Raw genomic sequence first — 72,089 nt, forward strand, 5'->3', positions numbered from 1 at the left:
AAAGAAATTAAAATATAGAAATAAAAAATAGGAAAAATAAAAACGAAAATTGTTGTTATTTTAAATTTTCTTTTTTTATTAGAATTTCAATATTATTTATATTTTAAATTATTATTTTAATTTTCTTAATTTAAATTTAAAGAAGTTTGTTATTCAAGAAAGTTAGTTTTGAGCCCCCTCCCCCATAATTTTTTTGTTTTCTTTAGTTCCATTTTGAGGACTTATATTGAATTTGAATGTGTCTCACAACCCGAAAGAATTCACGGGAGGGGTCATTTCATTTTTGGATCTGGACCAAATAGGTTTAAGAGATGAGAGAATTAAGGATACCCACCAGAAAGACTAATCCAATCCATAATGATGTACCAGAAAATACAACATTTTTGTTACTCGACCAACCGTCGGGAGAAGCAAATACAACGGTACACTAATTAGTAAGATTAATGAAGTAGCAATTAATGCAAAAACAGCCAATTGGAAAGCAATAGTCATGTTTCTAATCCTCCACTCTACCAACAAAACAAAAGAATTATACCATTTAATCTCTTTATCTATCATTAGCCAAAAAAATTGTAATAAAAATGCATTATATCATAGAGGGATTTTACAATGAATCCATTAATTCGAGATGACTTATTTACACTCCTTTACTTTATTCTTACTTTATTCAGACATGAAGGCGCGGGTCATTTTTTTACTTCACAGGGCATAGATGGATCATGCATCTATCTGTATATATAGATAGATTCAAACCTAACACCTTTCTCTAGATAGTGATGGTATCAACTCATATGGCCATGTTCGATCGGTGGAATAAAAATATAATAGAAATTGTCTTTCGGAGAGATGGCTGAGTGGTTGATGGCTCCGGTCTTGAAAACCGGTATAGTTCGTAACAAAAAACTATCAAAGGTTCGAATCCCTCTCTCTCCTTTTCTTTTGCTAGGTGAAAATATTTCTTTCCTTACCTTATTTGAGTTGCCCGGCTTTTTAGTATCATAAAAGGAAATGGCTCAGCTAAGTGGTATAGCCGAGCCAGAAAAAATTAGATAGAAATAAAAAGAAAGGAAAAGGAATACTTTTTATTTGAAGTATGACCCCATCCTACCAATATGTAGGGTAGTGGAATCAAATTGATTCTGACTTCAAACATTGGACTCCTGTTTCAATTGAGGGGGGTCATGGAAAGAACAGGTTCAAAATCATGATCAATTCCCTTTTCAAATCCTATTGCAACTGCAGGAGCCCTTCCGCGTGCCATAAATGACCTACGAATAGAAAGAATCCTAGAACAAAATGAGAGGTAGCTAACCAACTTCTAGGAGAGACATAATTGACTGCATTGATCTCGGTAGCGACACCACCCACAGAATTTAAAGAACCTAAAGGAGCATGAGTCATTTATTCTGCAGAACGACGTTCTTGCCAAGGCTGTATATGTTTTTTCAGCCTACTCAAGTCCAATCCATTTGGACCCCTTAGAGGTTCTAACCAAGGAGCACACAGATCCCAAAAACGCATAGTTTCCCCTCCAAAAATTACTTCTCTAGTCGGGGAAGGCATTAGGTATTTACCTAAACCAATAGGTCCTTGAGCGGATCCTACGTTAGCCCCAAGACATTGGTCTCTAACTAGAAAAGTAAATGCATGAGCTTGAGAAGCTTCTAGCCCAGTAGGCCCGTAAAATTCACTAGGATAAGCGGTATTATTGAACCAGACAAAGCAACAAGCAATGAAACCAAAAACAGATAAAGCAGCTAAACTATAAGACAAGTAAGCCTCCCCAGACCATACAAGTGCTCGACGAGCCCATGCAAAAAGGTTTGGTTAAGATATGCCAGATTCCGCCAAGTATACAAATGGAACCTAACCATACATGCCCTCCAATTATATCTTCCAAATCGTCCACACTAACAATCCATCCTTCTCCTCCAAAAGGAGATTTTAGTAAATAACCAAATATAACACTTGGGCTAAGGGTCAAGTTGGTAATTTTTCTTACATCTCCCCCTCCCGGAGCCCAGGTATCATATACGCCTCCAATAGATGGTTCATTGGTAGAATGGAAGGAATTAGGAGAAGAAAGACCCACGGGTAATGAATGGGAAGATCGCAAAATTGGAAGAAGACAGGATTTTTTGGTTAGACGCATGGAATTGGTTAAGCATTTTCTTCGAACAAATATAGAACCAGAATGGATGGTTTTATGTCTACTACCAGTTCTTCCTCCCGAACAAGGAATTATCCTTGTTCTGTATTCATAATTGAAGAGTGAGTATAATTACCATTTATCTTCCCATCAATCCATTTCCCCCCATCATCGATCCCATGGATGGATTTAGCAAGCAACAAGAAGCAATTCTTTCCGAGATCTCATTCGACCCAGAACTTCTACAATTTTACAACAAATGTGAATGGAATATTTGTTTGAAAGATCCAAGTTTGCTACAAATTTCTCATCTCTAAATTAAATAATTACGAAAGTAAGAAGTTTATTAATGTTTCTTTTTCCTGATAAAGCAAATAATTCATAGAGTTAAATTACAAGTTTATTATCATTCATGAACCGCATCCATCGCTTTTCTAACTAACGTTATGGCGAGGAGAGGAGGTCGTCTCCCTCTTCTTTTCTCTTCTTGTGGGCCTTTTTTAACTGGCCACTCCTTTGGTTCCTTCCACCCTTAATAATATTGAAACGATTGGTACCATTGATAATTTTATATAGCACCAGTTGGTAAGTTGTCATAAATGTCAGTAAACCATTGACAAAGCCGACGGTTTTGAAACAATCAAACGAATATTGATAACTAACCGAAATAACAACTGACATTTTCATGTGTTAGAATTGATACATTAAATTCTACAAATAAATATCAGTAACTTATTGGAGCATTTGGTAATTTTGAAAATGGCTAATAGTTTTGTATAAGAGCTAGTAACTATCGCAACTCTCCCTAAGCGGGGTCTGGTGAAGATGGATTTAGACTTAATGTCTAGTTGGCAGCCAATGGTCATCAATCGACATGGATTCTTCCCAACCCTTACCTCGCGTGAGGTTGGAAAATTTGTTTAGATTGATCAACCTATGAAAACTCTATCATAAGAAGGAGTTGCCACTACTATATTAAGGTCTGCTAGGAGCCAAATGAGATACATGAGCATATCTCACTTTCTACACAACTAGAATTTTGGTCGAAGACTCAATTACACTAGTTCAAACTAGTGCTCTTTCAGTACCCTAACTTGATTGATTGTCATTTAGATGTCACATGCAATTTTTGTGTTTATTGTGATCCTAAAATATAGCTTCAACGTTCAACTAAAACAAGGAAATCATCTCGCGACCTATTTTTTGCGACGCAGTCTTTGAGGAAAATGACAAGTTTAAAGGTAATGTCAAGTTGAGACCAATGGCCCTTGTTCGGTGCGAGTTCTCCCAAATCCTTAACTCTCATGATGTCGAGATTTTAGTATCAATTAATCAGGATTCTATATGAGGAGTTGCCACTAGCCTATGAGGGTTGCTTAGGGACCAAATGAGGTATGCGACTATACCTCACTTCCTACGTAACCAAAGATCTAAAGTCGAGGACATGAATATAGTATTTATCTCATTAGTGCCATTTTGGTTTCCTAAACTTGATTGTTTGTTGACAAAGGGGTCAAGATAGTCTTCTCAACAAGTTATGAGTCCGAAGGTTCCCATCCACTAAGTGTCCAAGCAATATTTATTATGATCTTGGTGTGTAGCCTGACCATCCAACTAGGCTAAACAAACATAAAGAATGTAATTAAAGAAATGACATAGAAGAATGAAAACAAACACATCAAAAGCGATAGTAAAAGGCAGAGTAAAAAACGAAAAAAAAAAAAAAAAAAACGCAGTAAAGTAACGCTAAACAAGTTCGACACAATATATAACACGGCCTCATTATTAAGCCCTAGGACAACACTCCCCATGAGAAACAATCAAATTTGCATTCAATCTTTCTAAAACTAAACTAAGGAAAACCATGAATTTTCTTAACTATCTAAATGAATCTGCACGAATTCCAATACTAAGGTCTAACAACCTAATCAAGGCATATTTTTCTAATAAATTTTCCTTTTTTTCGGATTTTTTCTATTTTCTAATTTATATATATATATATATATATATATATATATTTGGAGATGAGAGGACTTGGACGTGTGGGAAAATTACCAAAAAAATCCTAAACGTATTGCAATTATACAAATTCAGTCCTAAACTTATTTTTTTGTCAATAGAATCCTAAACATTTTATAATTGTGCCAATTCAGTCATTCCAGCCAAATTTGATCAGTCGATGCTTACGTGGACATTGGCTGGCGTTGGCGATAATAATTTAATATTATATTATTTTTTTTCAAATTTTTATTAATTTTTTAAGCCTTTCTCTTTTTCCTTTTTTTTTTTTTTTTTTTGCTCTCCTCCCTCCATCTTCGATGACTAGCTAGAGGAGGGCTGGCTAGGCTTGATTGGGGCGAGCTCGCCTCAACGTTGCCGAGCTAGGGTTGCCCAACCACCGGTGAGGCAAGCCGTCACCAAATCGAGCAAGGGCGAGGCCCCTTCGTCGGATCCACTTTGGTGAGGGATTGGCGAGCCCGCCCCGCTTAGATTTGGCGAGGGCTCGCCCCACCGTTACTGAGCGAGTTTGAGCTCACCTCATCAATGGTTGGGCAGCCCTCCCCTAGCGGCGATAGGGCGAGCTCTCGTCGGATCTAGGTGAGAGTGAGCTTGTTGATCCACTAGCGAGGCTTGCCCTTGCCCGAACCAGTGAGGACTTGCCTCACCGATGGCTAGACGACCCTTGCTTGACGATAGCAAGGCGATCTCACCCTAGTCAGGCTTGGCTAGCCACCTTAGTCCAATGATCGACCCTCCCCTTTGGCCAGTCGTTGAAAGAAGGAGGGAGGAGAGCAAAAAAAACAAAAAGAGTGAAAAAAAATAAGGAAAAAAAGGAAAAGATTAAATAAATTAATAAAAAAATTCAAAAATAATAATATAATATGAAAATATTATTGCTGGCGCTGGCCGACATCCACATCGGTATCGGCCGACCAAATTTGGCCAAAATGACTAAATTGGCACAATAACAAAAGGTTTAGGACTCAATTGGCTAAAAAATAATATTATGACTCAATCAACACAATTGTAATACGTTTATGACTTTTTTGATAATTTTCCCCTCGGTTGGGGCGCAAGGACCCCATCCAAATATGAGCTGTCTAATCTTACCGTCTGGGCTAGGGACACAAAACCGCATTAATTATTGGGACTTTTTTTATAATTCTTTCGTCTTCTTTTGAAGAACTGAGAATTCACCCACCTATGCTTATCAACTTCACGAATTTCCAGTTTTAAAATCAACCTATCAGAGCTTCAAGCCATGAACATATGAACTTCGCTATTCACCACTTCCGACCTTCACCGCTTGCCATCACTTTCGACCACCGCCAGTCACCATAGCACTGTCGTCAGCCATCAACTTCAGCCATCACCATTTATTGAACAACTCCTCCATTTCATCACTAGCCGTTGGCCATTCATGGCCACAAATCAGGGATATAGATGAACGACACACCTAGATTTATGGACGTTTTAAAAATAGGCTTGATTCTGCACCATTTCTCATGTGCAATCACCAAACAGAAACCCAATGCAGCAGACACGGCAACAATCGATCAAGAAGAGAAGAAAAAAATGTTTAGATTTCGATTTCAACCATGACAAAGTAAAATGGGATCAAATCTATGTATTAGCAACATGATTATTCTATACTGAAATGTCCTTAGATCATGTAAAAATATGAACTATCTTGCAGCTATGTTTGAGGAACATTTCAACAAACGGTTGCGGTGCATCGAGAATATTGAACGTTATCACCAATTGAAAGCAGTTTTTTTTTGTTTTTTTTTTATTTTTTTCATCTAAAACCGACACCTGCACCTCAAAATATCGCAGATCATCAAGCGACACTTGGGATTCTCGGTAATATACCCATATTCAACCCTACGCCATACAAACAAAACAGACTAGACAAAGAGGAATTCGGTGACTGCTAAATGATTCAGAGAAATCGTGGCTCAATGACTACGAATCAGCACGTAAGTTTCATTGATTAATCTTCAGAAATAACAATAGAAGATATTATTACACAAATACACCTCAAAAGAAATTTTATGGAACATGCAGTGTACGCTCCGAGTTTGAATCTCCACTTCGAAATCAATGGAGGTTTTTCTAATCTAGACACGATGCATTAACCTTATAATCAGTATAAATCATCACAAAACAGTTTCAATTCATACGAGTTTATCAATTAAACTTAAATATTTAAGAACTCATCAAAGCCTCGCAAGAGATTTCGTCACCATCCAACGAAGAAAGAAATCAAAAAGGCCCATCAAGATTTCCTTTTGAATTCCAGGACCATAAAAAAAAAAATACAAAATCAGATTTTTCTCATCAATCCACAACCAGAACAAGCAAAATCCTAATGGAGTCCACACCTCTGTCTTTTTCTTTTGTTTCTCCTCTTTTTCTTTTTTTCTTTTTTGTTTTTTCAATTATGAGAAGAACAACTCTCCCCCATCTTCATGATTACTCAAGTCAAAAAGTCAAAAAGATTAGAGCTCTGCTACATGCTTTTTCTCCGTTTCACTCAACCGCCCATGCACTCATGCTTCCTTGCTCCGAGAAAATATTGGGTGTGATCGTTACACCAGCCCATTCAGCAGACGATACATTTTGCTCGTGGGCTCCCCTATCAAAAAATCTAGAAGCTTCCCCCTCTCTCTTCACAGTCTCTCTCTCCCTTGTAATCTCGCATAGCCTTGCTTTCCCTCATTCCCGACTCAACACTCAGCGCCTAAGCTTTTCTTTTGTTTTTCTTTCTTTAATTATGAGAAGAACAAACTCTACCTCCATCGTCATGATTCCTCTGGTCAAACGGTCAAAAAGATTAGAGCTCTACTCCACTTCGTTTTTCCTTTTTCCTTTTTCCTTTTTATCCATGTCACTCAACCACCCATGCGTTGGGAAATATATGATTTTGAATCAATTAAGCAATTAAGCCGAACTTTGAAGCATGATTCACTTTCCTTAAGGATTTATTTACCCTACGACGTTACTAATAGTCACTAACAAATATGCTCCAAGATATAACAAAGTCTCAAATAAGAATATTAGATAAATAATATATATCAATTATAGTATTTCTCCGGGGTCTCTCAAGATAAATAATTTGAAACAATGGTTGTATATTATTTTAAAGAAAACAAAAAAGGGAGAAGAAGATTATGAAAAAGACTTGAAAGTTTTGCAAAGAATTGAACACAAATGTTGAATATATATTTTTGAACGGATACAACCTTTCAAAGATAAAGCAGTTATTTCCAAATAAACACAACCTTCCAAAGGTTGTAAGAGTGCCCAATAACCATTAGCCAAAAATAATAAATTCGAAATTAAATAATTAAAACATAACCGTCACTCTATTATGAACATAAAAACTATTTCAATAGAACACAATAGTTATTTTATACTCATTAATTCAAATTTTAATAAATAAAAACTAATGATCGTTGATTAGTGTCAAATCTCGTCCACATGCACACTCACATCCTTTCGATGTGGGACAAGACACCTCTTAGTTTGTTTTACAAAAAAGCTACCAACAATCACTCACTTTGTTTGTAGAACAAAATACAAAATAAAAGATTAAAAATATAAAACTAAAATTTATGTGAGATTAATATACATACAGAAATGTCTCTTTCTGGTTAAATCTTTACTTAGTGCAAGAATCTAAAAACTCTATTAAAGTGACTAGTAGCTCGGTTTTAAATTTGTACTTTTAAATAATAGAATCGGACATACTACATATATACTAATCTCTTGTTTCAGTAACAAGTTCTATATTACTTCGCACTATTATGGCATTGTGTTTAATCCGATTTCATGAGCTCTCTTGAAAACAATCCTAACTTTCATAAAAAGCGGCACCATTTCTAAGCTCAATAGGTGAAGTATCTATTATGTGTTTCTAATACTATTAACACTTTACAACTTTGTATTATACTTCATTAAAAATTCAATTCAAGCCACAAAACGTAACATACAATATTGGCTTCTTATATAAGGGCTATGTCAGTATCAAACAATCACATTCGGTAACTTGTTCTTACTCATTAGACCTTGTAACTAGTGATATGCCAGAAAAATGTCAGATTACCATTACTAGTGATTTTAAATAAATGGTTTTAGCCTCATTTCTTGTGAGTTCATCTTACCACATCCCTTGCTAAAGCTTTTATAAAAGGATCGGCCGAATTCTTGCTTGACCTCGCATAGACAATTGTTGTGGTATCATCTTTAATCAATTGTCTCATATACTTATGTCTTAGATTAATATGTCTAAACTTACTATTATAAGTGGTACTATAAGCTCTTGCCAAAGTGGCTTGATTATCACAATGGATAGAAGTAGGAAGCATAGGATTCTGTCATAGTTTGATATTCAACAACAAATTCCAAATCCATTTAGCCTCTTTTAATCATTGCTACTAAGCAATGATTCAAATTTCATAGTTGAGTGAGTTATATATATATATATATATATATATATATATATATATATATATATATATATATATATATTTGTTTCTTGCTCGTCCAAGAAACAACACAACCATCAAATGTAAAAGTACTTCAGTACTAGATTGTTTATCACCCACGTCAGTAATCCAACTAATGTCGGTGTATCCTTCTAATATAGCCGGATAATTATTATAGAACAATCCCAAATTTTTTACTTCTCTATAACAACAAAAATTTGGAGTAATAGTTTTCCAATGTTCTATACTTGGATTACAAAAATATATACTCAACTTACACGTGGAATAAGCATATCGGTTCATACAGACACTCACATTAAAGACCCTCTACCAATAATCAAATGAAGTACTCATTTCCTTGGAACCAAGATATTTAAATTTATTCAATATCTTTTCCATGTAATCACTTTGGCTCAAAGAATAGCCCCCACTATGTTTTTAACTTTAATACCCAAGATAGTATCCACTTTACCAAATTGCACGCAAGGGCAAAACCATAAATTAATGCGAAAGGGTAAAACTGTAAAAGCATAATTTTAAATGGGCAGAACCATAAATTTAACATCCATGGGCAAAATGATAAATTAATCATCCATGGCAAAATCGTAAATAATGGTACAGGGGCAGGACCGTAATGATGTGAGGAGGGGCAGAAATTTAAAAATGAAGGGCAATAGGCTAATGAATGGCATGCGCCTTTACTACCGCGCGGGTGCGTGCAAGGTATGCTGCAAATCTGCGAGCATGTGGTTCCCATGCGTCAAGGGCCCTAGTGTGTGTTTGGGCGTGCGGCGCGTGGCGCGTGGTAAGGGTGTGCATGGTCCGGGTGGGCGGTTCCCGACCTAGAATCGGGAACCACTTGCTAAGAACCGGTTCCTAAAAATTGGAACCGAGAACAGCCCGATAGTTGCATGGATCCACTTGGGAACTGGACCGCTGGTTCGGTTCGGTTACCGGGTGGATCCATAGAACCAGTTCAACCTCTGCGCCTTCCCCTTTTCGCCCCCCTCACATCTACTTATTCTGGCTCTCCCGACCATGGTAGCTTTATTTTCCTCAAGTACTAGCGCTGCGGCGGCGGCAATCGCAACCCTCTCGCTGCTTCTGTCCCAACCACCACCACCATCTTCACCACCGCCTCTGCCGTCTCCCGCTCCTCCCTCAAGACCAACAATGAGGAGGACAACGGGGATGATGAGTCATTCTTAGACACAGAGTTTGCCCCTGTCCCCGAAAATGAGGACGATGGGGGGAGGCTGGAGGAGGGGGAGGAGGAAGAAGGGAGGTAGAAGCGAGACGAGCTCAACAACAAAGAGGATGATAGTGACGGTGAATGCGGAGGTGGCAATGACGTGGAGAGAGAGTTCAAGTTCGGGGGAAAGAGAATCAACTCACTATTTCGCCGAGTTCGGACTAAGACTCGAAAGGAGATGAGTAGATCCGGAGGTGAATTGGAGAGGAAGAGGGAACTCGGGGAGATTTTGAACTAAGAGAGACGAGATGGAGTAAAAAAGTAGTAAATTGAGACAAGATGGTGATTAGAGCCCTAAATTTTAGATTTGCTAATTTTGATTTTTTTTAAATATTAAAAATTAATATATTATTATAATATAATCGATTCGGTCCAAGTAGGCAGGTGGGCAGATCCGCTCATGGAACCAAGAACCGGAGTGGTTCTCTTAAGAACCACCTGTTCCAGGCAGTCCAGATAGGTCCCGGTTCTTTTGCACACCCCTAGCGCATGGATTCCACGAGCCTCGACTATCCAACACATGTGTGGATTCCACGCGCTTTATCCCCTTCACGCCCATTCGCCAATTTTCTCCATTTTTTGCTAGGCCTTTCATCATTCAAATTTCCTCCAACAAAAACCCCTTTAAAACAATTCGACAATAGTAAATAACAAGAGAAGGACTAACGTTGTTGGATGAATCTTCATCCATAAACCATAATTTTCAATAATAATAATAATAATAATAATAATAAAATCATGAGATCATAAACCTTGCTTTAATCCCAACTGTAAGTAGATAATATATTCTTAAATGTGGAAATTCAAAGCCAAGGATTTTTTATTTTCATGATTTTTCACAATAAGAGAGATGAAGACATACATTTATCCATAGCAAAACCTTAAAAAAGTAAGATCATTGAACGAACCTTATGAAGAAGCTTCTCTTCCTTGGTTCATAACTTTGATCCACTTGACTCCATTGTTGCAAAATAAATTTTATAAAATTGTTGGGAAAAATATGATTTTGAATTGATAGAGCAATCAAATCGGACTTTGAAGTGTGATATCATTTTTTTTAAAGATTTATTTATCCCACAACATTGCTAATGGTCATTTTACCAAAAAAAAACATTGCCAATGGTCATAAGCAAATATCCTCCGGTATACAACAAAGTTTCAAATGAGAATACAAAATATCAATTCTAGTATTTATCCAAGTTCTCTCATGGGAAACAATTGAAAAAAATGGATGTATATTCTTTCAAAAGAAAACGAAAATGGAAGAAGAAGATTATGAAAAGACTTGAAAGTTCTACAAAGAATTGAATACAAATGTTGAATAAATATATTTAAATGGATACAATCTTTCAAAGATGAATAAGTTAGTTTTGAACAAATACACCCTTCCAAAGGTTGTAAGAGTGCCTATAACCGTTAGGCAAAATTAATAAATTTGAAATTAAATAATTTAAAAATAATCGTCACTCTATTATGAACAGTCACTCTATTTCAATAGAACACAATAGTTGTTTTATAATTATTAATTTAAATTTTAATAAATAAAACATAATTATTGTTGATTAGTGTCAAATCCCATTCACGTGTGAATTCACATCCTTTTGATATTATTTTATTTTATAAACAAATTACCAACACCATGACTATGCCTCCTTGTTCCAAGAAAATATTGGGTGTAACCGTTATGCTAGCCCATTCAGCAAGCGATGCTGTTGCTCGCGAGCTCGCCCGTGAAAAACTTGCAAGCCCTCCCCTCTCCCTTCACGATCTCTCTCTCCCGTGTAATCTCGCATGGCTTTGCTCTCTCTCTCTCTCCCTCCCTCCCCGTCCTGACTCACGTCCTAGCTCCTCTGCCTCCATCTTGTTCGTTGTCTCTGCCATCACCTCCATTGTAGGCTTTCCGCTATGACGGCATTAAAGAGAGAGAAGTTGGATCAAATTGACGAAATGGAAGATCGACAAGGAAACACGCCATGCAACCATGTCAGGGCAACCGCAATGCGCAAGGGAGACTGGTTGTAGCAGTCGGGGGCAACGACAGGGTATTGACACATAAATTTTAACATTCCATTTCGTAATTCATTAAATGAAAAATTATGGATTAAACCTAGCCTCTAGCAAAAATAATGATGAAATTACGTATAGTCCTTAGGAGCATGTTTCAATTAATTGCATTTAACCGAAACCGATGATGGATGGTTATGATATTTAATTTTGTCGGGTTTATCCTACAAAATTAAAAGTCTTTGAACATAGAGCCCAGTATTTTAATGTGTTTGAGAATAAACACATAAGAATAAAAAAAGACTCGGGCTCGTAATTGGATTAGGGAAACCTAATTGCCACTATAAAAAGACTCTTATTCTTCACAATTGAGAGGAGGGGCCACACAATTGAGATACACGACCACATTGAGGGTGAGAGGCATCCGGCCACAAAGGGCACGGATGGTGATCATTTTGTTTTTTAGAAATGGTTTGGAATAAAAATTTGATGCAATTTCATCTATTTTCGATACAAATTTTTAGTTCAAAAATAAATTTGGAATATAAATGAAAAGTAGAAGTTTTTTTTTTTTTAAATATTTTTGCAATAAAAATAGAAATAAAAATTATTCTCATTACTTGCCCTCCCATCCATGACCGGCCCTACGCTGCCCTCTATTGGCCACTGCCCAGAAATTCTAAGGCTTATCAAATCAATTTATGTTATGGGAACAAAAAGTTTGTATCATTATTAAACGTATATCTCTAGTTAGAAATTGTTTTTGGGACGAAAATGGTTAAGATTTGCACCCTAAAACGGCCGGAAGAGACAATGGAGAGGAGGTCCGTTCACATCAGAAAAAGCAAGGGAGAGAAAAACTTCTTTTATCTTTTCCTTGCAGGTCATAAGGACACGCCTCCACCGCTGCCATGCGTCCCGGATACGCAGAGACGAAAGGGCAAAAGACCAGAGTGGGGAGAGAGGAAGAGGGCAACGTAACAACATACATAAAGAGACGTTCTTTTCCCTCCGGAGCGAGCGTTTCTCCGCCCCGCAGCCTCGACGAGTCCTGTACACACGCTCAGCCTGCGGCTCTTCTTCCCCGCGGCACAGCGGCAGATCTTCACCTCAACAATCCTGCTACTTCACAGCCACCGAAAATCCTGTACACACGCGGTCCCCGCCATATCTGCCTTGCTGCACCGCGAGCTGACATCAACAATCTTCAACGACGGGCGTGGGCATTCCTTCTTCTCTCTGTTTTGCACGTTTGCCGAGCCACAACCAGCAGCAGAGGCTGATCAAGGCTGACCGTTCCACCTCGACGACCACTGGCGAGTCACAGTGAGGTGCACCAACCTTGCCGAGCCAAGACAACACCGTCCAGCACCGTGTGAGAGCCGTCCCTCGTTCAAATTCGGAAACAATATCTTCAAATTAGGTGAGATATCATTCAATCCAATTTTCAGATTTATTTCGTAATTCCACTGAAAATGTGAAGTAATGCATATTTTCAAGACTTTTAGGATCACTCCAAATCAGGAAAATTTCCTAATCGGTAACGTGGTCCGTACGTTTCTCTTTCCCTCCCCCCTTTTTTTTTTCTTTATTCCCTTTCTTTCCAGTTTGGCCCTGAACAATTAAAAGAGAAAGTCTTGCGATTGCTGTTTTTAGTAAAGACGTGTGGATTATTTGATAAACTATTAGTTGACCTTACCAGCGGTAAATCTTATTCACAGTCAAGTCAAGGGCATTTTTGTTAAAGGACATTTTTTTTTTTTTTTTTTTTTTTCATCATCTTCCTCACCCCCTCGGCCTCCTCTCGTCCTTCTCTGCATCACCTCCCTCTTCATTAGCCTGCCGACGAATTCCTTCATGATCCTAGCCACGTCTTCGGCGACAATCTGCAGCTGCATGTCCACACCGCTGGTGGGCCACCGCAGTGCTAGGTATGAATCGTTTGATGAGGGAGATGGACATAAGTTCTATGAAGAAGCTTTGAGATTTTTTTTTGCCGTAAATCAATAAGGTTATTAACAGACGGTGTTCCTGAGGATTTGAATGGCTTTTCTTCCATGAATGCCTGCCCCGTTTGAGCTCGATTTTGGGACCATGTTATAAAGTTGAACAGCTCCCAGACCTTCCCTCGAGTTTGTTGAAGCTTGGGATCAAACGTGGCCCAAAATCGATAACATTATCAGATTTATCAAACTTGAAATTCCTACAGTAATGGTTCCCGCTTCATGCCATTTTGATTCGAATCACAAGCTTTCATCTTTCTAAAATGTTTAGGCTCTTATATGAAACTAAATTGGTCATTGCATACTGTTATTTAAAACAAGGTCCACTTTAAACTTTTTATTTTGAGAAAACGGCTCCACTTCGGACCCTTATTTGAAATTCCTCCGCACATATGATTGAGCATTTTTAAAGTTGACGTTATTATGCCAAGCGATTGTTACCCTTGCAGTTAGTAAAAGTTCACGTTATAAAAAATGCGATCCTTTGGAGACTATAGATTGTCGATTTTAGTTTTCAAAGCTCTAACCAAGTCTCCATGCGTGGTTGTGATCTTCCTCCTCTTCCTCTTCTTTTCTTCTCTGTATCTCTTACAAATCGTATTCCTTTGCATAACAGAGAAGGCTAAGTTGAGTGCAAGTTCCACTGGCATTCGATGGCTATGGCTGCTTCCGATGTGGCCATTTCACTTGTGATCTGCAGTTCGCTACCCGTGCTCTCTGTGGAAAAATTTCTCTCTCCTGGAAAACACGCTCGAATTGAAAAGGCTGTTAATGATCTCCAGAACATCTTAAACACCTCGAAATTACTGGAATCCAGCACCAATGATGGCCAGCAAAGCTGTGACTGCAGACCTTGCCTCCTGGATCAAGCTCGACATGCTGTGGACATGGCTGATAAGTTACTTCTGGAAGCATCGCGACACTTGAAGTCTGGCAAGGGCCCCCTCGCAAAAATTCGCACATTAGTCCACTTCATGTTGCCCAGGATATGCATACACGCCACCATAAAGATGGCCCTCGATTTTGTCACCATTGTCGAGGATTTGTCCACTCACCTGTCCCAAATGCAAGATCTGTCTCAAGATCCGCTTAATCTTGATAAAACTGCTGCATTGTGGAATGCGCATCGAGGAAGTGTACGGTGGGATGGGAAGGTCGAGTCAGACATTGTGGGACGTGAAGATGAAGTGACCAAGCTCCTCGCTCAGTTGATCGGGGAAGATGGCAACCCCGATGCATTAAGTCTTCGCGTCATTTCAGTGGTGGGAGAAGAAGCCATCGGCAAGACGGCTCTTGTGAGGAGTGTTTTCAATAGACTTGAGATAGGTCATAGCTTCCAGTGTCGCATCTGGGTTCATGTTCCCGAAGAATTCACCATGAAAGATCTCTTGGTGGAAATAATGAAGCAACTAGCTGTGCAAGAACTGAAGGATCTAGAGCACAAAGGAGAAGAAAACATCAAAGAGATCATTCATGAGTCCTTGGTAGAATTAAAGTATCTTGTCGTGTTTGACAATTTGCGTAAGGTCGAGGACATGGACAAGTTCATGATCCTCCTCGGAGACTCAAGGAGAGGAAGCAGAGTCATCATCACTACTAGAATTCCTGAAATCCCATCACTGATTGACCCTTTGGCTTCTCCTGTCGAATTGAACGAATTAGATGCAGACGGGAGAGAGTGCTTGTTGAGGGAATGCGGAACAATTGCCGACGATCCAGGGCTCAAAGCGAGGATTCTGAGCAAGTGCAGTGGCTCTCCTCCACGAATTTTGCTGCTCGGAGGACTTGCGGTGGCGAGCAGTGATTCTTCTGCTGCTATGGTGGATCAGCTTGCTGATAATGCCACGCTCAGTGATATCGTGTCCTTAAGCTACCACAAATTGCCTTCCCTGCTCAAGCCCTGTTTGCTTTACTTGTGCCTCTTTCCCAAAGAGTCGGTGATCCCGATAAGGAGGCTCTTCCGACTATGGCATGCCGAAGGATGGGTCCGAGCATCCCCGTTCACGGCCAAGGAGTGTTTCGAAGAATTGGCCGGTCGAAACTTGGTTCAAGTGGTGAGGCGTAGGAAGCTCGGCGGAAGGCCCAAATCGTGCCGAGTGCCCAGTTTCATATACGATTTCTTGTGCGAGATGGCAACGCAACTTGGACTTCTTCAGATCCACTCCAACACCGAGCGCACTGATCATAGCGAAAAATCAGAGGTTTCCAGGGGCGGCCCATTATGGACTGCCAAGTATGAAGATGATAAGAGAGAGGATCATCAGCACAGTGGTATCCGACTCCAACACCTCCGTTCCTATGTATCCTTCTACAAGAAGAAGCTAGGGACACGCTTGATCGACATGGAAGAGTTGCTCTGGCCGTTGATCGCAAAGGGAGACTGTGGTCTGCTCAGGGTGCTCGATCTGGAGGGAGTTTACAAGCTGCGGCTCCCAGACAGACTTGGCAATGTACTGCCGAACTTGAGGTACCTGGGATTGCGATGGACAGCCCTTGATTCAATCCCAGAATCAGTCGGAAACATGTCCGGCCTTGAGACGTTGGATCTGAAGTACACCAATGTTAGGAATTTGCCGAGTTCAATTTGGACGGTGAAGTCCCTCCAGCACCTGTACATGAACGAGGTACGCTTCGATGATTCCACCAGTCATCGCAAACCTTCGGCGAAGTACCTGAGCAATCTCCAAACCTTATGGGGGTTATACATCGAAGCCGCTAAGAGTCCCATGCTCGATGTGCTCAATGAAATGACCAGGGTCGAGAAATTGGGCCTGACGTGTAGTTCTCCGGTGGTGAAGGATGCTACCGAGCGCATTTCAAAGCTCACGATGATTCGATCCCTCAAGCTGAGATCCAGGGATCTCTTCGGTCAGCCCTCGGATCTCAATTTGAGCGACTTGACGGGACTTGTCTCGCTCTTGGACTTGTACTTGCTCGGGGGCTTGCCGCGGGGAGACAGCTTGAAGCTCCTTCCTCAGAATTTGAGAATCCTTACCTTGTCCATGTCCGGACTAGACGATAACCCGATGCCGGTCCTAGGAGGGTTCCAGAGCTTGGAAATTCTCAACTTACTCGGAGGCTCTTATACTGGTAAAAAATTGATTTGTGGCTCAGGTTCATTCCCAAGCCTTCGCGTCCTCAAGCTGTGGAAGTTGGAGGGAGTGGAAGATGCTTGTGTACACGAAAACGCTCTTCGTTGCTTGGAACAGCTGGAGATCAAGAACTGTGGAGTCCTAACGTCTATCGACTCATTGGATCGCATTGAATCCCTGAAACAAATTAGATTGATCAAAGTGAAGGAAGAATTGGCGACGAACATCAAAGGAGGATTGACCCGAAAGGTATTCATCAAGGAGGAGCAACTGATACCTCTTCTTCCTCTGGGCAGGTAAACATTTCATCGCTTTGATGCGTTGTTCTTCCACGCAATTTCCTTGTTTATAAGCTCCGCTTTTAGTAACTTGATCAAGTTTATCTAGAGGTAATTTTGCCGCAGAGATGTGTAGGCGGATTGATAAGTAAGAGGCCGGATAAAAATGACAGACAGAGAACGCTCGTAAATTGTTGCATATTCAATATTTACATGACTATTTTTTTTCCTTCAATCTCTAAACCAAAGTAAATTTGTTTTTTTTTTTACTTCAAATATGCAGGCAACCCAAGATAAATGATGAGGGGATGGACGTGAATCACGATTGATCCTCTTTTCCAGCCATTGTCATCATATTTATTTTCTTTATATTTACCAATGTCATCGAGTATCGAAAATTGAATTATGATATTTGTAAAAGTTCCACAATAGAGAGCGGAGCTTGCAAAAGATTCTTCTTTCGGTCCAAACTTTATAGTGGCCACAGTCTTTGTGAAATTTCCTTGTACAAACAAGCTATTTTAGATGCATGCTATTTATGAATTTCAATTCACAGTTGATTCTACTTTCTAAAGTATCCTAAGAATACACATGGCTAAAATTGAAGGCAGCCTCTGCCAATCAAACTGCACACTGGCTATGTAAATATGACTCATATGCATGATTTAATATGGCAATCCTTTATTGGAGCAATAACTCTTCTTTCCTTCAACATAAACGTAAAGAAGTTTAGGAATTATTTAGTAAATACTAGGAAAAGTTGTGAAAAATATTACCTTGTGGTCAAGGAGAGAACACGAGCACATGAGTTAGTTGCATGACACAAATTCGATTTCCCATAGTATCAAGTGCGAACAATTTCACATTTCTTTCGGCTTTAACTTGTATCTTGCTTAATATATGATGTTTGGGTAGTTTTGTAGATTTGACATTTGTCAACCTCGGCGCCTTCATTGTCATAAACAAAAATATAGAACGGCTATCTAGCGAGTTACGTCAAGTATGAGTTCAAGACCTGAATCTAATCAATTTAATTGGTTTAGGACTCAGTCAACCCATAGGCAACCACATCTTAAATCAGGAAGGTAATATGCTGTCGGCGGACTGCCCCCAGACACGCGACATTCATTGATGTTGCTTTAAAGTCACTTCCATGTATAATCAACACCTAAAAACTTATATTTCATCAAGTACCCCCACATTCTTCTTTTGTATATGGAAAATTAGAGCAAAAACAGCCAATGTAAAGAAAATTTTACAAAAGTGGTCTTCTCTATATTCATTTGAAGGTTTTAAGTACTCACCACTACGCCCAAAAAAAGAAAAGTGGAAGATAAAGCCACTTATGGAAAATTCTTTTTACAATAGCAATGAATCTAAAAATTACTCTTATTAGATTATAAGGTTAATACTATATAAAATTCTAAATTGATATTGTGAGATTTTGTGGAACTATTGTCAACTATTCTAAAAGCTTAAAAGCCTAAGTTATTAAATAAAGACGTGGTTTAATAGTTAAATATTCTAACATTCCCCCCTCATGCATAGGCTAAACTTTAGCCTAAAGCTTGAAAATATGTTATTGGAGAGGCAAATAGGGATCTAGTAAGATTTGAACCTAAGAACTCCTATTTTGATACCATATGAGATCTTGGGAATAAATCTATTGAAGTGTTTGTGAAGGAAAAATGAGACATCTTGAAAATTCGACCCGATTTCGATAATATGAACTGGGCTTTTTGTCGACGCGCCTATGGCTCTTTTTCTCTCGAGCTGATCACTCACGAGTTAACTGATCTATCAGGTGAAACCATTAAGAGATATAAACGCGACAGACTTGAGAATTCGATCAGAAATCGACTCTTCGACCGTGCTAATCGACAAGGGTCAATACGGCACCGTTATAATTGATTAGAGACTGGAGATAGGTCAATTTGATGGAATGACATGATTAAATTGTAGGTGATTCCACCTAATTGCAAAATTCATGTCGAATGGTACTAACCCAATTTTATGTCGATTTTGTACCCGATACCCGTAATTGAAACCTTGAGATTTTTACGACAACCGAGCGTCGCCGACAAGTCAAAGATGCACAAACGTTGATTGAAAATTATTAACCACGAGTCAAACGCGATAAAATCCCTAAAAGTTACCCGGTAGGTTGGATTGCGCTAAAATCGCGTTCGGTCGATTTTAACCACGAAATTGAACTCGGTTTCGGGAATCAAATGTTCGAGCGTGTCACGATTTATTTCTAGGACATCGTCTCATCCTTTGAAGAATTTTCGGCGAGCCTAGAATTTTGGCGGAAAAATCAAAATCGCCAAATTAAAATTCAAGGAAATTCGGATGGGCAAAATTGAGGGACTTTTTGGCCTTCAAAATGGATGGATTTGTGGAGAATAAAAGGGAAATTCATTTGGCAGCTTCAAGGGGTAAATTGGCCACCAATTTGACTTGATGTGGCGTGAAATTGAAGAAAAAAATCAAGGGAAATTCGTAAGGCTACTGCAAGGGGTTTATTTGGCCTTCAATTTGGGTTTGTTTGTGAGGAAAATGTGAAGAAATCAGCCGTTGGTGCATGCTTGGACTTTGGAGGGTAGAAGACTTTGGTGTGCTAACACTCAAGTGCTAGATATTTCAAGAAGAAGGGGATTGGCTACATGGAAGACTTTCAAGCCCCTTCCCCCTTCTCTCTCTCTCTCTCTCTCTCTCTCTCTCTCTCTCTTTCTACTTCCATTTGTGCGACCAAAACCCCCTGTTGCTGCCTTCTTCTACTTCTTCTTCTTCATTCCTCTATTGTTGTAGCTAACCAGCCACCAAGCCATAGCTAGCCCCTGCCGAACCAACCAGCTCACCCACTCGATCGCCGCAGCCTCCTCACTCCAGCCGCATGACCACCTTTCTCGCCTGCACCACCGCCTGTCCCCGTGCCCAGCTGCCCCATATGTGTTCGCCTAGCCGCCTGTAGCTCGCCCGTCCGCCTGTCCCAGTCGCTGCCTCCAAGTCACCGTTATCCAGCTCCGATCGCTAGCCCCTATCCACCTAGCTCAGCGCCAACCGGCCCGTGTCTAGCCCGGCTCGGCCCCCCTCCCCCGCGAGCGAGCGGCCCAACCGTGAGCCTTGTGGGCTTTTTCAGCCTCGGTCAGCCCTCCGTTGGAGATGCTGTAGGCTCGAGTCTTGGCCGTCGTCGTGCCGCCATCGCCGTGGACCCATTATTTCGCTAATCCGGTGAGTTAGTATCCTAATCTTTGATTAGGGGGTTAATTACACTTAGTAGGATTAGTTTAGGTTAATTAAGGATTAGTGGTAGTTAGTTCATGTAACTAGGTTAGTTAGGATTAGTTAGTTAGGCCAATTGGTTAGTTAGGTGATTAGTTAGGGTATTTAGTTAGTTTAATTAGATAATGTAGTTAGCTTAGTAAATTAGTTTAGTTAGCCTAAATAGATTAGCCCGGTGAGCTTATGTAAATTAATTAAGTGGTTTACTTTAATTAATTTACAATTTATTTAATTAATTGTAATTTATTTAATTAATTTTAATTAGCGTAAATTATACCGGGATAGCCGATTATCATAATTTTACGCTAATCGTCGTGGATGTGTTGATTTGTGAAATTGAGTGCTAAATTGTGCAATTGAGTGCTTGATGATGATTTTTTACTATTATTGCAAAAATCTGATTTGATGGTATTTAATTAGAAAAATACCAGGTGTCGAGTATTAGAAAAATACTCTATGGCATTATTAGTATGAAAAACCTTGATATTTAAAAAAAAAAAGAAAAGCTCTTTATCATGTCAGCAAAATCATGACAAAATATGAGAAAGCTCAAATTGATTGTTCATAAGATAAAGCCAAGTATCATCCATAAAGATAACAAGATAGCGAGAGCCTCCCATGGTGGGGGTTGGAGATGATCCCCGAGTATCAAAGTGATTTATATCCAGAGGAGCATGAGAGATAGATTCACTAAGATTAAATGACAAGACGGTGTTTTCACAATTGACAAAGTAAGCAATCAAAATATTTATTATCAACAGAACTTAAATGACTACTCTAAATTAAAGATCGAAAAAGCATGACCTAATCAAGAATGACAAGTTTCAAATGACACTGTGGCAACATAACTAGCAAAAGAGGCAAGAAAATTTAAGGAAATAAGTTGAAATAAGTGACCCACTTTACGACCTATCCCAATGGTTTGTCTCCTCTATAGATCTTGCACATGACAACCATAAGAAGGGAAGTGAACATCAAGTTTACACAATTGTCCTACTAAAATCACAATTGGGGAGAGTCTGGGTACCATAAAGGTGTTTAGTTTGGATGGTGTGGATGTTGAAATGTTTCATCTATGGCTAACTCTTATTTGGGAATTAGCAACTATGTGAATAGAAGGCGTATATGAAGTGAATGATTTTGATTAAAACAAATAATTTTTAACTTTTAATAGGGTTAATATCCCGAAAACCCCAAACCGATACACCCGTAACAAATTTACCCCAAACTATTTTTTTGACCACCAAAAACTCCAAATTGGTATACCTTTAACAAATTTACCCCAAACTGGTACACTTGTAACAAATTTACCCCTCTATTAGTTTTCATTAAATTTTACTATCAAATTATTAAGTTAAATGATATATGACAATTGACTAGTATACCAATTTAGGATTTTACGCATCATTTGTCACAGATTACAATTTTTGTGACTTTTTTTTTTGTGGTATTAATCCAATTTAGCGGATGATATATTTGTCACAAATTTACCAGTTTGGAGTTTTTTGCGGTCGAATAAATTAGTTTGGGGTAAATTTGTCATAAATGTACTAGTTTAGGGTTTTTTTTATGGTCAGTCGGGGTAAATTTGTCACAGGTGTACCAATTTAGGATTTTTCATGGTAAAAAAAATAGTTTGGGGTAAATTTGTCACAAGTGTACCAGTTTGAGATTTTTCAAGGTATTAACCCCTTTTAATATCCTTTACCATTCCATCCAATTTCATTGTCAAGTGTCTCACATGTCGTCAAATGCAGTAGACCCACTAGTGACGGATGGATCCGACGTGGACGTTACCACGTGAAGCTTCCCCAAAATGACATCTTTTGATCTTGAGAACAATAACTTATGTCGCATCAAACACAAGTAAAATTCCAAGAAAATATTGCACTAGTCCATGCCGCAAGCAAATATTAATGTTGCAACCTACCCAAACAGTGCACCACCTAAGAGTTGACTAATGAGTTACTAAGCCTAAATTTAATTTGAGCACTTCCAAACTTATATCAATTCGCAACGTTAGTTAAAGTTCTTAACATGCAAATCAATTTTATCTATGAGTTGCCATTAATCAGTTTTAGTGAGTCGATTAGACACCAAAATAAAGCATCAGAAAAATTACTTTCAATGATTATCAAAGAAATAAACAAGAAACAAGGACACAAAAAATTTACATGATTCAGCTCGAGTATTGATACCTTTATCCACAAGTTGAGTTTGTAGTAGATAATCCATCTATAATAGGAGAATTAAAGTTATAATTGCTTAGACGCTCAAGTATTTCTCATTTCTAAATTAAGCACAAAATTAAAGTACTTATGAATAAAAAACAACTCAAGCTGAATGTAAACTCAAACCACAAAAATTTCCCGTGTCCAGAGCCACTTCGTGCATCCGAAAAAGCTTCACCGTTCCTGTACTTGTGCGGTGCTTTCTCTTTCAACGGGCGGCTTTAATTCAAGAAAGAGAAGAATAAAGCAAACCCTTATTTTCTTGTTCTTTCTCCGACAAGGAACCTTTTGCCCCAAAAATAAATATATAAATGATAGAATATGTGAGGCCATTACTTTGTCCAGTAGGGGCTTTCTTCTTTGTTTTGTACATATCCAAAGAAAGTGTCTCCCTCCAGAACGCAATGTCAAGAAAGCCCAAGAAGTCGGACCCGTCAAAGATAAATATCACCTTCCTTCGCTCGAATAATCCAGATTTGCGCAAGATTAAAAGATGCACGCCAGATTTTGAACAAATCAAATCTTTCAATAGGTCAAATTCCGTAAACAGTCCAAATTCGAGACAAAATTTGACAATTGCTCACATTGAGTTGACATTTGTGGCCAAATCATGATGCTCATTGCTCTCCCAACACTTTGACAAGCGTTCACTCCCTACAAACGTCAATTAAGCTCAAGTAAAGCTTAAGCTTCACCAATAGAATGTGTTTAGTCACCCCATGTATTAGATTTTCCATTGTAGCAATCTTTTTCACAATAAGCTTACCATTCGGTAAGGCATTTGGATGTGTCATGACTTACCCAAAAGAGGTTTGGGGAGCAAGTTTAGAGGTATTTCTCAAAAGGCGTGCCAACGGCCCATCAATTAGGCATGAGCTCACCAAGTTCATACCTCACATGACATTGAATTTCCTTTTTGGTTATTTTAATCCTAAAGAATTATAGGAGTCGCCACTAACCATTTGGGGTCAACTAGAATCAAACAAGATGCGGGAGGTTTGGCTCATTTTCTAAGCAATCAGAGATTTTAATCTTGGGGAATTGATTACGCAATTAGAGATTCTAATGTCTGATTTCAATGGAGTCATTCCATCTCTTCACTCATGACCCCTAATCGCTACGACGACCCAATACTAGCAATCGCGTCAGTGTAAGACAAAGGCTCATTTGTCTTCTCTATCATAAGCAATATCTATATAACCATAATGTACTAGCGGTTTAATTCGCCTTCTCTATTGGCTTGCGGCTATAGTGTACTGCGGCTATGTTGGTTGTTTAATATCACCAACTTCAAGAACTGTGGCCTCATTTGCAGTCTCTATCTCTGTTACTTACGAGGTCTTCAAAGTGTCCACCCAAAGCTTTACCTCACTACTAACACTATGATATGTTTGCTTTACTGGTTATGTCTCAAAACTCCTCTGTCGAAGCATTGCAATATTATGAAGATCAAGTTTCTATCAATTAGAAAATTGGGGGATATAGGATTAATGAACCTCAACCACTAGCCTTACACCCCATGTGCATATTCAAAAAATATGTACTTCTTCGTTTTCGGCTCAAACTTACCATCACTCACATGAACATACATAGGACCTTCAAATACCCGTAATTCGAAGTAAGCAATAGCTTTGCCCAACCATACTTCCTTAGGATCCACTCAATGGCAAATGATGGAGATCAATTAATCAAGTAACATGCTATGTTTACTACTTCAAACGAAATTTCCATGCCTAGTCCTACATGCAAAGCATGCATCGAGCTCACTTAAGTAAAGTTCCATTCTTCTGTTCTGCAATTCCATTCTAGCGTGGTGTCCAAGGCATGGTGTGGTGTCTCATAATCGCTTCTCTCTAGCAAAACTCATAAAATCTTTAACACAGAACTCCATGTCACATCAGTTCTTAGGCACTTGATTTGTTTATTTGATTGCTTCTCAATTAATGCGTTAAATTTTTTGAACTAATTATATACATCATATTTGTGCTTCATAAAGTTTACCCATACCTTCCTCAAATAGTTATCGATAAATGTTAGCATATATCAGGCACCCCTTTCGAAGGATGGGCTCTACATGTTTGTATGAATATATTTAATCGATTGTTTGGTCAAATGAATAATTGTAATAAACTTAATCTGATGTTACTTACCAAAAACGCAATACCACATAAGTTTAACTTTCTTATCTTCTGACCTTTCAACAACCTCCTCTCACTCAGTATCATTGTACTTGCCTCACTCATGTGCCTTAACTACATATACCACAATTGAGTAAAGTTAGAATATGACTCACTTAATGAAACTACAGCAGCTCCTATCACGATCTCTCTTAATAAATGATAGAGAGTATTCACTTTTTTCCCCTTCATTACTGTCATAGCACCTTTAGAGATTTTCAGTTTTCCACCTTCAGTGGTGTACTTTCACTCGATATCATGGAGTGTCCCTACAAACGTAAGATTCTCCCCAAAGAAATAAGATTCTCCTTGAACTTCAGTACATACCTCACGCTTGTCAGTGCGTGTGCCACTCCATCATGTATCCAAATCTAAATTAGCCTTATCGCCACAACCTTGCAGGCTACAATATTCCTCATTAGAACTCTACCACTATCTACAGTAGTAAACCAGTTACTATAAGGCTTCATATGATAAGAATATCCTGAATTTAGCACTTTAGTAATCACAAACAAGATGGCTTCTACATCGCTGGTGCTCTCATCGGCAATGTTCCCCACATTGCTTGTGGTATTCTGCCTTTCACCTCTGTTTCACGGCTTCAAACAATCTATCCTTATGTGCCCCTCTTTATGACACTCAAAGCACTCCACATGTCCCTTGAACTTTCTATGGCGTGACTTTGATATGCTTTTACCTCTATTGTTGTTGGACCCACAATGTTGGTCTTCACCCCGCATCACAAATCCTTACGCTACATCCTGCGTTAGATTGTTATCTTGCGACTTTTTTAACCGCTCCTTAGAGAACGAGGCCGACTTTACCTTTTCCGAGGTAATTGTAATACACCCTTATATCAGTAAAATGCTTCCATGATTTTGGTAAAGAAACTAACAACATTATGCCCAGTTCTTGATCATCTAGAATATTACTAACGTTTTTTAAATTCATCACGAGTTTATTAAACTCATCTAGATGAGATTTGATAGATGTACTTTAGTGTATCAAAACTAAAATATTATTTTCAACATGTACAAGAGATTGTTCAAACATTCTATTACATAAAGGGCTTGGACTTTTTCTCACAATGCTGCGGCATCCTTCTCCTTGACCACCTCTAATAATACCTCATTTGATAGGTTCAACGGGATTATACTCCTTACCTTTCTCATTGGCACGTCCTTCTCGGCCTCCCATTGTTTCGAGCAACTCATTCTTACTCTTTAATGCTTCGATCAAACCTTGAATTATCAATAATGCCTCCATCTTGACACTCCATGAAAAAAGTTATTCCTCCCTGTTGACACCTAGATTTTGACGGTCCGTTTAGTCATTTATCGCATTAAAAAATTAGGATTTAATTTTATCAATATATATATATATATATATATATATATATATATATATATTGATCGCATAGCATATAGATTTAGGTGCATTTTATTTTAATTTGCATTTTATCTATTGGATCGTTGCGGATGGGTTCAAATTAGTTGGACTAAGCCCACAAAGCAAGAAGGTTGGCCCAAGCCCATGTTTTTTATTGATTGAAAATTATCTCGTGGAAAATTGAGATTTGATGCGAAATTACGGTAGTTTTTTACATTTAAAAAAATCATATTGCAATCTTATCTTTAGTCTTTTTGTGGTAAAATCGTTGGGAATATTAAGGAGGATAAGGAATAATCTAAAATATTTTGTTGCAGATAGAGATCTCGAAAGATTTTAGAGTTGGATAATGGAGTTTTATCTTGAGTGAATTATCGGAAAATCTTCACAAAAAATTTCAGATTATCTTCAATCGTGAGTCGGTATATAAATTCTTCAATGGTCGAGTGAGTCGAACTTGGAAGATTTTAACAGATGATTTTAGATTTTGGAATCTCTTTTTGGTTGAGCACATCTCGTTTTTCGAAGGGTAATCCTCAGCGATTGGGTTGTTATGCAAATCTGCGTAGGTAGAACAGATTGGGTTTTCACTCTATAAATAGGGGGGCCTTCTCTTCGTCTGGGGGGACTAAAAAAAAAAACACAAAAAAAGCCAAAAGTGAAAGAGGGAAGCCGTCCGTGGAGGTCTTGAGAGAAGAAGAGAAACACCAAAAAAAAAAAAAGTCAAAGGAAAACAGAGGGAAAGTGACGTGAGAGAGGAAAAAGTACGAAGGGGCAGAGGGGACGACTGTTCATCGTCTCCCTCGCCGCTCACCCTCCTTTTCGAGCGTCCGTCCGCGAACACCGCCTCACCACGCACGCCGACGCCGCCTGGAAGCCGAAGCCAGTCGCGACTGCCGCAACCGCCGCGCCGCCCCGAGTCCCCGACGCCTGAGTCTTCCTCCGCCCGAGCCCACCGTGCCGCGCCGAGCCCTGCCCCTGCTCCGCTCGCGTTTATTCCGCCCAAGTGCCCGCCGACAGCTTGCACTGCTGCGACGCCGTTGCCGCCCCTGATCTGACCACGATCTACGCCGCCCGAGCGACGACCGCACCCCTCGCTGAAGCCCGCGACCTCGCCAGCCATCGTCTCCTGCAGCTCTGCCCGAACGACGACGCCGTTGCAGCCCGAGCCAATCCAGGACCCACCTGATGCTCGTGACGCTCACCCTTGTTGCCGATGCCTCTACCCGCCGGTTACCGCGCACCGCTTCACCTGCAGACGCCGGATCGTCCCCACTCACGCCCCGACGCCATTGCTCACCACCACCGCTGCGACCCGCGACCCTGCTGCTTGCCGATCTCCTTGTTCTCGCCGTGCTCGACGCCGCGGCCCCCCCGAAGACAGCAGGTCCCGATCCGTACGCGACCCACCTCTGCAAATCGCCCTCCGCCGATCTCTGCCTCGACATCCGCCCCTGCTCCGCGCACCAGCACCCGCGAGCATCGCTGTGCAGCAGCCTGCGACCTGCAACGCCCACGAGCCCTCTCACTGCTCGACCAAATGCCCGTGCCTGCACCTCCCGCGCAACCTTGCCGTCACTGACCTGCAGCACCCGACGCCGGCCACCGTTCGTCCGGCGCCCATCAACGCTGCAGCAAGCCCTTCTTTCTTTAGGTGGTTTAGCTTTTTCTTTTATTTATTTTGTTCTATTTTATCTCATTTTACTTTATCTATTTAAGTTGTAATATTTGATGTTAATATTTGTGAATTTAGTATGCATTATCCATCAGGGATTTTGTCTGGAATTATTATAATTATTAATTTGATCCAAGAGACATTGGATCATTTTTTAATTATTTTAATTGTTGGGTTTTTTTTAGTGAGATTTTAATTGTTAAATCATAATAATTATTTAATTTGGTCCGTAAGACTTGAATCAGATTTGTAATTATTTTGATCTATTTGCTGTGATAATTAGGGTTAGAATAACCGTTAATTTGACCCGTAAGAGAACAGGTTATTTTTTCGATTATTTTAATCCTTTCTTGCTTGATTTTGTTGATAGTTTAGATTTAATAATTACTTATCTCTTAAAAAAAAAACTAAAAAATCATAAGATAAAAAAAAAAATCAATATTCTGCATGAGTATATAGGTTTAGTAAATCAAGCATGTAGGTTTAACAAATTAGAATTTTCTTAGGATTACATTTTTAAGATTGCATTTTTAGGAATAAGTTAGGGTTGAACCTAAATATTTTTTAGGGTTTTAGATAATGTTCACATATTCTAATTATCTCATTTTCCCAAAAAAATAGTTTTCTAAGATATAATAGGGTTTAAGTCAAATTAATCCCAAAAATGTATTAGAAAATTACTTTAGATAGCTCAATTAGGGTTTTTATTAGTTTTGAATTTCAATAAAAAAAATACAAAAATCTAGGTGCATGTTAATTAGTTGCATAATATGATCATTTAATTAGAATTTATTAGTAAAGTTAGGTCATAAGGTGCATAATAACTAGTTTGCATAATAGGCCCATTTAATTAGAATTTCCACATTAATAAGGTTAAGTCATTTAGTGTTAAAATGCATTTTATAAAAGAATTCTAATTTTTAAGAAAATCCTAAAAAAACGATTGCTTGCTTTGTGTGATGCAATTTATTTATTTGAATGTTTTATTTAATGAATGAGCACCCGTGTGGTCACCATATTTGCATGATAGTAATTTAGGTTAAAATAAATCAGTTGCTTGCAAAAAAAGCATTTTGAAAAAATTAAAAAGAAATGGTACCAAAAGGGCATTAGAGAAATCTAGTGTAACCAAGTCCCCGTACCCTCAGTCTCTGGTTCGTAAGAGTAAAATAAATCTCCATTTATTTTACTTAGGTGTCTAATCGACCTACCATAAACCGATTAGTGGCGACTCCTAGATATTAATCATTTGCATGTTAAATAATTGAACATTAAGTCGCGAATTAGTATGGGCTTGGGAGAGCCCAAGCTAAACTTAAAGACTTAGTAATCCATTAGCCTAGTTTTAGGTGGTGAACCTGCGAAAAATCTGGTCGCGACAGCTTGGCGACTCCACTGGGGACATAGTGTTAAAATACTTAGTGGACTTAAGCCAATTTTTCTTCTTTTTTAAAATTTTTTTTTTGTTTGGTAGCAAGGATCCCAGGTACGTCCCTAACATTCCTAAGGTGTTAAATGTTCTTGCAGATGGGAGGTATAAAGGGAGTAGTCTTTGATAACCCCTGTCTTGCAGGTTGGAGTAGGGATGAATGTTTGAATTAAAATTATAGAAGTGTTGTTTGCATTTAAACTGTTGTGCATGCTTTATTGCTTTAGCACCACACTATTTGCACACACAACTGCGGTCGGACTCCGGGCTGCGATAGGACTTATAGGATGGTGTTGAGAATGATACTTCCTCTAAAGCGAGATTGCTATGTAGAGGTTGACTTTCTCTTCCCCGAAATTTCTTTCATGGTGTTGAATGTGTTTGTCCATATCCGCGAGACTGCGTGATTATTGGGTATTCCATTTGACTGAGCCGGGGTTAGGAGGACCTGACACGTTAATGCGAGACTACAACAGTCAGACCATCCTCTTAGCTTCACCTTGTTAAGCCGTCTAGGTAGAAATCGAGCCTCACATTTCATGCGCATGTCTATGTGATTGTCATCCATTTCCGGTGAAAGTAAGTTGTTTAAATTTTTCGCAATTTATTTACTTTATTGTAATTTTGTCGGTCCATGACAATTAGGTTTCGTCGTCGGTCTTGTTTTATATGCAATGGGGAAAACCGATGCACAATTCATTTCCACTCCAAAAAAAGAGCTCAAGAGGTGGTTGGATCAGTTGGATCAAGATGGTCAAAGATATGTGAAAGCCGGGATCGCCCGACTTCTTCCACTTGTTAGAGATCAACGTCCACTGGGTGTGATTCAGGCACTCCCTCACTTCGGTGTCCACAAACTTCCACCTTCATATTTGGTAAGTTTGAATTGACTCCAACACTTGAAGAATATAGTGTTGCCATCGGAATGCCCCTAGAAAAGGAACTTGTTAGACCGCCTATCGGTATAGATTCTATCTCTGAATTATCCCAATTTTTACAAATCGAAGCCGAAAGAGTAAGGAAAGTTGTCAAAGCCAATTGTTTTGCATGTCCATTTTCATTCTTAGAAAAGTGTTTTGCAAACCAACCAATGATTTCAAAAGCTAGGATTTTCATGTTAGCATTTTTTGGGCTAATCGTTTTTCCTTATCGAAAAAATGCCATTAATCCTTCAATTTCATGGGTGGTTAATCGTGTTTGCGATGGGTTGAATTATGTGGATATGGTTTTAGCCGAAACATTTTTGTCATTAACCCGTTTCAAACGAAATGAGGAAAAAACCATGCGTGCCCTCCTTGAACTTTTGCAAATATGGTTTTTCTCCCACATAAGAGGATTTGGGCACCTTATGAAGCAATTTAAGATTGATGATTTTAGACACCCCATACAAAATTTTGCGGTCTTAGAATGTTTTTCCCCAAATAAATAGTATGCTCGTTAGATTAATTTTTTGAAAAATCCTGATCCTAAGGCATTCCTATGGCATACTAAATGGTTCCGAGTTGAGGAAGCTCGTTTCTCATACAAGTATGATGAGCCAATTCCGTTGTTGGGCTTTTCTGGTGCGACTTCTTACTACCCGTATAGGGTGGCCCGTCAGTACAAAGCTCTTCAAGAAATTCCTCCGCCACTCAAGACAGAGTTGTTCCAAGTTCGTTTTATTCGAGCAAATTATGACTACTTCAAGGAGATCCAGATGATCATTGCTGCATGGAATGAATGCCACCCAGAGAAGATTTTGGTGCCCAAGAGACTAAAAGGCGAGGAGGAGATTCACCATGCATCAACATTCTACATCCAACAACATCGGATTCCTGCCACCCTGCGTCCAGTAGTCCTTGATGTGACTGAGAAGCCAACCCAACGAGCACAAATTGAGCATCTTAAGCGGAAAGTGGAAATGATTGAAGCGGAAAATGAGAAGCTTCGTAAGGCGTTGAAATCCTGAAGGCATATAAAATGAGACGTCTTGAATTTTGATTCCTAGTTCGATGTTTAAGGACTTTGATTTCTAGCTCAATTTTTTTCAATTTTTAGATTCAATGTTTAGGGACTTTGGATTTCAATTCTTAGTTCAATGTTTAGGGAACTTGGTTCGAATTTCAAATAAAATCAGGCATTAGACCATTGTCATGGGCCATTTTTCCTATCTTGTCATTGGTTCTTACATTACTTTTATCCAATTAAGTGATAACGGATCCTCTGCGTTCGCCCATCATTACACGATCAAGAGCAAAATGGCCAACCAAACCGAAATGCGAGATCGTATGTCTGTCGTGGAAGACCAACTCAAACAATTGCTCACCTCTATGCAACTTATGACAACTCAAATGCAATCTCTCCAAGTGAATCAAGCCCTTGCACCCGCTCTCCCTGAGATTGTAGTCCCAAAGCGGGCACGAACAAGACTCCAATTGATGATGACGACATGCCAGGCGGAGGATGACCCACTTTGTTTGTCACTACCGAAAAGGTTAAGCTCGACAATGTCCCTAAGGCGAAGCAAGATGAACGCTTCACCAAACTTGAAGAGAAACTGAAACAATTGCAAGAGTCGCGAAGTTCACTTCCATTTGACTTGTCAGTTTATGAGAAAGTCAATATGCCGAAAAAGTTTAAGATGCCGGAGTTCGAGAAATACGATGGTACTTCCTGCCCAAAGGCTCATTTGCAGATGTACCACGTACGCATGGCCCAGTATGTCAAGAACGAGCCCCTCATGATCCAATCATTCCATGCGAGTTTGACTGGACCCGCACTAAAGCTGGTACGTGATGAAGAATGTGAACCGCTCGACACTTGGAACGAAGTAGGCGACGCTTTCCTCAAACAAGTACAAGTTCAACATGGACATTGCACCTTCCCGAGAAGACCTAGAGCGGATGGAAAAGAAAAGGAGCGAGTCATTTAAAGAATATGTTGTAAGATGGAGAAACCTGGCGGCTCAAATTACTCCTGGGCCTACCAACGAGGAGCTGATGAAGTTGTTCGTGAAAACCCTTCGTCCGAGTTTCGTAACCGAATGGCCAATACGTACGTCGAAAGCTTCAATCGCTTATTCCCGTAGGAGAACAAATCGAGATGGGGATAAGGGAAGGATGGTTTTTGAGCCATCTAGTAGAAGATTCGCTGCCGAGAAGGAGAAGGAAACGGCGGTGGATGTGAATGTGGCTTATAGCCAAGAAAATGTCAAACGTGCCCCGACCATCCAAATGAATTCAAGACAACCACAAACCCCTGGCCGTCAATCATTTGCCCAAGCAAATAATAGAAGGCAATTTTCTCCTCTCCCTGGGTCTCCATCCCAAGTGCTGACGATCCTCCGAAAGAAAGGTTTGCTTACTAATGAACCAAAGCGTCCCAATCACGAAAACATTCGCGGTTATGACCCGACAAAGAAGTGTGACTACCATAACGGTGAATTGGGGCATTCAATTGACGAATGTTTCACCCTCAAGCACAAGATCCAAAATCTCTTGGACACAAAGGCCTTCTCATTTCAAACTGCTCAGCCAAACGTCCAGAAGAATCCGTTACCGGAGCATGAGGGTACAGTGAATGCTATCCTAGAACTTGAAGTTAGACGGATCAAGAACTCGAAGGTGCGTGTGGCAGATGCCTACAATGGACTGGTGAGAGCTGGATATTATTCAGATCAAGAAGATGTTCCCCCATCATTGATGAAAGAAAGAGTTGCCAGAATGGTGGATGATGGTATCATTGTGTATGCTGACCATAACTGCATAGTTTCCACTATTTCTCATATCATTATCGATTAGGAGGAAGAGCAGGCTGCTCTTGATGGTAAAAGAGAAGAAGATCCGTCGCTCATGGATATGCCCCCACTTGAAGATGCATCGGATGAGGAGATTGTGATTGAGATGCCTCAGCTGTATGAGTATGTCAATAATAAAGCGGTGCCTTGGTCTTATGACCTAGATGTTGACCTTGTTACAAGGTCTGGTCGAACTTATGCTCAAAATAATGCTCAACCTGCAAAGCCTGTCACTAGTGAAGAGGCTAAGGAATTTCTGGCTGTGATTAAAGCAAGTGAGTATAATATCGTCGATCAGTTACGAAAGATGCCTCCTCAGATCTCTTTGCTCGAGCTCCTCCAAACCTCCTCTGTGCATCAACAGTCACTAATGAAGGTGCTGAGTGAAATTCATGTACCAGAAACGGTTGAGGCGGATAAGCTGAAAGATTTCATGGGATCGGTCCTTATTAAGGACATGATTGCTTTTTTTGATGAGGAATTTCCTCTTGAGGGTAGAGAGCATAACAAAGCACTCTACATATCGGTCAAGCATAAGGTTTCTCATGTGTCCCGAGTACTTATTGATAATGGGTCTGCCCTAAACATATGTCTATTGGCTACTCTTCATCGCCTTAAGGTAGACCCGTCTAAGATACATGCTGCGAAGACTTTTGTGCGAGCTTTTGATGGCACAAAGAAGGAGGTGCTCGGGGAGATTCATCTCAATGTGCAAATAGGGCCGGTTGTTTTTAATGTCCCTTTTCAAGTAATAGATATCCCTACCGCATTTAATTTTTTGCTAAGTCGTCCTTGGATTCACACTGCTGGAGCGGTACCTTCAAGTTTGCATCAAGCTGTGAAGTTCGTGATCAAAGGGAAGCTGGTCACTGTCTATGGAGAGGAGGATCATCGAATTTACCATGAGACGGCTATCCCCTATGTGGAGCCAAATGTTGAATTCGAATCGAGTTATCACTCATTTGAATTGGTGTCCACCATACATTGTTCTCGAGATTCGTCACCACCCACTCCTGAAGTTTCAAATGCTACCCTTATGATAGGAAGGGTGATGGTTGGGAATGACTTTGTTCCTGGCCATGGTCTTGGAAGAAGAGGTGAAGGTATTTAAAACCCCATTGAAGCCCCTCAGAGGTCCCGATATGCTGGGTTAGGGTACCATGGAAGAGGTGAGGAAGTTTTGGAAGACAAAGACAGGGAAGGCATAACTCGCCACCTGAGCAAGGGCGAGGGAGGCAAAATTTACCACCTCCAAACATTTATGAGATGTTCCCTGGTCCTCCAATTATGATGCAATATGAAGCTGAAGTCATGGATACTCTAGGATAGCCAAGTGGGAAATTCGACTATATGGTGAAGTATTCGGCTCCTCCCAGCTTTTACTTTGATGCCCGCAATATAGTTCCAAGTGGATGGGATGGCATGGATGATCCGACGCCTTCAAAGATGGAAAACTCTAATGACACCCTGGAAGGAATTTCAAGTTTGTTCGATGATCTCTCCATCGGAGCCATTGATGGAGAACCTCTGGAAGAAACGGGCCCTCGCCCACAAGAGTAACTCATTTACTGCTATCTCACATTCCCCTGCGCGGGAATTTTTATTGCTTTCTAGGAATTGTTTTCGATTTCTTCTTTTTCACTTTCTTCTTAGGACTTGAATTGCATTTTCATTTAATAAATTGTAATTGATTGATGAATTTCAATGAAATTACAAGTTTTATTTTGAGGGCATGATGAGGTACACCAAACCAGCCGGTGATGATATCCGGCCGATAGAACAAAATCAAAATCCAAGGAGAACTCGAGGGCGGGCTTCATCATGTTTCCTCATGTCAAAATGTTTCGAAACATGCTTTTGCAAAAGAGTTTCCAAAAAATGTTCAAAAAAATTCACAAAAAATAAAATATAATTAACCCTGTTTGTCTTTTTGATCCTTCTATTTCATGTTTCAGGGACGATCATATAGCATGCAAAGGTATGGAAATGGTCCGATCCAATGCAACGAATGCTGATAATGATCTTGAAGAGTCGATCAAGGATTCCATCGAAGATTCCATTGAGGTGCAGCAAAGTTAGGAACAACATGAAAAAGCCAAGACTCTCACATCGGAAGCAGACCGTCACTATTAATTTAAGTGATACTGAAGAAGCCAAGGAGGTGAAAATAGGGCGAATCTCCCCAAAGATGAGGCTAAGCGCCTAATTCGATTCAAGGAATATAAGGACATCTTTGCATGGACCTATGCTGACATGCCCGGGTTAGACCCGTCAATCGTGGAGCATTGTTTGCCTACTAACCCGGACATGCCTCCTAAGAAGCAAAGGCTGCGAAGAACTAAGCCTGAGCTCTCGAAGAAGATAGAAGAAGAAGTGATGAAGCTTTTAAAAGTCAGATTTATTGAAGTCTCGCAATACCCTGAATGGGTAGCAAACATCGTGCGGTGATGAAGAAGGATGGTCGAGTTCGAGTTTGTGTCGATTATCGGGATTTGAACAAGGCTAGCCCAAAAGATGACTTCCCACTACCTCACATAGATGTCCTTGTTGATAGTACTGCCAGATTTGAACTATTCTCATTTATGGTTGGTTTTTATGGGTACAATCAGATAAAGATGAAGGAAGAAGATAAGGAGAAAACTGCATTTATCACCCCATGGGGGACCTTTCATTACAAGGTTATGCCCTTCGGGCTCAAGAACGCAAGGGCAACTGATGCGGGAGCATCCAACAGCAACTTACCAGCGAGCCATGGTAGCCTTATTCCACGATATGATGCATTAAGAGATCGAGGTCTATGTTGATGATATGATCGCAAAGACTCGACCTGGGAAAAGCCACATCGAAACCTTGAAAAAGTTGTTCGATCGACTCCTTGAGTTCAAGCTTCGTCTAAACCCCACTAAGTGCGTGTTTGGAGCAACATTTGGTAAATTACTTGGATTCATTGTAAACAGTAAAGGGATTGAGATCGACCCGGCTAAAGCTAAAGCCATATGTGAGCTGCAACCTCCATCAACAGTGAAAGAAGTCCGAAGTCTTTTGGGCAGATTGAATTATATTGCTCAATTCATTTCCCAACTTTCGAAACGCCAAGCCATTCTTCAAGCTCTTGAAAAAGAATGCACGAGTCAATCGGGATGATGAATGTCGAGAAGCGTTCGACAAGTTGAAACAATATCTTTTAATGAATCCACCAGTTCTTGTCCCCCCATCGCGGGGGGCATCCTTTGATTCTCTATCTCACCATTCATAGTGAGTCATTGGGTGCGATGTTGGCATAGGAAGTCCCGTCGACAAAAAGAACGAGCCATTTATTACCCGAGTAAAAAATTCACCATGTCGAGCTGAAATATTCGATGTGGAAAAGAATTGTGTTGCACTAGTGTGGGTGTTGCATAGATTGAGACAAGTACACACCGCATTACAGACATTCCTTTGGCGAGAACGATCCTATCAAGTACCTACTTGATTGGCCAGCTTGGTGGGTAGGTTGGCTAAATGGCAAATTTTGATATCAGAATTTGATGTGCAATATATGCCACGAAGTTGGTTAAGGGTCGAGTGATCGCCGATTTATTGGCCGAGAATCCGAAGCCTCAAATAATGATGATCGTTCCCTAGATGACCGTATCTTGATTGTAAATGAAGACTCATGGACAATGTTCTTTGATGGAGCTGTGAACTTGCAGTTCTCGCCTTTGGGGCAGTTTTGATATCCCAGACATGCAGAAAGCATCACCCAAGAGCCGCGAAACCGATATTCCCATGCACTAACAACACAGCCGAGTATGAAGCTTGCATCCTTGGGCTTCAAGCTGCAATTGAGATGGGTGTAGCCAAATTAAAAGTGTCCGGGGATTCCGCGTTAATCATACTGCAGACCGTAGGTGAATGGAAGACTAAAGATGCTAAATTGCTCCCATATCACAAGTACCTAGAAGATTTGATCAAGGAATTCGATGAAGTTTCATTCGAATACTTATCGAGGTCTCATAATCAATTTGCAGATGCACTCGCAACCTTATCATCTATGTTGCAAGTCACTGACGGATTAGAAGTCGAGGCATTGAAGATAGAGGTTCTGCCAAGGTCGGCTTATTGTATAATAGTGACTAAAGAATCTGACAAAAAACCATGGTATTACGATATCATGAACTACATCCAAAAACAAGGATTCCCCGAGGAAAGTACTCCAGCCGATAGGAAGTACATTATGAAGATGGCCTCAAAGTTCTTCGTCAGTGGTGAGAATTTGTACAAGAGATCCTATGATTCAATCTTGTTGCGGTGTGTGGGTGCAGCTGAAGCCACTCAAATCATGCAAGAAATTCACGAAGGAGTGTGTGGCCCCCATATGAATGGGCACATGTTGGCTAAAAAGATCATGAGATTAGGCTATTATTGGCTCACGCTAGAAGGTGATTGTATTCAGCATGTTCAAAGTTGTCATCGTTGCCAGGTTCATGGTAACAAGATAAATGTTCCTCCAACAGAGCTGCACCAGTTTTCTGAGCCATAACCCTTCTCAATGTGGGGCATTGATGTGATTGGCCCGATAAATCCTAAGGCTTCAAATGGACATCGTTTCATTTTGGTGGCGATAGATTATTTTTCCAAATGGATTGAAGCTATGTCATTTGCAAGTGTCACTGCTCGCAATGTCACAAAGTTCATCAAACGTGACATAATTGCTCGCTATGGTGTCCCTGAAACGATTATCACTGACAACGGGACAAATTTGAACAATAAGCTCATTGATGAGTTGTTCAGTGAGTTCAAGATCAAGCATCTGAATTCATCCCCTTATCGCCCTCAAATGAATGGGGCTGTTGAAGCAGCCAATAAGAATATTAAGAAGATCTTGGCTAAGACAGCCGAGAAATATCGAGATTGGCATGACAGATTACCCTTCGCACTAATGGCGTATCGGACATCGATTCGTACTTCAATCGGGGCAACTCCTTTTGCTCTGGTATACGACATGGAGGCAGTTTTGCCTGTGGAAGTGGAGATTCCTTCACTAAGAATATTATCCCAAGTGGAATTATCTGAGGCAGAATGGTCGCAACAAAGACTTGAACAGTTAAACTTGATCGATGAGAAAAGATTGAAGGCTCTCTGCCATGGCCAAACATATCAGCAGAGAGTAGCCAGATCTTTCAACCGAAAGGTGCGGCCGAGACATTTCAAGGTAAATGATCTTGTTCTAAGGAAGTTGTTGCCAATTTTTCCAGATCCTGGGGGGAAGTTTGCTGCAAACTACAGTGGCCCATATGTGGTAAAGAAGGTACTTCATGGCGGTGCTTTGATCTTGGCGTAAATGGATGGTCGTGTGTTTTCCACTTCGGTTAATTCAGATGCTGTCAAGAAGTATTACCCATGATAGAATTTGCCATGTCATGTTTTGAATTGCAAACATTTTATGATAAATAAATTGCCTCATTGAATTGCAAATTCAAACTTGTTGCAAATATTGCATGTTTTCTTTGATGAATTATATGAGATAAATTGAATGTGTCAAATGGGATACTTTGGAATGACGAAAGGCAAGCCTTATTCCATATACTGTTTCATACACTAATCCCTAACGAGTTGTGTGGAAAAATTCCATGCCTACGAGAAAAAGGGTGATCCCGCAAAGGGTACGTCAACCAAAGTGATGAGAGGCAGTTTTTTCTGCTACCCGAAACACTCCAGGTATATCCATTGTTCAGCCCTTTGAGCCCACACACATGAAGAGCTTTTTAAAAATTATCCCTGTCAAGAATCGTCCCATACTGGGACAAGATTTAAAAGGAATGATAGGAATTTTTTTACTCACACTTGCATCAATCTTCGAGTGATGCTTTTACAATGTGACTTGTACGATAATTTAAAATGCCTTAGGACGACGAAGAGCAATTCTTTCTCTATCCTATACACTTTATCCATTGCATAACCCCATTGAGCCTATGAATTCATTTCACATTAAACTTAGTTGGTGATCATCCCCCGCGCTGGGGCAAGGCAAGAAAAATCAAACCACTCAAGTAGCATGATTTACAATGCTGATAAAGATGAAGGCTGTGCAAGTAAAAAAAGAGTGTAAAAAGTGGGGCATGAAAAAGCAGTGTGTCTGGTAAAAGCAAGGCCAATGCCCACAAAAGAAAAAATCGAACACTCGATGAATGAGTAGTATCCCTAACAAGGTGGTACCCAAAAAAGAAAAAAACTCAAATGTTGAGATGATGCAATCAGTGGAGTTGTGAAGTGAAGAAAATCTTCGACGATTGAGAGGAAAATTACTGGAAATGTCAAGATGATCACCAACTTTGACCCCATAAACACTTTTGAGCCAAATGATCATTTCGTTTCTCAACCCATGAACCCAACCTACGTTACGCCCCTTACAAAGTCTCTTCAGATTAGGGCACTTGAATTAACGTAAAAGTTCATATGTTTGGAAGCATCTCTTGAAGAAGTGCGAGTAAGATAATTTCTGCATCATTTCCCATGTTTCTTGACTTGTAAACCCCAAGATGATTGTGAAATATCATTCATTTTTTTAATAGCCTTGACTCAAAGAGTTTCCTTTGCTAAGCCGTTGATCAAGCCAGCGTTATGGTCCTTGTTAAAGGCCTCTCAGATTGGTAAGTTTGTACCACTTGCGAGATTGCTTGAATCCTTATTTGGCATGATGATGGAAAGATAGAGCGATTGACAAAAATCCTATATCAAAGGTCAGGATAAAACAGCTCATGAGGATGAGTAAAAAGTCCTTTCAGACAAAGAGGTTCCCCATTTGGCACATCCATGACACTCATGTGTTCAGATTGGAACATTTTTTGTGAAATCTTTCCAATGGAAATTAGGTGATACATGCTTGATATAAATCATAGTGCATGAACCTCCCTTAAATTAATGCATGTTTGTGATCACAAATGCATATTGCTTCTCTTATGACCATGTTTTGCAGAAGACATTTCCCCAGGAACAGAGATGTTACCAGGTAAGTATATCTCTAATACTTGTCATTGTACAGGTATTTTCCCTTTTGAGTACACTGACACTCGATGGAGTTGTCCCCAAAGATTTTTCCCTAGATTGCAACGCTGGGCGACCGAAGAATGGTTCGGGTCCTAGCCAAGCAAAACCCCGTTTAGGCGACCGTAGAATGGTACGGGTCCTAGACAAAACCTATTTCCCTATTCAGGCGACCGTAGAATGGTACGGGTCCTAGAAGGTAAATCCCCGTTTAGGCGACCGTAGAATGGTACGGGCCCTAGACACAATCAAACACTGTCATACTAGGTGATCGTAGAATGGTACGGGTCCTAGGAAATCAGTTTTTTTTTTTTTTTTGCAAAGTCATGTTACTATTCTAGGCGACCGTAGGATGGTACGGGTCCTGGACACGTAACACCACCTATCTTGAGTCATTTTACCCTCTTTGAAGGTAAGATATTTCGGGTAGGTTCCTTTTGACATCTCAGTCTGGATCTGGATGTCTTAATTCTTGTCGTTGAACATTTCACTTTGGATATGAATGTTCTTCTCGATCTCAATGTTTAAATCTATTACATGTTTGACTCTTCAAGGAACACGAGTGAGAGTCGGTACTTGTGGAGTAAACAACGGTTTATCAGTACCTCAAAATGCTTTACTGCATTGATTGGTAAGTAATTGCAGGTATGTTTTTTCCTTTCACATCATACATTTTGCATTAGCATTTCCATGCATCATATAAATTGCATTTTTAAAATGGGATTCATTTTTTCAAAAAAAAAAATCATTCAATGCATGTGCATAGTCAAAATATAGGTCTCAATTTGTCTTTGAAGGCAACCTCTTTGAGCTCACCTTCAAAGAGGGCAGCTGTTGACACCTAGATTTTGACGGTCCGTTTAGTCATTTATCGCATTAAAAAATTAGGGTTTAATTTTATCAATATATATATATATATATATATATATATATTGATCGCATAGCATATAGATTTAGGTGCATTTTATTTTAATTTGCATTTTATCTATTGGATCGGTGCGGATGGGTTCAAATTAGTTGGACTAAGCCCACAAAGCGAGCAGGTTAGCCCAAGCCCATGTTTTTTATTGATTGAAAATTATCTCGTGGAAAATTGAGATTTGATGCGATATTACGGTAGTTTTTTACTTTTAAAAAAATCATATTGCAATCTTATCTTTAGTCTTTTTGTGGTAAAATTGTTGGGAATATTAAGGAGGATAAGGAATAATCTAAAATATTTTGTTGCGGATAGAGATCTTGAAAGATTTTAGAGTTGGATAATGGAGTTTTATCTTGAGTGAATTATCTGGAAAATCTTCACAAAAAAATTTCAGATTATCTTCAATCGCTGAGTCAGTATATAAAATCTTCAATGGTCGAGTGAGTCAGCTTGGAAGATTTTAACAGATGATTTTAGATTTTGGAATCTCTTTTTGGTTGAGCACATCTCGTTTTTTCGAAGGGTAATCCTCAGCGATTGGGTTGTTATGCAAATCTGCGTAGGTAGAACAGATTGGGTTTTCACTCTATAAATAGGGGGGCCTTCTCTTCGTCTGGGGGACTAAAAAAAAAAAACACAAAAAAAGCCAAAAGTGAAAGAGGAGACGGAAGCCGTCCGTGGAGGTCTTGAGAGAAGAAGAGAAACACAAAAAAGAAGAAGAAAAAGTCAAAGGAAAACAGAGGGAAAGTGAAGTGAGAGAGACAGGAGAGAGGAAAAAGTACGAAGGGGGCAGAGGGGACGATGTTCATCGTCTCCCTCGCCGCTCACCTCCTTTTGGAGCGTCCGTCCGCGAACACCGCCTCACCATGCACGCCGACACCGCCCTGGAAGCCGAAGCCGCCGCGACGCCGCAACCGCCGCGCCGCCTCGAGTCCCCACGCCTAAGTCTTCCTCCGCCCGAGCCCACCATGCCGCGCCGAGCCCCCCCCCGCTCCGCTCGCGTTTATTCCGCCCGAGTGCCCGCCGACAGCTTGCACCGCTGCGACGCCGTTGCCGCCCCGATCCGACCACGACTGCGCCGCCCGAGCGACGACCGCACCCTCGCTGAAGCCCGCGACCTCGCCGGCCACCGTCTCCCGCAGCTCCGCCCGAACGACGACGCCCGTTGCAGCCCGAGCCGATCCAAGACCCACCGTTGCTCGCGACACTCACCCTTGCCGCCAACGCCTCTACCCGCCGGTTGCCGCGCACCGCTTCACCCCGCAGACACCGGATCGTCCCCACTCACGCCCGACGCCACCGCTCACCACCACCGCTGCGACCCGCGACCCCGGTGCTTGCCGATCTCCTTGTTCTCGCCGTGCTCGACGCCGCGGCCCCCCCGAAGACAACAAGTCCCCGTATCCTCAGTCTCTGGTTCGTAAGAGTAAAATAAATCTCCCTTTATTTTACTTAGGTGTCTAATCGACCTACCATAAACCGATTAGTGACGACTCCTAGATATTAATCATTTGCATGTTAAATAATTGAACATTAAGTCGCGAATTAGTATGGGCTTGGGAGAGTCTGAACTAAGCTTAAAGACTTAGTAATCCATTAGCCTAGTTTTAGGTGGTGAACCCGCGAAAAATCTGGTCGCGACACTCCCATTAAACTTCTCAAATTCTACCTAAACATAATTGAAACAATAGAATTTCCAGAAAATAACCAAATAAGCAAAAGCCCCTAATCAAAATTTAAAAAATCTATTCGTATGCTTTGGTATCAATTGTTGTAATATTAGTGTAGAAACTAACATGATCTTGCAATTAAATCAAGGTGAAAGTTACCAGAAAAATAAACGAGAAATAATAAAGAACCTCGAAGATTTACGTAGTTCAATTCACTGGTACCTACATCTACAGGGAGAGCCATTAACAAATAATACACTATAATCATAAAATCAAAGTTACAATTACTGACAAGCCGGAGTATTTCTCATGTCTAAATTAAGTCCAAGGTTAAAGGTGTTTACAAATAAACAAATAACTCAATATTTGTGCCGCACTTTTCTCATTCAACGTGTTTTGCGTTTCTCTTTCTACGTGCAGCTATTTTTCAGGAGAGAGAAGAATAAATCAAACCCTTGTTCTCTTTTTCTTTCTCTACAAGGAAACTTGGGCCCCCAGAAATAAATATAAAAGTTATAGAACATGTGAGCCCATTACTTTATCATTTCTCCTTTGTTTTGTACATAATCCAAAGAAATAGTCTCCCTCCAGTGCGCAATATAAAGAAAGCCCAAGAAGTCAAACCGGTCAAAGATAAAGATCAACTTCCTTCGCCCGAATGATCCAGATTTGCGCAATATGAAAAGATGCACACCGGATTTTGAGCAAATCTAAACCTTATTAAACAATTCGAATTTCAAAAATAATTTAACATCACTTATGCTTCAACGAATTTTGAACTACATATAATTTTTTTTTGGTCTGAACTGCATATAATTTATTATGGTTAAGAATGTCCAAGTTTTTATTGGACATAGTAGATTGATATACCGAGCAAAAGCAAATCGCAAGAAAGGAAGGGAATGAACAAAAAGTACAACTGGAAATAAAAAGAACGCGAGAACTTCCTTTGGTTCTCAAATGTATCAGCTTAAGAAACCATAAAAGTAACACGTAAGGAGGCGCATTTTCTCCAGCATCAAGGAAAGAATAAATTGTAGGGGTGGCAAATGGGTGGGGTGGGGTCGAAAATGGTCGACCCATATTTAACCCATTTAACTCGTTTTGACACATATTCTTATAGTGTAAATCTAGCGACCCATACCCGACCCGACCCGTATTGCTAAAACCTATTAATATTCTAGGAAACCCACTTCTACTATATGCTAATTGGATTAAAACTTCAAATTAAATTAAAAATAGTAAATAAAATTAAAAAAAAAAAAGTTTTAAAAACCTATAAATTGAAATATTTATAAAAAAAAAAAAAAAATTAGACTATGCACATGTTTCTCTTATTTGAAGTGAACATACCATTAAATAACTAAGAACTATAACATGAAATTTTTTAACTAAACCTCAAAAAGCTCATTTTTATGATTTTTTTATTAAAAAAGTATTGTTAAAACATTTTTATGCAATACAAATTTAATGGACAATTTTTATAATTCTTTTTAAAATAATTTTTTTTTAAATCGAAATTTTAATTTTTTTAAATATAATTTTTATAATTTTTATTTTTTAAAACATAATTTTTATAATTGTTATTTTTAAAAATATAATTTTTAATTTTTAATAATTATTTTTTCTTTTCTCTTTTCTTTTTTTCTTCTTCTTCGGTTTGGTTGTCGACCATGACGACGGCCGCAACTAGCCACAGGCGAGATTGAGCTCGCGGCGTCGGCGAGGCCGAGCCTCGCGGCATCGGCGAGGCTCGATCTCGGCGATCTAGCGAGGCCGAGGCCCGCTTGATGCCGGCGAGATCGAGCCTCGCCGGATCTGGGAGACTCGAGCTCGCCAAGCATCGGGTGAGGCTCGATCTCTCGATCCGGGCGAGGCCGAGGCCCGCCCAATCTTCGGCGAGCTCGAGTCTCGCCAGATCCGGCGAGGCTCAAGCCTCGTCGGTCATCGGCAAGGCCAAGCCTCGCCGGATCCGGGCGAGACTTGAGCTCTCCGGCGTCGAGGCAAGGCTCAATCTTGCCGATCCGGCGAGACCGAGGCCCCGCCCGACACCGACGAGCTCAATTCTAGCGGATCTGGCGAGGCTCGAGCCTTGCCACTGCCGACGAGGCTCGAGCATTGCCAATCGTCGGCAACCTGTTGACAAGCTCGAGCCTCGCTTGTCTCTGCCGGCCGCGGCCGATTGTTGCTTTTGCCGACCACGAGGCTAAGGAAGGAAGAAAAAGAAAAAAAAATTTGATATATGAAATATAATTATAATTTCAATTTTTATTAAAAACATTTTTATAAAATTAAAAAAGGCCATGGGTTTAAACTTTAAAGTGGGTTTCATTTCCTTTCCTAATAACCCATTTAGACCAATTTCGACCCATATTTAACTTTCACTTGACTCATTCCGATCTATATTTAACTTTCACTTAATCCATTTTCACCCATATTTAACTTTCACTTGACTCATTTCTAACTCATATTTAACTTTCATTTGACCCATATATGACCTATTTAACTAAAAATTGGTCATAATATGGGTTTATAACCAATTTTGCCAACTCTAATAAATTGTCGTTTTTAATTAGGCTGCACAGCAAAATATTTCTCTATAGCTTAACATTGTTTTTATGAGCAACGTAGTTTCATCATTCTTTTGCTAATACATAGTGTTGCATCTCAGCTGCTCTAAGCAGCGGTTGTCAATTAAGGATGTCGTCGCCCTCGGGGGTGGTAGCGTGGTGGCTGTGGTTCCTTTCTAGGTCCATGCAGCAATGGGAAAAATGGGGGCTCCGCGGTGCCATCTTCCTCAGCCTCACCCTCCAAATCCTGCTCATTTGTACGGGCAATCGCCGCAAATACATCCATTCCGCCTCGTTGAGGGGATCATTTGGCTGGCCTACGTAATGGCCAATCCAGTTGTGATCTACGCGCTCGGCATAATCATGGACATGATCAGGAAGGCATACAATATCAAAAGGAATAGGACAAGTACGGACCATGTGGACACCCAGCAGTTTGAGTACCGGTACTTATATCTATGGGAAGAGCCATCAACAAATAATATTGGGGTTACAATTACTCACAGGTTGGAGTGTTTCTCGAAGATGTTTACAAATAAACAAATAACTCAATATTTGTGCGGCACTTTTCTCTTTCAATGCGTTTTGCGTTTCTCTTTATACGTTCAGCTATCATTCAGAGAGAGAAGAATAAATCAAACCCTTGTTCTCTTTTTCTTTCTCTGACAAGGACACTAGGGCCCCCACGAATAAATATAAAACTTATAGAACATGTGAACCCCTTACTTCGTCATTTCTTCTTTGTTTTGTACAAAATCCGAAGAAATAGTCTCCCTCCAGTGCGCAATATAAAGAAAGCCTAAGGAGTCAAACCGATCAAAGATAATGATCAACTTCCTTCACCCGAATGATCCAGATTTGCGCAATATTAAAAGATGCACACTGAATTTTGAGCAAATCTAAATCTTATTTAGACAGTTCAAATTCGAAACATAATTTAACATCACTTATGCTTCAACAAATTTCGAACTGCATATAATTTTTTATGGTTAAGAATGCCCAAGTTTTTATTGGACATACTAGATTTATATACTGAGCAAATAGAAAGGGAAAGAACAAAAACAACAACTGGAAGCAAAAAGAATGCGAGGACTTCCTTTGGTTCTCAAAAGTATCAGCTTAAGAAACCATAAAAGTAACATACAAGAAGGCGCTTTCTCCAGCATCAAGGAAAGAATAAATCGTCGTTTTTAATTAGGCTGCACGGCGAAATATTTCTCTATAGCTTAACATTGTTTTTATAAGCAACGTACTTTCATCAGTCTTTTGCTAATACATAGTGTTGCATCTCAGCTGCTGATGTTGTGGGAGCTGGAGTGGTGGGTGGCGGTCCTTACTTATGTCAAGCAGCGGTGGGAAAAATTGGCGCTCTGCGGTGCCATCTTCCTCAGCCTCACCCTCCAAATCCTGCTCATTTGTACGGGCAATCGCCGCAAATACATCCACTCCGCCTGTTTGAGGGGGTTCATTTGGCTGGCCTACCTAATGGCTAATCCAGTTGTTTACTCCGCTTTCAGCATAATCATGGACATGACCATGGAGGAAAACAGAAAGATTTTGGATCGGGAGATCAACCGAGACACAACTGTGGACACCATGCTGTACGCGTTCTGGTTGCCATTCCTCTTGTTACATTTAGGAGGCCCCGACACCTTCACAGCCTATGCCTTGGAAGACAATCAACTCTGGTTGAGGGAATTGTTTCACCTAGTCACCCGAGCAGGAGTAACGGTTTTTATCTTGCTGCTGGTGTGGCCCAAGCCACAACTATTTATCCTCACCATGGTGATGATCCTAGTCGGGCTCGTCAAGTACAGCGAAAGGGTTTATGCGCTCTGGACTGCCAGCAGTGAGCAGTTCAGGAACTCCATCCCCGACCGGCCTCCTAATTATAGCAAGATAATGGAGCAACAAAAGCTGATGGAGGCTGAGGGCTACACTGTCATACCGCTCGAAGTGATTGAGGTCCACGATGTGGAGAACAGTGTGGATGGTGCTGATCTTTCGTCTCCAGAGGGAATTCTTCATCCGGAGCAACTTTATAAGCGTAAGCAAGGAGAGTTGCTCGCGGCTGGAGGCTTGATCAACATATTCCAACGCCTTTTCGCAGATCTCCCGCTGAGTTTTGAGGATAAGCGCACAGGTCAGTCGGTGCTCAAGGATAGGAATCCCCTGTCCGCCTTAACGATCATCGAGATTGAATTGGGAATCATGTACGATTTGCTCTATACGAAGGCCACGGCAATCTATAGTAATTGGGGCTTCGCTCGTCGCATAGTCGGATTGTTTTTGACCTGCATCGTACTGGCAATCTTATCCCAGGTCGATCGTCAGCCATACACAAAAGCTGATATTTGGACGAGCTTGACACTACCAGCGGCGGCCATATTCCTGGAGATTTATGCTTTGACTGTTCTTCTTTTCTCTGACAGAACGGCTTGTTGGTTGATTAAGCAAAAGAAGTTCGCCATCTTGGATCTCATCAATTGGTTGCAACCACTGACTAAACGGCGCCGATGGTCGAATCACATCGCTCAATTCAGCCTATTGAGCTTTGCGTTCAAAGAGAAGCACCATCCTTACCATCGACTCCTCGAATTTCTGCACATTGATGAGATGGTCGAGAAGCCCCGTTACATACATCACAAGAAAGTGACCGATGATATAAAGTACCGTATAGTGTCATATATCAGAGAAATGCAATTCCCGTCTACCGCCCAAGGGTCCCGGGAGGTCAACTTGTCGGAACGCATTAAGCATTTGCAATGGACCATGGAGTTGGAGTTCCACCAAATTATCCTCATCTGGCATATCGCAACTGAATTGTTGTACGGTCTGAAAAACGAGCGAGACTTACATGAGCAGGCCAAGCCCGGTAAGTACTTGTCTCGATACATGTTGTATGTCCTTGTCATGCACCCTGAGATGCTGCCGACCGGGAATGGAGGCATCAAATTTCGAGAAACCTATATCGAGGCCATGAAATTTTTCGATGGGCCCAAGCCCATCGAAGCAGGTCGAGACACAGATGGCCACGCTCCTTCTCTTGGCGACGAAGATGGCATTCAAGGATATAGGAAGTACGTGATGAAATGTGCTGGATTCTGCGCTAGTGCTTGGCAACATATCAAGAAGAGGGAGAAGCGCAAACTCGACATGACTAGTGCCTACGACCAGCTGCAGAAGCAGGTGAACACAAAGCTGAACTTGACGGTCACGAGAGGAGAAAAAAGCAAGTACGTGCTGTTCCAGGGGTGTCGGCTTGCTTCGCAGCTGTGCAGCGAGAGCAGCAATGATCTGCTGGGTGATGTAGTAAGTAACATGTGGGTTAGGATATTGTGTGATGCAGCGATTAAGTGTAAACCGAGTTATCATGCACAGCAACTGAGGAGAGGAGGAGAGCTTCTGACTCATGCCTGGTTCATGATGGCCCATTTTGGCTTGACTGATCACTTCCAGATTCCACCCGCCCCTGTTGTAGTTGAGCTGGTTATGCACTAAAACAACACTATCGGATTTGTTCTGTTACCAATTTTTAATGTAAAAGAAATTGCTATATGTCAATTGTTACCCAGGTTAATTCAGTATGCAATTAGGCCAACTAGCCTTAAGAACCACAAAAACAATTAGTGACCCAAGTAGGGCACTTCTCTGTTTTTCCCCTGTTTCTATCTAATTATGTTGTAATCCAAGTGACTAGTTTAATGAGGTCCAAATTGAGTGATTCCAATGGCTGATAAAAGCTTAGGAAGTCTATTTTAATCTTCACTGAGGTCATTTACCCGAATTATGCTTCAATTGGTACAGTTTAATCCATCTAACCTGCCCACTCATGGTCTGACTTAAGCCCCATTTTTTGAAAAATACGAGAAAAGTTAGCAAACAAAGTCCAATTGGCGCCAAATTTTACAGACAGCAGGCCAAGGATGCGTTTTTCAAATTTTATATTTTGACTTTTTACAAAACAAAGCCCTTCAAATACTGGTAAACACAAGGTAAACACCACAGACTCAAATCCGAACAATTTTGAAGGCCAAATCTGGCCTTGTTCGAAATTAATCAAATTGTCCGCCTATATCTTATACAAATATTATGAAATTTTCCCGATATACATTTCAGGACTCCTCGAAACTTTCATTTTTAAAATTTTTTAGGAAAAAAAAAACCTCCAACTATTTTAAAATTGCAAAACAAGTCAGACAGATGCGGGAACAAAAATTCTAGATCAAATACATTTTTCTTTATCTTTTTTAACAAAATTCGGATGAACCAAATGAACTCTGATTTTGATGATCTTTATGTCACTGGAGAGCTTATGATCTTAACTACAAATCATCTAAAGACAAAATTTTCTAATTCGTTTTATTTTATTATAATTTTTTGTACAAATCGATGAACATTCAAAGGTCAATCGGATGTTGAGTTTTTCTCGATTTCATTTTACATCTTCAACCACATTCGAGCATCTTCAACGTATGTCCATTTTAAATTTCTAGATTATGAGCATCTTCAGATTACTCATATGAACATCCAAGTCATCATTCAAGCATTCAACATCAGAAGATCGTCAAGATCTCTGATAATTTCACAAAAACTCTAAGAAATCAATATGAAAACTCAATCAATTCACTTCTAATTTTCAATTACCTAACATACATCAATCCAAAAGCTAATTAGCATCAAATGAACGCTCATCTTCATCCTAGGATTTTCGGCTACATCTAAATTCCAAGAGGAATTGAACACGCAAATCATACTATCAAACTACACTTGAACTAACTTTTCAAACATCCATCGCTAATGTGTCTATTGATTGAGTAGTACCAGGTAATATATGCATAAGTCAATATGCGAATGATGTCATAGTCAGCACTGGATGATTCTAAAACGAGAAGTGCTCTGCCGACATCAAGAGATGGCTATCGATATCAAGGGTGAACAGGGTATTGGGCATTAAAATATCTAGGAGCTAGAAGGTTCTTCAAATAAAGTGAACATTTGGAAGGACCCTAATCGAGGGTGAACTAGTCCAGAATATTGGGGATGTTTGTGATGACTTAGAGGTATTGAGATTAGTTGAATAGTTGGATGAACTTGATGATGGTGAACAAAGCCTAGAACGAGATTGTTCAGTAAAGTTTAGAAGGACTGTGAAGATGAATGGCTTAATAGAGTCGAAATTGTCAATATGCTTAAAGAAACTAGAAGATCGATCAGCGGGATTGTTATCAGAGCAACAAATTGTTAGCAGGAGTAGCTACCAATATCAGTGAGGTGGAAGACGTGTGAAGTCTTCCTTCCAACCTCAATCTGGTGTCTAACAATTTTCTTCAAGGTTTGGAATCCGAAAAAGAGCACTAGAATTGATCGAGAGCAATTATGGCATTAATGGGCGAGCTTAACAAAAATACACTAATGTTGTTTTGGAAAATTGCCACGCTATTAGAGAGACAATGCCAATGTTAGAGAGCCGTTCTGACTATTTTGAGAGACATTTTACTGCTAGCAACGGTAGAATCAATGGATACTTCACGGAGTTGAGTTGAAAACAGTCATCTAAGGTTTTACTGAATCTAACACAACTTTTTTACTATTCGTTGGAAGAAAGAACATGTATTTTATGCAGAACATTGAATAGTAAAAAGGCTATCTTGTTGCGACTGTCTCTTGAAGATAATGAAGTTTTGTTTTGTTTTTTTCTAATTACAATCTTAATTAAACATGCTTATATTCTTATCATGTCTAATCTTTAATGCCTATTCCAACGCATATTGCAACAAATATTTTTAATTAAGATGAAATGGGGAGTATGAATTGCATTTTGTTGATGTCGTCTCCTTAGAATCGTAAGTTGATTTTCTTCATTTTAAATTTGGAAGTTGAGAAAGTAAATTTCAGTTTGTCGTGGCAAAATTTGAATAGTATATGGTGGCATAACTCTTTAGAATTATGGGTAAAATCATTCTTTTCTATCTTTTCATTTCAAATTTGGAATTATGCAATTGGTGAGATTACTTTTTAAGATTGTGGTGATTTTCTAGACAAATAATTAGCAAAGTAAAAGAAAAATTATTCAAAAAGTCATAAAACTATTGTACAGCGATCAGTTCAATATTAAACATTTTAATTTTGTCAATTTAATCTTAAAATTTTTGGCAGCTTGCTAATTCAGTCATAAACCTTTTAATTGTGCTAATTCAGTCCTAAACTTTTTAACAATTTACCAAACTAGTCCCAAACCTTTTAACAAATTGTTAATTTAATCATTCTAGCTAATTTTAGTGAGACATCGCTAACGTGACCGCCCAGTCAATGTTCGCTATCCTATATGGTGTTGTTAGCGCTAACTTGTGAAAGTTTTTGAATTTTGGAAAAATCTTTGAATTATTATTTTTTTTTAATTTTTTTTCCCTTTTCTTCTCTTACACAGGGATGGTGGGCCTCCAGCTATTGCCAAGAGTTGGTGACCTTCGTTGGCCCCTAGGCGAGGTTGTCGCCAGCCCTCGCCTTGCCAAATCTAGCGAGGGCTTCGTGGCCCCAACTCAAGGGCCAACAGAGGCCATTGGCACTCAACCAGTAGCCGACAGTTTTGCCAACCTTGTGTAAAAAGAGGAAAAAAAGAAAGAAAATGAAAGTATAAAAATCAATAAAAAAAATCAGCTTTTTTTTAAATTAAAAAATTATTGACGTTATCATCAGCTACACCGCGTAAAATAGTCAACACTAACGAGCCATCACATGAACAATTTCTGGCAAAAATTAGCTAGAAAAATAAATTGATAATTCGTTAAAAGTTTCATGACTAGTTTGACAATTCATTTAAATGTTTCATACTTAATTAGTACAACAAAAGATTTATAACTAAATTGGTATAATTGAAAAGGTTATGATTGAATTAGCAAATAATCGGAAGATTTAGAACTGAATTAACAAAATTGAAAGATTTAGGATTGAATTCACTGTTGTACAATACACTTAAGACATTTTCAACAATTTTCCCACAAAATAAAATATATATTTGATGTAATTGAAAGCCTGCCATAATCATGATTTGAGTTCTTTAATTGTTTTCTATTAGTTAAATAAGAACTTTAGCTTAATTCATAATTTCATCTTTCTCCTTTTTAATTATACATATTAATCTCTCTCTCTGACCGACCGACAATGGGCGCGTCTCTGCCTCAGAAGGAGGCCAACCTCTTCAAGCTCATCGTCGTAAGCCTTCCGATCCTCAATTTAACATCTTCAAAGAAGAAAAAAGATTCCAGTCTTGTATAAAAACTGAGAAGGAGGCCCTTCGTATTTTTAGCCAAACCCGAGAAGAGTACTTGAACAATACTTTACGGTTTCTCTGATCAACGCAATAGCCATCCTTGTAAAATTTGATGGTACATAAATATGCCAGAAAGAGAAAGCTCTTTTATAAAGCCAAAACCACGAAAAAACAAGAAAACAAATATCCATAAGTGCCCGAATTGCTGCGATTTGGGTGGTATCCAGAATCTCATGCAAACCCAGCAGATGCCTTATATGTATCTCTTCCGTAATTCCGCAAGACAGCTATTTAATGATGGTATTGATGCCTATATGACATGCAAATCACCTGGTAGCAGATAGGTAGTCTATTTGTATCACTTCCATAAGAATAATCACATCCACTTCCATTTTTTTTTGTAGGGAAAAGTGCCAAAAAAGTCCTAAACATTTTGTCTTTGTGCCATTTTAGTCCTAAACCTTTTTTTGGTGTCGATTTAGTCCTAAACCTTTTTACGTTGTGCCAATTCAGTCATTTTCGGCCAATTTTGGCAAGATTTTGCTAATTGGATGCTGACCTGCTGACGTGGCCTAATCGGCGCTACCGTGAACAACTTTTAATAATATTTTAATTTTTTAAATTTTTTCCTTTTTCTCTTTTTTTCTTTTTTCTTCTCCTCTTCTTCCTCCAGCTAGTCGCCGGACCTCGGCAACCGGCCAAAGGCCACGGTCGACGAGGTCGACCTTGCCGCCACCTTGCCGGTGGCGCGAGGGCGGCTCGCGCTGGGCGGCGGGGTGAGCCTCGCCCACCTGGCACGAGGTCGCCCTCGAGGCCACGGGCAGCAAGGCTCGCCCTCGCTAGATTGGCGAGCCTCGCCACCCGGCGCGAGGCCGCCCTCGCGACCACTTGGCAAGGTGGCCGACGAGGTTGACCTCGACCTCGGCTAGAGGAAGAAGAGAAGAAGAAAAAAAAAAAAAAAAAAATAAAGAAAAAAATTAAAATATTATTAAAAGTTGTCAACGTCAGCGCCGATCAGGCCACATCAGCCGGTTGGCGTTCAGTCAGCAAAATCTAGCCAAAATTGACCGGAAGTGACTGAACTGGCACAGCGTAAAAATGTTTAAGACTAAATCGGCACCAAGAAAGGTTTATAATCAAATCGGCACAAAGACAATTTTATGACTTTTTTGGCACTTTTCCCATTTTTTGTAGTTATATAGCCTCAACACATTTACTTCTCACGGTTCACTTGTGGTGGTTCTTTTCATACAACACAATCATCGAAAATGAACTCAACGAATTAAGTGTGCATACATTCACAATGAACAAATGCAATCCAAGCTCGACTTGGTTTAAGAATAGGAGAAATTAAGGAATATACCTTGAGGACCTCGTATATGTAGTAGCATATGTCATAATCAGTAAATGTTGGATACAACACTTTGAAATCTGTACTGTTGACATACTCAAATATCAAACCAGGAGTCTTTGAATGCTGATCCCTGACAACATCAAAAAGTTTCACGACGTTTGTACCCCCACATAGGTTCTGGAGTATTTTTATCTCTCTTTCTATCTGCACAAAGGCAATAGTGAGATAACAATTACTCCTAGAGCTTATGAAAGTCGTCTCAACAATCATCAAGCGACCACGCAAAAGGTCAATTAAGAGGTACGAAAACTAACCAACTCAACCATAATAGACAGAATCCAAAGCCACCCCTCACCCCACCCCCACCCCCACCCCCAAAAAAAAAAACGCCGCACTCATCTTTCGGTTCCAGTGAATGAAAATATAGACTACATATACTTAAGTAGAAGGATCACCAGAAAATCACCTTCTTCTTCTTGACAGGTTTGAGGATCTTGATTACACATTTCTCACTGGTATTGACATTTATTCCTTCAAAGACCTCACTATATTTTCCCTTCCGACTTTCCGAACTACTTCATAGTCATCTTGGTTACTGCATAGAAAAAATAAAGTAATTTGAATCTGCATAGGAGAAAAGGCACAAAGCATATGAAGTGAAGACACCAACACACAAACTTATCAAACACAACCACCAGCCCAAAGATCTCATCGGAGAAAAAGAAAGAAATCTCGAGCTTTACTTCCATCATTGCCAGGTTATGATAAATGGCAGGAAAAGGTGGTCAAATCAACTTAACACTTGATTGGAAATGATACTTTGCTAAATCTAATGAAGCACAATGTTTGATTATCATCTATTTGGATTAAAATAATTGCATGTTCCAACTAAAAAGTTGGAAGAAAGAGATATTCCAGTCCCTCGGCTGAGTTATAACCATCTAGATACACATCATACAAATGGCAACTGACAAGCCCAAAAATCTTGATGTTAACAATATTTGCGCCAATGGTAATAACATAGAAAAATCTTAAAATCATGCCAACTACAGCAAGTGTTGACCTGCAATTAATAAAGAATCAAACATGAAAACCGAGATCACATGGCATAAAACAGGTTAAAGGATAAAACGGATAGCAATTGAATCTTTTATGTTACCGAAAGCATTGCAATGTGGTTAAAAAAACAAAAGAACAAAAGAACAGTGTCGATTTCTCTCAACAGGGAAGTCCAGAACTTTGGGGCAAAAAAAAAAAAAAACTTGATGCTCGAATTTCGATGTTTGAAAATTCTTAAACAACTGTTTCAAACGCTACAATCTCTCTCTAGACAAGATTTTAATTCCGCATCGTCACGCCAGATTATCAAGTCGAAAACACCCTAACGCGATTTTAAAATGCGAAAAGCCACCAGCAATATCTCGATCGCAGCATATCAAAAGGTACACAAACAAATTTGCTCTCGGCGAAACGAACTCGTTCGGATTCGAAACTAGACATCGCGGACATCATCCCTCACGCGAGAACTTCACAGACCCTAACCACAAGAACGCCTAATCCATCGCCAAACACTGAATCGAAACCGAAACCCCTATATAAACACGGCGATTACCCCCACTGCACCGCGAGGGACTCGTAATCCCAGTACTCCTTGGGCCGGATCACGTTGACGTCGGCGTAAACCCGGGCTTTGGACATGCTTCCGAGGTCGCTCCGGCGCGAGATCTCGCGATCGCGGCGGCCGCCGTGGCGGGGGACGGGGGTGGAGTCGCCGCCGCCGCCGGTGGTGCCCGCGACGGGGAGGTGCGCGAGCGGCGCGCGCAGGGCGACGAGGGCGAACGCGAGCAGGAGGTAGAGGTGGAGGTGGAAGGAGGCGGCGCGCGGCGCGCGGCGGCGGGATGCTCTCATGAACCGCTGGACCGCCGCCGGGAGCCCATTCGCCTGCGACTTCTCGGAACGCCCTTTGCTCCTTCCGCTTCGCGACGAGGGCAGGAAGATCGACGACGACGCTCTCGAGATCAGGATTCGATTTCCATAAAGAATTGAATTAAAAAAATTAACTTTTCAACTCTAGATTGTGTTTGTTCAAAAAAAAAAAAAAAAAACTCTAGATTGTGTTTGTTTTGCCCAAAATAAAAATATTTAAAAACATTTTGCCCGTATCACTAATAGAAATAAATAAATGAAAAATATTTTTATCATCCATTAAATTATTTAAATATGTCGACTAATTATTTTAAATGATATAAAAATAATTTTTCAAAAATATTATTTAAATCAATTATTTTTGTAAATTTTTTTAATAAAAGCTCGAAATACTATCATTTTCTCAAATAAGAATTCAAAATGCCATTATTTTTTAAAATAAGATTTTGAAAATAAGGGTTTGAAATGTCATGTCAATATCAAGAAAGAACCTTCAATTAGGGGTGTGCAAAGTCCGGGCAGGCGGTTTCCAACTTAGAATTGTGAACCGCCCACTAAGGACTGGTTTCAAATTAGAACCAGGATCCATTCGTTTGTTGTATGGATCACGGAACCGGACCGCCAGTCGGTCCGGTTCCCAGTGGATCCATTGAACCGGTCTCATAATAATAATAATATCACTTTCTAAATCTCACAATGATAACTCTTCATATCGAGTAATATACTGGTTTTGAAACTAAAGTTCCTGAATCTCTTTTTGATTCCATATCTTTTACCTTGCTAAGAGGATGGAAGTGGGTTGCCAACTATGATTGTGCCCCGCGTGGTAGAATTTGGCTCGAGTGGAACCTGGATTTTGCAAATTTTAATCTTATCTCTACTAGTGCTCAGGCTATTCATGGCCGCTTTAAGCTTAATGCTGTCAATACCTCCTGCTACATTTCGGCGGTGTATGGAGAGCACACTTTTGTCGAACGCAGGTCTCTGTGGGAGGATCTCGTCCATTGCAATGATCTTTTTCAGGATTCGGCTTGGCTCGTGGCGGGCGATTTCAATGCTATAAAGGACCCTTCTGACCGTTTTGGTAGTTCTAATACATGGTTGCCATGTTTTGATGATTTCCGGCTTTGTCTTGACCAAACAGAATTAGTGGACCTAAGGTATGTTGGTCTCCGGTATACTTGGTCAACTTCGGCTGGTTCCTCCAGGAAACAAAGGAAGATTGACAGGGTCTTAGTTAACACTAAATGGAACATCGACTTCTCCTTCTCGGAAGCGGCTTTTTTGAACCCCGGAATATCTGATCACTCTATGATGTTTGTCAGGTTATTAATTTGCTGTCTAAGAAGAAGCCTTTTAAATTCTTCAACTTCTAGACTGAGCATCCAAACTTTCTAACTATTGTCCAGCAAGCATGGAACTCTCTAGTGATTGGCTGTCCCATGTTCAGGCTTGTCTCTAAATTGAAATTTCTAAAGGCTCGCCTCAAATCGCTTAACCAAGAAGCTTTCTCGAACATCTCTATTAGAACTATTGAAGCTAGAGAAGCTCTTCGGTCTACTCAGGTTGGTCTCCAATCTGACCCTAATAATGTTGATCTTGCAGAACTTGAAAGATGCCGGCGGCGTATTTTCATAGACCTTCGTGGTCAAGAAGAATCCTTTTATTGCCAGAAATCAAGAGTTAAATGGCTTATGGAGGGAGATCGCAACACAAAGTTTTTCCACAATTCTATGAAGACGAGACACCTCACCAATCGAATCCTCTCTGTTAAGGACTCCTCTGGCTCTCTTATTTCCGATCCAACTCGGGTGCCGCAGGTTTTTGTCTCTTTTTTCTCGGATCTATTATCCCCCCATGCTGCCCTTGTCAAGCCGTCCCTGGAAGACTTGCAGCAGGTTATTTGCAGCCCACTCTCGGATGCCCAGGTTTGCTCCATTGATGCACCTGTCTCGGACTCTGAGATTAAAGACACCATTTTTTCTCTTCCAAGAGGTAAAGCTTCGGGCCCTGACGGCTTCACCGTTGAATTTTATAAAAACAATTGGAGAATTGTTGGACCTTTGGTGATTCGGGCTGTGAAGGACTTTTTTTCCTCGGGTCGTCTCCTGAAAGAAGTTAATGCTACAATTCTGGCGTTAATACCTAAGGTACCTAATGCTTTCGAGGTTACTGATTTCAGATCTATTGCGTGCTACAATACTATTTATAAGGTCATTACAAAAATCTTGGCAAATCGAATTGCTATAGTTCTAAACAGTATTATTAATCCTGCTCAAAACGCCTTTGTCAAAGGTAGGAGGATTAGAGACAACATTTTATTGGCACAGTAGCTATTTGCAGGTTTTCACCTTGATCCTTATCTTCCTAAATGTGCCGTTAAAGTTGACTTCCGCAAAGCTTATGATACCGTGGATTGTGATTTCTTGGAGTTAACCCTTCTAGCCTTCCGATTTCCGGAATGGTTTATTAAACTGGTCATGGTTTGCGTTCGCATGCCTATGTTCTCTATCTCTATCAATGGGGAGCTTCACGGCTTCTTTGCTAGTGGCAGCGGCGTTCAGCAAGGAGACCCGATGTCTCCTTATCTATTTACCCTTGTGATGGAAGTTTTTCGGGCATAATAAATCTGAGGACCTCTGTCAAAGATTTCAAGTTCTTCTGGAGATGTAAATATACGAGACTCTCCCATCTCTTTTTCGTTGACGACGTCTTCCTGTTCTGCCGTGCGGATTGGAAGTCGGCGGTGGTGCTTAAAAGGAGCCTTGACACGTTCTCCTCCTGGAGCGGTCTTGTACTGAACAGAAACAAAAGTGATGTTTTCCTATCGGGGGGCTCTTCTTCCCTTCAAAGGAATATTCTATCTGCATTTGGTTTTCAAGAAGGCAAACTCCCTATTCGGTATCTAGGGGTTCCTATCATCTCTTCTAGATTGACCAAGACCGACTGCACTGAGTTGATCAACCGTATTACAGCAAGAGTCCAATCTTGGGCTCATCGGTTTCTCTCTTTTGCGGGGAGACTCCAACTTATAAGGTCCGTTCTCCATTCCATTCAGGCATTTTGGGCCAGTGTCTTTTCTTTACCTGCTGCTGTTCTTCTGAATATTGAGCGCATCTTGAGAAAATTTCTTTGGAAAGGTTCGCCACGGGAAAAGCGGGGGCCAAAGTCTCGTGGCTAGATATTTGCGTGCCAAAATCGAGGGTGGCTTGGCTATTAGAAACCTTAAAGATTGCAATAGAGCTTCCTTGCTCGAATACATTTGGTTCCTTTTACCGATAAGGAGTCACTCGGTGTCGTTGGATTCACTTGAATTTCTTAAAGAGAGTGAATTTCTGGATTTCTCATCAACCAACCTTATGCTCGTGGGCTTGGAAAAAAAATCTTGCAGCTTAGGCTCTACTTTTGCCAGTCGTTTCGCTGGAAAATTGGCAACGGAATGCAGACATCTCTATAGCATGATAACTGGCTTCCGTGTGGTCCTTTGGACGCAATTGTTTCTTCCACTGTAATGGAGGACTCGAGTTTATCTAAGAAGGCAGCTGTCTCTGAACTGTACACTTCTACCCCGGCCTTTAAATCCCGCTTGGAAAGTTGGGGCTTCTCCTTGCCGGCGCTTTCAATTGTTCGTGACTGGTTCCTTTGGTGCGGTGATTCTTCGAGCCTTTTTTCGGTTGCTTCGGCCTGGAATTTAATTAGAGTTAAAAAAAGATCAAGTTCCTTGGGCGACTCTAGTTTGGGATAATGCCTTGGTGCCGCATTATCAATTTCTGTTATGGCTTATTGCCAAGAAGCGCCTACCGACTGAATCACTCCTACTTTCTTACGATAGGATTGACTACTCGATGCGTGCCTTTGCTCAACTCGGTCGGACTCTATTGATCACCTTTTCTTTCACTTGTCAAACCCCGCTACCCCGGCTTATTTCTGGGCTTCTAGGTGCAACCTACCTTGGAGAATCGGGTGTGGACCGAGACCTCCACTTGGGCTCTAAAGTTTTCATTGGGTAAGGATTTCTTCCACAAAATTGCTAGGTTCTCTTTTGGAGCTCTGTGTTATCTAATTTGGAAGAAGAGAAATTGTATCATCTTTTGGGGTGAAACCGTTTCCGTGTCAGCTCTCAAAAATCATTTGATCAAAGTTGCCAAGGACAGAGTTCTCTCCTTCAAGAATGTGCCTCCTACCCCAAGAAATAGAAGACTTCAAAGGAATTGGGGCTTCGACCCCTCGGTCTTTTCTCGGTAGCTTTGCTTGTTGTTGTTGGTGCTTGTCTTTGTACCGTCCTAGTTCTCTCGTCCTGCTTTTAAGCGTGTAGTAGAGGTTTGCTAGGTTTCGATTTGCCTCGGCCCGGGTTGTGGGCATTTTCTTCTTTCTTTTGTTTTCCCTTCGACTCCCTTCCACTCTTCCTGCTGCGCGGTCAGAGTGTAAGTTGGTGCCGTTTCTTGTTTGTCCAAAGTTATCAATATATTACTTACATTTCACCAAAAGAAAGAAAAAAAAAAAACCTACAACAACTAGAAATCAAAACATAAAGCAAAAACAGCAACTAATTTGATAAACTACATTAATCAGGTTTCACTCAAACATTCAAGAAGCAGCCAGGTGTTTTAGCTTCTTGGTCATTTATCTTCATAAAAGCTACAACAAGTATAACTCTCGAGAGCCATATAATTTCAATAAAAAAATAGAAAAAATAGAAAAACTAATTTGCACTAAAATATATAAATATTTGCCGCTAATTATTTCTACCGATAACCAAGTTTACTACCATAGCAACAAAGGTTGGTATTACCAAGATAATATTCAAAGGATGGATAAAAAATAACCATTGAAAACACAACATAGCATTACAAGAGGCAACATTCAAAGACCAAAAGAAAATTCCATGAACCATATTGTCTCCTTTTCTCATATTAGGTAATAATACACTTATTTCCTGTGTCTAATTTTCATATATGCAATGGGCGCTACAATGGGCGGTGAAAATTTAATACACAGTAAAGAAAAGGAGGAGGACATTTGCAGAGAGTATCTATGCAAATTTATAGCTGCAGAGAGAATACACTATCGACAACCCAAGAAGACAAACTCTTTACCAAAGAAAGAGAGAGAGGTGGGATGGGAGTACAAAGATGATGTTGATGATGCATGTAAAAAAGAGAAGGGGGGGTGTTGGAGATTGAGACTGATGACTGACGGCTGATGACTGAGAGATGAAAGGAGGAAGGAGTAAATGCAAATCCACTATGATTTAGCAAATAACTAAAATCAAAGACAGGAAAGGCCAAAGAAAAGAAAAAAGAAACCGAGAGAGAGAGAGAGCTATTTCCATAAAGTCTCAATCCACCTATCAAACCCTTTGTTATAAGTTCAGTTTTTAATATTAAAAATTAATCGGTCCGGGGCGGGTGGACGGATCCACCCATGGAACCGGGAACTGGACCGATACCCACCAGTTCCCTCAAGAACCACCGGTTCCAAGCGGTTCGGTCCGGTTCCGGGCGGTGCAGGCGAGATCCTGGTTCTTTTGCACACCCCTACCTTAAAAAATATTTCCGTCTTTAAATTTTCTTATTTCCCCTCCTTTTTCCCTTATTTTCCAATAAAAATGGCAAACTAAAAAAGAAAATAAAGAATAAAACATAAAAAAGGAAAAGAAACACAATTTCTTTTATAACAAAAAACCTAGTGGAGGGCTAGGGCTAGCCCTCTGTCGCTTGTGGCCATCGCCTCATCATCGATGGGGCATCGGCCATAACTAGCAAGGTTGCTTTGGCGACTTAGTAGGGCTGATGACCTCACCCACCAGAAGCGAGTGCCAAAATTGAGAAAGGGCTGTGGCTTTCACCCACCGTAGCAAGCCCCTGTTGGCCCTCACCTTTGGTTGGTGAGGTCGCCAACCCTCGCCAAGGTGCCGAGGATTGTGCTGACCATGGCTAACGCCTCATGGGATGGGTGACTGCCATTGTTGGGGGAGGGTTGCCCTACTATATTTATTTATTTTTAAATTTTAGCCTTTTTCCTTTTTTTTAAGTTTCTTTTTTTCAAAAGAAAAATAGAAAAATGAAAAATGAAAGAAAATAATAAAAGTAAAGGGAAAAAAAGCCCTTGATAAGCCGGTGAAGTCAAGTGCTTCTTTGATATTGACGTTGTTACTTTAGGTCATTATTTGAAATAAGCTATATTTCAGACTCTTATTTATTTGAAAATATGAAAGCACTTCAAGCCTTTTATTTAAAATCAAGTTCACTTATGCTCTTATTTGAAAAATTGAAAGCACTTTGAGTCTTTATTTGAAAATTTCCTTTATCATTATTATTATTATTATTTTTTTTATGGATTCTCTTCCTATCTGATCGAATAATATGTTATTGATATGTACATGCGAAAATGAGTGTTTATTCAATTTCACGAAAGAATGATTATTCGATTCTTTCTTCTCCTTTTCATCATAACTCAATCAAAATGTAACAAATTTTCTTAATCTTTAGGAAATATTCTTTGATTCTTAATCTTTATCTATTTCACCGTGTAAAGCCAGTTTTTGGAATTGGTGGGCGTCCCCGAGATGTTCATTCCTGAAAAGCCCATTTTGTCTGCCGATGCTATTTCCTTAATGGAGGGAAGAATTTCTTCTCAAATTTTGCAAATATTTTGTAACGTTCCATTTCATTGTAGTCGCTGGGTAATCACCAAGCTTTTCACATGCACATAGCGTGCGCAAAAACACTAATTGTTATGTAACAACTTTCCTTACAAATGCCAATGCCTTTATGGCAAATAACTAAAAAAAAGTGCACCACGCGTATGCAAAAGAAATTATGATCCAAAGATTTGCAACATCAACTTACTAAAGAATATTTAGATTGTAGTCCACCAGAAAGATATTATGAACTTTTTTGATAAGGTTATTGAAAGAAAAGATTCGAATTTTGAAATTATGATACATGAAAGAAAATGTGAAAGTTATTAATTTACGCATTCGTCCATTCGTCAATTAACTATAAATAACTAATTGAGGATTCTTTGATTAAAAAAAAATTTGCATTTCTCTAAAAGTAGGCTATCCTCTTTGCTTCATCTAATAGCATGGATAATAAGTTCTCTTACCGCTATTTAAAATTTGAATGCTGGGTGATGATCGTAAATATAGTTTTTATTGTTATGAGAATATTTATCAATTTATGTGAATTCAAATTATGACATTTGGAAAAGTGATTAGAAAACAAAAATGGTTTATGAAAAAGCTCGAATTTTTTAAAGATGCCACGACATCACATCAGGCTTTTGGGAACTTGTTGGCATTGAAGTTGATCGTATTATCATGTGTCGATCACATGGGTAAAAGGTTATTGTTGAAAGATGATTGTATCATTAGGTGCTGGGCGTGTGAGTGAAAATACAATGGAATTATGCATCATTAGGGAATTGGTATATGACTAGTTATCGACTAGCTTATGGATAGGACCTCCGATGAAGCAAGGGTTGTCACGTGTCCGGTTGTCAAAATACAATGGTGAAGATTAAAATAATTGCCGGATGATTCTGGCGGTAAATCTTTAAAATCTTCAAAAATATTTCAAAAGGGCACCAAGGAAGTAGGGGTGAGCAGTTCCCGGTTCCGGTTCGGTTCCGTCTGGAACTTGGAACCTACCCTCGAGTACAGGTTCTTCAATTTTTGGAACCTGGAACCTACCTGTCAAAATCGAGAACCCGGAACCTACCCTGTTACAAGTTCCGGGGTCGGTTCCAGGTTCCAATAGGTTCTTTTTTTTGGTTTCATTTTCGTAGTGAGTGCGAATATCCGAAAGCCAAAATAATTCAATAGTTGGCCCTCCATTTTCGGTACCTGCCAATACACAACAATGTGAATCTTTTACATTCGAATAGACAACTAAATTCACAGTTCTTCATTGTCTAATGTATAATTTGGTGATTCAATGTCAGCGGAAACTTTAAAGGTGATTCAATGTCAGCAGAAACTTTAAAGGTGTTGGCAGTTGTTGGAGCATCGAAAACAATAGCTGAACATAAGTGAAAAAAGAAAGAAAAAAATGAAATAACAGAGAATATGGAGTTGGGTCAATTTAAGTCGGCATGCGAGTTAGGACAGCATTTTCCAACAGCCATATCTAAAAGTTTTGAAAAATTAATGAAAGAATGAACTGATATAAAAGAGAGAAGCGGATATTTCTCCCCATTTTCTTCCCCTTTCATTATTGTCAGGGGTATCTACATTAGCCTTACGCATGATATTAGATTCATCTGGAGGAATAGCCTTACGCATGATATTAAATTCATCTCTTCCAGTGTCGAAATTAACGTAATCAAGTTCCTCAAGAAGGAGCTCGACCTCTCCCCACAGGTGACGCTTATGTTGGCAGAGATTCAGAAGCAGCAGAGCCTCAGGAGGACGTACGAGATCACGGTGAAGAAGATGGAGGCCGAGGCGGAGCGCAGGAGTCGGAGATCTCCGCGCTAAGAAGGAAGCTCGACGAGCTCGTCTCCGAGAACCGGTCGTCGAAGAAGAAGCTCAACGCGAGCGGCGTCTCGCCCCTGTTTGACGGCTTTAAGCTCGCGTCGTTGAGCTCGACCCACTTTGCCCAAGTCCTCCACTACGCCTTACGATCCCTGAGGCACTTCGCGAAAGCCATGGCTCGCGAGATGGAGGCGGTGAACTGGAACCTCGACGAGGCCATCCGATTCATCAAGCCGCGAGCGAGGTTCGCAAAGCCCGGCCACCGGCACTTCACCATCGAATCGTTCGTGGCCAGATCGATCTTCGAGGGAGGTCCGGCGACAGCGAGCACGCGGCGACAGTGACGGCAACGAAGACATGAGTCTCACGGCACCAATGGCGGCACGGATGGTGCGGCGAAGACGGCGACGGTCGCAGCTCAACCCACGGCCAAGGGGGGAAGAGCTCGGTTCTGGTGGAGGCGGTGGCGGTTCGAAGCAACGACGGCCCGAACGGCCGAGCGAGCGGCGGCAAGAGGTGGTGATGATGGCTTGGAGACGGTGGCGGCGGCTCACGGTGGCGAGGGGTAACGCGAACGGCGCGACAGCTCGTCGGGCTCAACGGCGAGACGGCTCGTCGGACGAGCGGTGGGTGGTGGTGGTTCGGTGGCCAAGAGATGGTGGTGAGTAGGGCGTGGGGCAGCGGTGTGGTGGTGGGTGAAGCAGCAGCAAGCAAGAGGAAGAAGAAGAAGAAGAAGAAGAAGAAGGGGTGGGGTTTCGGCCGAGAGAGGGGGAAAGAGAAGAGAGAGAGAGAGAAGAAAAGAAAAAAGTTGGGTGGGCAGGAAGTGACGTGAGAAGTGAAAAGTGGAGAAAAAAAGAGAGAGAGAGAGAGAGAGAGAGAAAGAGGAAGGGGAAGAATCGTAGAGGGGGAAATCATGTGGGGGAAGCTAGGTTTTTTTTTTAGAATTATGACCGGTTTCGGTTCGGTTCGGTTCCGGTTCCCGAAAAAGGGAACCGGGAACCGAACCAGTGTCTTTGGAACTGGGAACCGAACCTGACCCTCCGGTTCAGTTCCCCGATTCCCGGTTCTACCCGGGAATCGTGCTCACCCCTACAAGGAAGTGTGCGATTGGAAAGATGGTTGATACCTAGTCGTAGGACTGGTGTTGATAAACCAGGGAGCATTAAAGCACGATCAAGGCGGTCACATAGGAAATGGGCGAGTTGGTTATAGAGGGAATGTGCTTAAAGATGGAGGCAGATAGTTATTTAGTGGTTATCAAGTTGCTCTATAGACATCCCAGTCGTTCAACAGAGCACCCCACTTCCCCAAACATCCGAACCTTCGCATCTACTCTCTTGGACTTAGAGGATGAACCACACCTTCTCTACCGCAAGAGCGATCGATGAGCCATCGCTCATCGCTGCTTTGCGTATTACGAAAGCTCTATTGCCCGAATGTGGCATGCTGCAAGAGCGTAGGAGCCTAGGAGGAGTGCCCGCAAGGCAGCGGCAACAGTGCAGTTCCAAGTGTCATTGCTAGATTGAGATCTGAGGGGTGGTGAGGACGTCAACTGCCTTGTATCGAGTGAAGAGAAGAGGGCAGTAGGCTTAGGCTGCATTTGGTTTAGCATTTGCAAGGGGCTTTGAGTCCAATGCAAATGCTGAAAGCCCAAAGCTACTCGGGGAAATGCAATTGTGTTTGGTAAATAATTTCAGCATTCGGCAGAATGCTGAAAGCCCAAAACTAGTCCCTACTAGCTTTGGGCTTTTAGCATTTTTAAGGCAAGTTGAAAGCTGAAAGCTGGCTTCAAAGTTGAACCAAACGGTCCAGCATTTCCCCAAGAAGCTTTTAGGCCTGAAAGCCCATTGGAAATGCTGAACCAAACGCAGCCTTAGTAGGACTCGAACACATCAAAATGCATTTACTTTAGTTTCACATTATCATACTTTTCCTAGCTATAGTCTCTAGATTCCCATCACTCATTAGATTTCAACAAGTATCTTTATCCTAGTGCAGTGCCATGGATTAAATTTTGGTGCTATAACTCTTGTTTAGTGTATTGATTAAATTCCGATATTATGTCCTCTATCCAAGTGCATTGTCATTGATTAGGTTCCAATAGTGTACTTACCTATGTCTAGGTTATGCCATCAATTAGATTTCGACATAGTTTGAGTTCGATTTGAGAATCCGAGGTTGATCGTCAGGTTGTATAGTTCTGTTTGTAATTGGATATTTTATGACATTACATTTGATATTCTCTGCTAGGAATTAAGCACAGAACTTGAGTCCCCTTTAAATAAAAGCCGAAAAATATCATTCGATAAAAGATATTTCGTTGTGATAGCAAAATCGACGAAACATCTTTTTGGCACGCTTGGTGGGACCTAAGTGTTAATTGGAGAGGATATTATGCCACGGACACGAAATCAATCCAATCTCGACAACATTGCTGATGAACCTCTACCATTGGTGGCTGAAGATAACGTCCATGTTGAGTCTTCAATAGCACAACTTCCTCTAGGACACGGTCAGGAAGAGGATGTTGATATTCCAAGATAGTGCACGGAAGAATAGAGAAGACAGATAGAAGTTACTCTTGTAATGCTTTCATCTATTAGACGAACCTTTGAAGAGACAAAGAATGAGTTTGCTGATTATGTGGTCAGACGCATGATAGATGTGGTCAAACTATTAATTATCAATACTTATCACGAGTGTTCTCGAGGGCAACATAATGCGCCAGTTGGAGTTGTTCAACTGCACACGGAACTTGTGACTACATCTTCCGAGTATGTCCCTCCATTAGCCGGTCCTCATATAACTTTTGGCACTTTTGGGCAGGCTACATATACTATAGCACCCATTAGAAATTTAGAATTGTACAAAGAGGAGAAACTAGTGTGACAATCTAGACCTATGGACCTATCAAGAATGGTACTTAGCCAAATCTTGTAAATGATAGCAATAGGACCAGCGGTCAGGGACCTTGCCAGAATGCGTCATTCACACCTAATGAGAATGTCCAAAATGTTGGTACTACTTTTCAGCCTAACCCCATACTGATGTCTTCTAACAAATACCGATGTCTTCTACCAAATACCGATGTCTTCCACTAATCCCACATGTATGCATGCCGCTGTCGATAACCAAGGGACCATATTGACTCCGACCAGGGGGCAGGAACAACCTCCTCAGCCAAATGCCACGCCACAAAAACCACAACAAGGATTTCAACCAGTTCCGTTGAATGTTCCGTTACAAGTGCCACAATAGGCTCCTCAACCTATTCCTTATAACATTCCACCCATTGCACAGAACGTTCAATACTTTCCTCAATTCCAAGTTCATCAATAACCCTATATTCAGCAATAGCAATTGCATCAGATCCCGCAGCAGAATGTGAACCAAATATGGCAACTTAACTATGGCGTCCCGCACGCTACAAGAGTGCCTATGGTCATCCTAGGCTAGAACCAAGGGGTCATTGATCTGGCTGTAAGGTACTATGGAAATGACATCGGATATGTGGGTAACATCTATAGGAAGCCTTACAGCATCTTCATAGACATGTCTATTTCACCAAGTTTCTCTCCGAGACAGTGCCCCCATATTGGATAGACATAATACCATTCCCGAAAGGTTTTAAGATACCCAAGTTCACGTTGTTAACCGGAGAAGATGATCAATCCACATTTGAACACGTTAATCGATTTTTAGTGTTATGTGGACATGCTGCGCAATGTGACCATTGGAAGCTACAATTGTTCCCATTATCATTGTCAAAAACTGCGTTTACGTGATAGACAGCGTTACCAGCAAATTTGGTTTTCTCATGGGAACAGAGGGAAAGGCTCTTCCGAAGTCAATTTCAAAGGGCTGTCTCTAATCTATCAGTTACCGATTTGCTAACCATAAAATAGATGGAAGATGAGTCAGCTGACCAGTTTATATCTAGATTTAAAAGAGCTAGCAACAAATGTCTCGTTCCTCTACCCAAGGAGACCATCGCATATCGAGCTTTCAACAATTTGAAATTTGAGATAAGAGAAAGGATAGTCGGACTGCTTTATTCGATCTATTCTAGTTATCGAAGATAACGTCCAAACAAGAATTTGCTCAAAGAAAAGGAAAAAAGATGTGGTCGAACGGGTGACGTCAACCTGTTTGAAGCTGTTGAGTTCGGTGACGAATTATAACAAGTAGAGTTGGTTGAAGTAGCCCTTTGCCAAGATGGTAATAGATAAGTTACATACGTGCCAAGCATTAAAACCAGCAAAGGTAAAGAGAAGTCCAGTATTATGGCGAAAGCTAAAGAGTCTGCATATTACTCTTTTGATGTTAATAGAATGGAAGAAATTTTCGACATGTTTTAGCCATAAATTACCGACATAGATGTTGACCGTTTTACGTGACACGACTAACGTTGATATGGATAATTTTTAATTATATTTTCATATTTTTGAATTGTTTATTTTCTTTTTTCTTTATTTTGTTTGTTTTATACGACTTTGGCCGGTGACAGTTAGTGACCCTTGCTTGGTCTGGGCAAGGGCGTCGTGACCCTCCCCAACCATTAGTGAGGGCATCGTGATCAGCTCTAACTTCCTTTGGTATCCAAGATGGATAAGACTCGTAATATTGCATGTTGGACCACATACGGACCAACATAATATCTTAAAATTGAATTAGACACGATAGATTATCGCAAAGCGCACACACAAATTCTCTCTCGGCCAAATTAAGCTCGTTCGGATTCGAAACAAGACGTCACTAGCATCATTCCCCACGAGAGAACGCCACAGACCATACATAATCTGACGCAGAGAAAGCAAAGCTTGGAAAGAATTCCAAAAGATTGTGTTTATTTTGAATAAAGAAGTGCGGATTACAATATCTTAGGCGTCTATTTATAAAGAGGTCGCCATCTAGATAATAACCAAATAATTGAAATCTAATAACAAAATTGAAAATATATTGATAAACTAGAAAATCTGAAATCTAATAATAAATTAAGGAAAAGATATATTAAAACCCATTTGTAATCTTGAAGATCAGCAATCCTCTTTTATTTGTAATATAAGATCACGCAATTCTCTTTGATTTGTGGGACTGCCCGCTTTTATGACGCTCCATTGTTTCCAGAAAAGCATTTGCATATTGTTCTACATCAATCTCCTCCACTTCAGAAGAACTCGACCCCGAGTTATGATTAGGATAAAGAGGAGTATCTGGAGGATGATACTCAAATAGGTCCGCTACATTGAATGTTGGGGAGATGTTGAGGTCACCAAGAAGATCAACAACATAGGCATTGTCATTGATTTTCTTCACGATTCGACAAGGACCAACTTTCTTGTGCTTCAGTCTGTTATATGTACCAACAGGAAAGCGTTCCTTGCGGAGGTAGACCATCACTTCATCACCCTCAGCAAATACCTTGAGGCGACGATGTTTATCTGCAGTAGCTTTGTAAACAGTAGTGGAAGCTTCTAGCTGTTGCTTCACACCCTCTTGTATCTCTTGTAATTTTGTTGCTAAGTTTTCAGCCACAACACTATATCTTGGGACTTTGGGCAAATGCACGAGATCTAGTGTATGTTGTGGCGTTCACTTGTAGATAACCTCAAATGGAGACTTGCTCGTGGAACGGTTGACAGTGTTGTTAAAAGCAAACTCAACAGGAGCAAGATATCAGTCCCATTGCTTTGGCATGTCACTACAAAGACACCGAATAATATCCGCCATAGTACGATTGACAACTTCAGTTTGACCATAAGTTTGAGGATGAAAGGAGTTGCTATACTGCACATCCGTCCCAAATAAACGCCATAGGGTCCTCCAAAAATGACTAAGGAATTTGGTATCACGATTAGAGGTGATAGTTTTTGGAACACCATGCAAACGAACTACTTCTCAAAAAAATAAACTTGTTGCATGAGAAGCATCAGAAGTCTTCTTGCAAGGGATAAAGTGCGCCATTTTAGTAAACCTGTCCACTACCACAAAAACAGAATCCATACCTCGTTGGGTTCGGGGAAGCCCCAACACGAAATCCATTGAAATGTCTATCCAAGGTCCAGAAGGAATAGGTACAGGGGTGTAAAGTCCAGTGTTCTAAGAATAGCCTTTCGTAGTCTGACAAATGTAGCACTTTTTCACAAATCGTCCAACGTCCCATTTCAATTGAGGCCAATAATACCGCTCCTCAACTAGGGCAACAGTTTTATCTCACCCACAATGTCCTCCAAGGGAGCCACCATGTGGCTCTTGAATAAGTTGTTCCCGCAAAGAACTTCGAGGAATGCACAACCTGTTGCCAAAGAATAAAAATTTGTCTTGAACGATCATGTCACCGTGAGAACCTGTCGCAGAACATTTCTCCCAAATTTCTTGAAAATCTTCATCATCAGCATAAATAGCACAAAGGTGGTCAAAGCCCACAACGTCAGTGCACATGGTGACGAGTGTTGCAGCACGACGGCTAAGTGCATTAGCGACTTTATTCAAGTGGCCCGCCTTGTGTCAAAGCACGAAATTGAATTGCTCCAAAAAGGAGACCCAACATCCATGCATTCGATTTAGATGTCTTTGGCTCTTAATATATTTGAGTGTCTGATGGTCAGTGTTAAGGACAAATTCATGTTGATAAAGATAGGGCTACCAATGCTTGATAGCTCGTGCTACAGCAAAGTACTCCTCCTGCTCATAAGTAGACCATCGCTTGTGAACATCATTAAGTTTCTCACTAAAATAAGCAATAGACTTACCTTCCTGGGAAAGAATAGCACCAATTCCTACACTAGAAGCATCACAGTCTAGTTTGAATACCTTTTCAAAATTTGGGAGCATTAGTATTGGTGCCGTGGAAAGTTTTTCCTTGATGAGAGCAAAGCTGGCTTCTGCTTCATCACCCCAATGAAATTTTCCTTTCTTCAAGCACTCGGTGATCGGAGCCATAATAGAAATGAAATTTCGAATAAAGCGTCAGTAGAATGTCGCAAGCCCGTGGAAGCTACGCACCTCCCCAACGGTCTGGGGAGTCGGCTAGTTGCGGATGGCAGCTACCTTTTCTGCATCAACTTGAAGGCCTTCTGCTCCGACAATATACCCCAAGAAGCAGAGTTGATCAGTCATGAAGCTACACTTCTTCAAATTAATGTACAATTGGTTCGTCTGCAAGGCTGATAATACGTCCCTTAGATGCTCCATATGTTGTTGGTCATCTAGACTATATATGAGAATGTCATCGAAGTAGACCACCACAAATTTGCCAATAAAAGGTTTAAGAACTTGAGTCATCAAACGCATGAAGGTGCTAGGCGCGTTTGTGAGGCCAAACGGCATGACAAGCCATTCGTACAAACCTTCACTTGTTTTAAAGGCCGTTTTCCATTCATCACCAGGGCGGATGCGTACTTGGTGATATCCGCTACATAGATCAATCTTTGTAAAGACCTTTGATCCCACAAGCCGGTCGAGCATGTCATCCAAGCGAGGGATTGGGAATCGGTACTTGACAGTAATCCGATTAATTGCCCGGCTATCAACGCACATACGCATGCTTCCGTCTTTCTTCAAAGTGAAGAGTGCGGGTACTGCACAAGGGCTCATGCTTTCGCGCAAGAAGCCTTTTCGAAGAAGTTCTCCTACTTGG

General features: G+C 40.5%; 2 protein-coding genes across 2 annotated transcripts; one reads left to right on the forward strand and one right to left on the reverse strand.

The window, feature by feature from the left end:
- The first annotated feature begins 14,541 nt into the window (after positions 1-14,541).
- Positions 14,542-17,777, forward strand: LOC120293075 (putative disease resistance RPP13-like protein 2). The gene is made up of 2 exons (XM_039311802.1): positions 14,542-17,287; positions 17,553-17,777. Exons 1-2 carry the CDS (start codon positions 14,553-14,555, stop codon positions 17,596-17,598), a joined length of 2,781 nt encoding a protein of 926 aa, XP_039167736.1. The 5' UTR covers positions 14,542-14,552; the 3' UTR covers positions 17,599-17,777.
- Positions 17,778-54,511: 36,734 nt separating this feature from the next.
- Positions 54,512-56,069, reverse strand: LOC120294123 (casein kinase II subunit alpha-2-like). The gene is made up of 2 exons (XM_039314087.1): positions 55,658-56,069; positions 54,512-54,640 (listed from the first exon to the last, which is right to left on the reverse strand). The coding sequence occupies exons 1-2, from the start codon at positions 55,951-55,953 to the stop codon at positions 54,571-54,573; spliced, it is 366 nt and encodes a 121-aa protein (XP_039170021.1). The 5' UTR covers positions 55,954-56,069; the 3' UTR covers positions 54,512-54,570.
- Between the last annotated feature and the right edge of the window lie 16,020 nt (positions 56,070-72,089).

Source organism: Eucalyptus grandis, chromosome 5 (genome assembly GCF_016545825.1).
Source record: "Eucalyptus grandis isolate ANBG69807.140 chromosome 5, ASM1654582v1, whole genome shotgun sequence".
Lineage (NCBI taxonomy): Eukaryota > Viridiplantae > Streptophyta > Magnoliopsida > Myrtales > Myrtaceae > Eucalyptus > Eucalyptus grandis.

Coding starts and splice junctions, on each gene's coding strand:
- LOC120294123 (XM_039314087.1), bottom strand. CDS start 55,953: ATGAGAGCATCCCGCCGCCGCGCGCCGCGCGCCGCCTCCTTCCACCTC. Junction 54,641..55,657: donor TCCCTCGCGGTGCAGTGGGG/GTAATCGCCGTG, acceptor TTTTCTATGCAG/TAACCAAGATGACTATGAAG.
- LOC120293075 (XM_039311802.1), top strand. CDS start 14,553: ATGGCTATGGCTGCTTCCGATGTGGCCATTTCACTTGTGATCTGCAGT. Junction 17,288..17,552: donor CCTCTTCTTCCTCTGGGCAG/GTAAACATTTCA, acceptor TCAAATATGCAG/GCAACCCAAGATAAATGATG.